Here is a 72,089-nt window from a genome sequence, read left to right on the forward strand (position 1 = left end):
AGCGCGGATGTTGTCTGTCATCCACATGGCTTCTGGTTAGGGTATGTATGTACGGTCACTGTGGGGACGACGTCATCAAGGCACTTATTGATGAAGCCAGTGACTGATGTGGTGTACTCCTCAATGCCATCAGAAGAATCCCGGAACATATTCCAGTCTGTGCTAGCAAAACAGTCCTGTAGCTTAGCATCTGCGTCATCGGACCACTTCTTTACTGACCGAGTTACTGGTGCTTCCTGCTTCAGTTTTTGCTTGTAAGCAGGAATCAGGAGGATGGAATTATGGTCAGATTAGCCAAATGGAGGGCGAGGGAGAGCTTTGTACGCGTCTCTGTGTGTGGAGTATAGGTGGCCTAACGTTTTAGGTAAAACGGATTTAAGTTTCCCAGCATTAAAGTCCCCGGCCACTAGGAGCGCCGCCTTGGATGAGTGTTTTCCTGTTTGCTAATGACCTTATACAGCTTATTGAGTGCAGTCTTAGTACCAGCATCAGTTTGTGGTGGTAAATAGACAGCTATGAAAAATATAGACAAAAACTCTTGGTAAATAGTGTGGTCTACAGCTTATCATGAGATACTCTACCTCAGGCGAGCAAAACCTCGAGACTTTCTTAATATCAGATTCGTGCACCAGCTGTTGTTTACAAATAAACACAGACCACCACCCTTGTCTTACCGGAGGCAGCTGTTCTATCTTGCCGATGCAGCGTAAACCCCTCCAGCTGTATGTTATCCGTGTCGTCGTTCAGCCACGACTCGGTGAAACATAAGATATTACAGTTTTTAATATCCTGTTGGTAGGATATTCGTGATCGTAGCTTCTCTATTTTGTTATCCAATGATTGTACGTCAGCAAATAGGACTGATGGTAGTGGCAGATTACCCACTCGCCGTCGGATCCTTACAAGGCACCACGACCTACGGCCCTGATGTCTCTTTCTCCTGCGAATGACGGGGATTTGGGCCTTGTCGGGTGTCTGAAGTAAATCCTTTGCGTCCGACTCATTAAAGAAAAAATCTTTGTCGAGTATGAGGTGAGTAATCGCTGTCCTGATATCCAGAAGCTCTTTTCTGTCATAATAGACGATGGCAGAAAAAGTATGTACAAAATAAGTTACAAATAATGTGAAAAAACACACACAATAGCACAATTGGTTAGGAGTCCGTAAAACATCAGTCATCTCTTCCGGAGCCATTCCGTTTGTTTGCGAAGCATGTGACAAATAACATTTGAGTCGATATTAGATATGATGATTTGCTTTGAGTTGTGGCACAGTTAGACCACAATCATTCACCCAATGATTCAGTCCCAAATGGCACCCTATTCCCTATATAGTGCACTACTTTAGACCCTAAATGGCACCCTATTCCCTATATAGTGCACTACTTTAGACCAGGGCCCTATATAGTGAACTACTTTTGACCAGGGCCCTATATCGGGCACTACTTTAGACCAGGGCCCTATATAGTGCACTACTTTAGACCAGGGCCCTATATAATGCACTATACTTTTGACCAGAGACTATTTATTTTATTTTATTTAAACTTTGTTACCAGGGTGTCATGCTGAGACCATGGTCTCTTTTGCAGATCAGCCCTGCATGAACACATCAATAGGGCTCCCGAGTACCGCAGCGATCTAAGGCACTCCATCTCAGTGCTAGTAGGCATCACTACAGACCCTGGTTCGATTCTCCTATCACCCATAAAAAAATCTCAACTGTGTCCAATGGCCTCAATACAGAGGCAGCTGCATTCATATAGGCAATATCGCCATAACCATAATGGATGTTGTCACGGGTGTCGTAAGGAGAGGACCAAAACGCAGCGGGAATATGTATACTCATCTTCTTTATTACAGACAAAGAAGGAAAACCCAAAACAAACACGTATACAAAACACAACGACGAATAACATGCTGGTAAGGCACAAAGCTATACACAGCACAATCTCCCACAAACTAACAAGTGAAAACAGGCGACCTAAGTATGACTCTCAATCAGCAACAACGATGTACAGCTGTTCCTGATTGAGAGCCACACCAGGCCAACACAGAAATACACAAGATAGAAACCCTAGAATACAAAACAAGAACATAAACCAAAAACCCCGGAACACATAAATCCAACACCCCTCTACATACACACACACCCCAAACCATATAAAACAAATACCCCCTTCCACGTCCTGACCAAACTACAATAACCAATAACCCCTTATACTGGTCAGGACGTGACAGATGTTTATTGAATGATTTGTTTTCTGATATTTAACGAAATACAGGACCTGTTACTATAGAAGAAGACTATTTTAATTCTTAATTTCTTAATTAACTCATCAACATGCTTTTTTGAAAGGGCACCATCCAAAGTATGTATGTATGCATAAATCATCAGATACATTTTACTTGGTTTTAAGCATTAAGTACCAATTTCAATTCAATAAAGGACATTTCTGCTGCGCAATAAAGACTGATTGTAGCTCTGACAGAGTCTGGTCAGCTGTGGGGGCAATAGCACCTGCTGTCTCGGCCACTGAATGCTCGACTATGAAAAGCCAACTGACATTTACTCCTGAGGTGCTGACCTGTTGCAACCTCTATAACCACTTCGATCATTATTTGACCTTGCTGGTCATCTTTGAACATTTGAAAATCTTGTAGAACGATCTGGCTTTAATGGCCATGTACTGTTATAATCTCCACCCAGCACAGCCAGAAGAGAACTGGCCACCCCTCAGAGCCTGGTTCCTCTCTAGGTTTCTCCCTAGGTTCCTGCCTTTCTAAAGAGTTTTTCCTAGCCATCGTTCTTCTACATCTGCATTGCTTGCTCTCTGGGGTTTAAGGCTCAGTGTCTGTATAAGCACTTTGTGACATTTACTGATGTAAAAAGGGCTTTATATGTGCGCTTGATTGATTGATAGTATACATCACAGTGTATGCTATTCTCTGCACTATGCAGAAATCACTCCTCCATTTCCTGGTTGCTAAAATTGTAATAGTTAACCTCATTTCAGTTTATGTGAAAAACAAGCAAGTATAGTGTAGAGAATCGTTGTACCATTTAATAAACTGCTGTGAAATATATTTTTCAGCTGTTTGAAGTTGGTGTGCAAAACACAAAAACTAAACTTAAGAATGGGAAGCATAGAAATAGCACACATAGAACAGATCTACATAGAACAGATCTTGATTTAACACCAGCAGTAAATACACAGTGTGTTCTGTCCTTTAAATCAGTTTCATATCAGCTACATGCCAGGTCCCTACAAGCCTGGTCACTACAAGCCTGGTCCAGGCCAATTGATGAAAGCCTCTGAATAAGTAATGAGGGATCCACAGTGTTGAGGGCTTTAGACAGGCCATTAAAAGGGCCTCACAGTGTTTCCTCTTATCCAAACAATTAAGAACATCATTTCAAACCAAAGAAGTAGCAGAGATGGTGCTATAACCTGGTCTGGAACCTGACTGGTTCACATTTAGAATACATTTCGTAGATAAAAAAAAGGATGTAAATTGAATATTTACCAAGTCTTCTATTTGCTAAGGAAGAAAGTTAAGAAAAAGGGGCGATAATTATTTAGGTCACAAAGGTCACCAACTTTGTGAAGGAGGAGTATATGGGCCGACTTCCAGACCCTGGGGATGGTACCAGACATAATTGTAAAGTAAAAAAAATATGTGCTAAAGATTCTGCAATCAAAGGAACAGAAAGCTGCAGCAAGAAAGAATCGAGCAAATCAACCCCAGTGGATTGTTTTTAACATCAATCTTGTGCAAGACCTCTAGCACATTACAAGTAGAAAGTTTATCAGGTTTCAGGTAAGACCCAAATGCAGACTGTGTTGAAGTAACAATGTTTATTACAGCAACAAGGGCGGGCAAACGACAGGTCAAGGGAAGGCGGGGGTCGATAATCCAGAGTGGTGGGGCAAAGGTACAGGACGGCAGGCAGGCTTAGGGTCAGGGGCAGTCAGAGTGGTCAGGCAGGTGGGCTCAGAGTCAGGACATGCAAGGGTCAAAACCAGGAGGGCAAGAAAAAGAGAGACTGGGAAAAAGTAGGAGCTGAGTCAAAACACTGGTTGACTTGACAAACAAGACAAACTGGCAACAGACAAACAGAGAACACAGGTATAAGTACCCAGGGGATAATAGGGAAGATGGGCGACACCTGGAGGGGGATGGATACAGGTGAAACAGATCAGGGAATGACAAAGTTGTTGAAATAAAAGAAAGATTCACTAGAAGATTCAATGCGTCTGCAGATAGGACGCATGGGGAGTAAGTAGCTCTCTTTTTTACAGTCAAAACTGTGATTATATATAAAAGCCAGACAAAATAGTTTAAAATAATCCTCTAAAGTCGATAGATCAATATATCCCCAAGCAACCAGGAGGGAGTGAGTGGTCTGTTATATATACTAAACAAAAATATGAAACAAAAACAATGATCTTACTGAGTTACAGTTCACATAAGGATATCAATCAATTAAAATAAATGAATTGGGTCCTAATCTATGGATTTCACATGACTGGGCAAGTCTTCCCTGTGGCTCAGTTGGTAGAGCATGGCGTTTGCAACGCCAGCATGGTGTGTGCAACGCCAGGGTTGTGGGTTTGATTCCCACGGGGGGCCAGTACAAAAAAAAATAAAAAAAATGCATGAAATAAAATCAAATGTATGAAATGTATGCATTCACTACTGTAAGTCGCTCTGGATAAGAGTGTCTGCTAAATGACTAAAATGTAAAATGGGTGGGCCTGGGAGGGCATAGGCCCACCCACTTGGGAACCAGGTCCAGCCAATCAGAATGAGTATTTCCCCACAATAGGGCTTTATTACAGACAGAAATACTCCTCAGTTTCATCAGCTGTCCGGGTGGCTGGTCTCAGACGATCCCGTAGGTAAATAAGCAGGATGTGCATTTCCTGGGCTGGTGTGGTTACACGTGGTCTGCGGTTGTGAGGCCAGTTGGACATATTTGACAAATTCTCTAAAATGACGTTGGAGGCGGCTTACGGTAGAGAAATGAACATTCATTTATCTGGCAACAGCTCTGGTGGACATTCCTGCAGTCAGCATGCCAACTGCACACTCCCTCAAAATTTGAGACATCTGTGGCATTGTGTTGTGTGACAAAACTGCACATTTTAGAGTGGTATTTTATTGTCCCCATCACAAGGTGCACCTGTGTAATTATCTTGCTGTTTAATCAGCTTCTTGACATGCCACACCTATCAGGTCTATAGACTATCTTGGCAAAGGAGAAATGCTCACTAACAGGGATGTAAACAAATGTGTGCACACAATTTGAGAGAAATAAGCTTTTTGTGCGTATGGAACATTTCTGGGATCTTTCATTTCAGCTCATGAAACATGGGACCAACACTTTACATGTTGCGTTTATATTTTTGTTCAGTATACAACAGCGAACCAATCTGTGGGTAAAGTGACAGTGCGACTCGAATCCAACAAGCCATTGCTTCCCTTAGAGGAAAAGACAAAGTCTTTTCATGTTAATGGGAGTGAAGGAGGGTGAATGTCTAGGAGGACAGGAGAGAATGGGTGTGCAGAGGCATCGGGTATACTGTATGTTGTGTGTGAATGGATGAGTAAGTATAGAAGGGGTGTAAATGTGTCTGAGAAGAAGGGAGGGTGAAAAGACAGGAGGGTGTGATTACTGGGTCTGGGTGGGTAAGAGAGGGCAAGGATGAGAGGGTGGGATTACTGGGTCTGGGTGGGTAAGAGAGGGCACGGATGGGAGGGTGTGATTGCTGGGTCTGTGTGGATAAGAGAGGGCACGGATGGGAGGGTGGGATTACTGGGTCTGGGTGGCGATAGTGAGTAGAGATGGGAGGGGGGATTACTGGGTCTGGGTGGGTAAGAGAGGGCACGGATGGGAGGTGGGATTACTGGGCCTGGGTGGCGATGGTGAGTAAAGATGGGAGGTGGGATTACTGGGCTTGGGTGGCGATGGTGAGTAAAGATGGGAGGTGGGATTACTGGGTTTGGGTGGTGATGGTGAGTAAAGATGGGAGGTGGGATTACTGGGTCTGGGTGGCGATGGTGAGTAAAGATGGGAGGTGGGACAAGCTTGGTTTGGGTGGGCGATGGTGAGTAAAGATGGGAGGTGGGACAAGCTTGGTTTGGGTGGGAGATGGTGAGTAAAGATGGGAGGTGGGACAAGCTTGGTTTGGGTGGGCGATGGTGAGTAAAGATGGGAAGTGGGACAAGCTTGGTTTGGGTGGGCGATGGTGAGTAAAGATGGAGATGGGGATAAACTAGGCATAAATGGGGTAAAGGGGGGAGAACTGGGAAGTGTTGGTGGAGAGGGTTGGATTTGGATTGGAAGAGAGAGTAGGATGGACTTAATTATACTACGTTGTAATTTAATTAATTTTTTGTGACTCTCAAACTCGCTGTAAAATGAATAAGAGTTCTGGACAGATTAGGAAAGGATGTTGAATCATTTTTATTCCTTGTCATTATAACTAAGATGATTCAATGGTGGTTATTGGTGAGAATGGAAAGGGGCTTTATCTGGGGGATTGGGATGGGGTGACTGGGAGACACTTCTCTGGGGTGTGCGTTGGGCCTCCACTCATCCCATTTCAGTCTCTCTGAGGACCCACTCACCCCAAGTAGATCGCCACCTACCACTATACTTTAATTTAATTTAGAAGCTAATACAAACTGACCACACTACTTAAGTGTCAGTCTTTCTCCAATGAATGTTCAACGATGTAATCCACCGTTTTTCTTGGGGGGGGGGGGGGGTGCATTAGTAGAGGAGTTGGAGCTTAAAAGCTCTAAAAGGCTTAGCACCTCAAAGTACAAAGAAGTACTTTGCTTTCTGGTTTTTTGTGGTTTTTTTTGTTAAATGTCTGCTCAGCCCACATGCCCACTTGCTGTATATTTATAATGTATATTGATAACTATGTATTTATACTATGATCCTCCCATTCTATGGAATGCCCACCACCCTCATTTGTCATGTCTGCTAAAATGTTTTACTTGGTTCTTCAGTGATAGATGGAACAGATAAGGTTAACTTTGATTCTATATAAGTAAAGACCAACAAAATCCAATTTATCACATGGAATGTGTAGGTATCCTGATAAGTAAGAATCCACCATTTTCCCTTAAATCCCAGTATATGAACCAAGAAAGCTGTTTTCTAATGTTGAATTGTACCTTACATGGTGAAAAATACACATTGATTTCATTGTCAAATCTGGTGTTTTTAGACAGAATTCAAGCTATATTAAATCAAATCCAGACAGGAACAATTATTATAGCAGGTGACCTAAATCATACATTCGATAAGATTGACAGGCATAGTAATACAAAAGCCACATTTAGGGAGCCTCTAAAGAGGCTGAAAAATTGCATCTCTACAATTAATTTACAGGCCATTTGGACATTATTAACCACCAACTACAAAAGACTATTCCTTTTTTTTCTCAAAGTAAGAAAAGCTATTCAAGAATTGATTTTATTTCCAAAAATGCACTCAACAATTTACTGGATTTAGAAATTCATGATATTGTGATATCGGATCATTCTCCAGTATCATGTTTAATTACACCAACAGAAAATTCACTTGGTGACAGAATTTGGAGAATGAACAGAATGCATCTTCTGGACCTGAAATCTATTAAATACATAAATGAAAACATTTTAACATTTACCATTGCGAATGTAGACATAGAGGACAGGGAAATGTTGAACCCGATATCATTTGGGATACCTTTAAGGTGTACGTTAGTGGAATGATAATCTCATACTCTGTAAAAGTTAAATCTAATGTAGAAATTAAAATTAAATAAAGATAATTCACTATCTTAGAAAAAGCGCATAAAAAATATTTACACGCTAAAGAAGAAAATACAAATTCTGAATAGTTACCAGGAAAACAATATTTGACTTTTGAAGAGAGCCAACCACACAGGTTAAGATCAATGAAAGCAATTGTAGCCTTCTTAGTCACATGTAAAGGATGCCAGATGTTACCAGACATCCGATGCTTCCACTAATCCGGGTCAAACTTGTCTTGATTTTTATCAACCCTACTGCATAGGAACTATATGCCCTTCAGCTTTCATTTCAATATCATTTTTCTGTACTTGACTTTGTTTGGGATGAGACCCTCTTTTATTTGTATATATTTTTTTGGTCCTTTTTCTGTTTTTTTTCTTCTTTGAATTCCTGGCTGAGCATTGAGTCTAAAAGGTGAGCATATGCCAGTGTTTCATCACTACGTTTAATTCATAAAGGCTTTTGGGGGTGAATGTAGTGATGGAAGAAACAGAGAACTCCTTAGAACTTCATTGCAAATAAACCTGGTAAATATCTCGCAGCTCTCAAAAAACAAATACACTCCAAACAGTTATAATTTGAAAAGATAACGATAATAGGCCTGGTCCTCTCTAGGTTTCTTCCTAGGTTCATGTCTTTCTAGAGAGTTTTTCCTAGCCACCGTGCCTCTGCATCTGCATTGCTTGCTCTCTGGGGTTTTAGACTGAGTTTCTGTATAAGCACTTTGTGACAAATACTGTTGTAAAAAGGGCTTTATAAATACATTTGATTGATTGATAGAGAATCTACCACACACCCAAAGTTGATTTGTGAAGGTGCTGGAGGCAAAAGGCAAAACAGGAAAAAGTCTCCGCACATTTCCAGTCAGAGCATTTCTCCACAAACAATAGTGGGAGCGATAAGGTCACACAGCGACCCAGAGGTAATTGCAGACACCTGTGGTAATCTAAAGTACTTAAAAGGGCCACTAGATGTCATAATATCAGATAGAAATATAGGATAGAACAGAACATGTTATAGATGTATTTCTACTAGAACAAAACACATGTACACTGGGAATGTGGTGTTAGTATAAACCCATACTCTCAAAGAGAGAGCAATAAAGAAAAGGAAAACATATACAACACTATATACAGTATGTAGAACCAGGTGAAATCTAGACAACAACTAGATAAAGGTAAAAGGTAACCTGTCAGGGAAGTATCGGGCCACTAGGGCCGCCATAAATACTGGACCCCCGACTTCCAGGAAGGGGGATGTGTGTAAAGCTAAGATGATGACAATAGGAATTACAACATGACCATCATATCAAAATCCTCATTAAGTCTTAACGGCTGTAGGGTGCCTAAAGTATGAATCCAGAAGATCCTCATTAAGTCTTAACGGCTGTAGGGTGCCTAAAGTATGAATCCAGAAGATCCTCATTAAGTCTTAACAGCTGTAGGGTGCCTAAAGTATGAATCCAGAAGAGTTCTCTCTGGCAGAGTTTACTGTCGTCTCCTCCTCTTGGTGACACTTCCACCTTCTCAATGCCCTGGATTTGTAGCAGAGAAACACTGTGAGAGCACTGGACAAAGTGACAAGCAACAGACACACTGTGAAAGCACTGGACAAAGTGACAAGCAACAGACACACTGTGAAAGCACTGGACAAAGTGACAAGCAACAGACACACTGTGAAAGCACTGGACAAAGTGACAAGCAACAGACACACTGTGAAAGCACTGGACAAAGTGACAAGCAACAGACACACTGTGAAAGCACTGGACAAAGTGACAAGCAACAGACACACTGTGAAAGCACTGGACAAAGTGACAAACAACAGACACACTGTGAAAGCACTGGACAAAGTGACAAGCAACAGACACACTGTGAAAGCACTGGACAAAGTGACAAGCAACAGACACACTGTGAAAGCACTGGACAAAGTGACAAGCAACAGACACACTGTGAAAGCACTGGACAAAGTGACAAACAACAGACACACTGTGAGTGCACTGGACAAAGTGACAAGCAACAGGGACATTTTCATCCTTGTGTCTTATAGAACTCTTATGTTGACTTATTCTCTGTTTCAAGCTTCTGGATGTCTTGCTCACGTACATGTTGTCACCAACACAGCGTAGGATAGAAATCAACTTTTTTATGTTGCCTTTAACCCTGTATCTGTTTCTAGACCTAGGGTGTCGGAACACTTTTGGGTGTTGTTGCACTGAGCACAATTGCTACAGGGGTAGTTTTCATCTCTCAGTGGAGTAAGGAGGGTTTGTTTAGAACCTGTGTTTTCGGCTGGCTCTAGACTAGTGTACTGCGAAGATTGGGGCCCTGTTTGTAGATGAATTTGGGATGGTCTTTGAATTCCTGGCTGAGCATTGGGTCTAAAAGGTGAGCATATGCCAGTGTTTCATCACTACGTTTAATTCATAAAGGCTTTTGGAGGTGAATGTAGTGATGGAAGAAACAGAGAACTCCTTAGAAGTTTGAACACTTTTATTGAGTAATATCTTGGTGAGGTTTAGAGAGTGCCTCTTCCACACACTGGGTGGAGTAACCCCTGTCCAGAAAACATTGTCTCATGTTGACAGCTTTATCAATAAAGTCCTCTGTCAAATGACACACACGTCTGAGCCAATAGAACTGGCTCTTGGGTAACCCTCTTTTAAGGGCACTAGGAGGATCGCTACTTGCAAGGAGAAAAGTGTTTCTGTCAGTCTCTTTCTGGTATAGAGTGGTGATAATTTACCCGTTAGTAACCTCTATCCACATGTCCAAGAAATGGACCCGCAATAGAGAACTTCAGGTCAATGTTCATACTGTTCAAAAAGGATGTGAGTTCTTGTTCAGTGCCCATCCCCACACAGAGAATATCATTAATATACCTGAAACATTTAAGGATCTTGGAGAAGTAAGGGTTCCTGGTCTCATCACAGATAAACCTTGACTAAAAATAGCCCACATATAAGTTAGCATAACTGGGGGAAAAGGTGGAGCCCATAGCAACTCCACTAATTTGAAGGAAAAAAGCTTGAGAACTAGAGAAGCCAGTTCACAGATTAATTCACTAGGTGGTGACATTTCTGTGTCACGTTCCTGTAGGTAATATCCCAGTGCATCTAAATGTATTAAATATATTATTTCAGCTGGAAAGTTGAAAGATTCCAAAGTTTTGAATGGAAAAAAGCCATTCAAGATGGTCAAAAGGCTTTTCGGCATCAACAGCCATTATTGATAAATCTGTTTAGTTTTTTTGCATAATGTATTAAACTGAAACATGTTCTTGTATTTGATTGAGTCTATTTGTAATAAACTCTTTTTTTGATGTATCTAGTCTGGTAAGACTTTTACCATTCTATTACTCATAAGCTTTATTATTATTTTATTGTCACAATTTGTTCAGTTTATGCTCTATAATCAGCTGGGGACTCTCCAGATATTCCTGATTTTAATATAAGTGAGAAATGTCACCACCTAGTGAATTAATCTGTGAACTGTCTTTTCTAGAACTCAAACTCAGCTACTAGGCCTTTTTAATGGAAATATTTGTGTAGAGGCTCTCCAGATCAAATGTCGCCGATATGATGTCAGGGAGATTAGACAGTTCTGCCTGCTTAGACTCAGAAGCAATTATAAGCAGACAATAAATATTCACTAAAAACAGAGATCACCCAAGAAGAAACATTAGATCCTGTTAAAACATTCACACGGAGAAAAGCACCAGGAATGGATGGCTTTCCCACAGAATTCTATTCAACACTTTGGGACAAATTAGCCCCCCTATTTACACAAATGACAACACAAATGTCACTCAATTCAGTACTTCCTAGTTCCATGTATCAAACAATTATCAAACAAAAACACCCTCTGGAGCAGGTTTTCATAAAGGATCTCTCTGTACTTTGCTCCGTTCATCTTTGCCTCGATCCTGACAAGTGGTGTCAGGAAAACAACCTCTCACTCAACGTCAACAAAACAAAGGAGATGATTGTGGACTTCAGGAAACCGCAGCCTCTTCAACCTCAGGAGGCTGAAGAAATTTGGCTTGTCGCCAAAAAACCCTCACAAACTTTTACAGATGCACAATTGAGAGCATCCTGTCAGGCTGTATCACCGCCTGGTACGGCAACTGCACCGCCATCAACCGCAAGGCTCTCCAGAGGGCTGTGCGGTCCGCACAACGCATCACCGGGGGCAAACTATTTTCCCTCCAGGACACCTACAACACCCGATGTCACAGAAAGGCCAAAAAGATCATCAAGGACAACAACCACCCGAGCCACTGCCTGTTCACCCGCTACCATCAAATCAAATCAAATCAAATGTATTTATATAGCCCTTCTTACATCAGCTGATATCTCAAAGTGCTGTACAGAAACCCAGCCTAAAACCCCAAACAGCAAGCAATGCAGGTGTAGAAGCACGGTGGCTAGGAAAAACTCCCTAGAAAGGCCAAAACCTAGGAAGAAACCTAGAGAGGAACCAGGCTATGAGGGGTGGCCAGTCCTCTTCTGGCTGTGCCGGGTGGAGATTATAACAGCACATGGCCTAGATGTTCAAATGTTCATAAATGACCAGCATGGTCAAATAATAATAATCATAGTAGTTGTCGAGGGTGCAACAAGTCAGTAACACAAGAGTAAGTGTCAGTTGGCTTTTTCATAGCCGATCTTTGAGAGTATCTCTACCGCTCCTGCTGTCTCTAGACAGTTGAAAACAGCAGGTCTGGGACAGGTAGCACGTCCGGTGAATAGGTCAGGGTTCCAGCAGGTCTGGGACAGCAGGTCTGGGACAGGTAGCACGTCCGGTGAACAGGTCAGGGTTCCATAGCTGCAGGCAGAACAGTTGGAACTGGAGCAGCAGCACGGCCAGGTGAACTGGGGACAGCAAGGAGTCATCAAGCCAGGTAGTCCTGAGGCATGGTCCTAGGGCTCAGGTCCTCCGAGAGAGAGAAAGAAAGAAAGAGAGAAAGAGAGAATTAGAGAGAGCATATTTAAATTCACACAGGACACCGGAAAAGACAAGAGAAATACTCCAGATGTGACAGACTGACCCTAGCCCTCCGACACATAAACTACTGCAGCATAAATACTGGATGCTGAGACAGGAGGGGTCAGGAGACACTGTGGCCCCATCCGATGAAACCCCCGGATAGGGCCAAACAGGTAGGATATAACCCCACCCACTTTGCCAAAGCACAGCCTCCACACCACTGGAGGGATATCTCCAACCACCAACATACCATCCCGGGACAAGGCCGAGTACAGCCCACAAAGATCTCCGCCATGGCACAGCCCAAGGGGGGGCGCCAACCCAGACAGGAAGACCACGTCAGTGACTCAACCCACTCAAGTGACGCACCCCTCCCAGGGACGGCATGGAAGAACACCAGCAAGCCAGTGACTCAGCCCCCGTAATAGGGGTAGAGGCAGAGAATCCCAGTGGAAAGAGGGGAAACCGGCCAGGCAGAGACAGCAAGGGCGGTTCGTTGCTCCAGCCTTTCCGTTCACCTTCACACCCCTGGGCCAGACTACACTTAATCATAGGACCTACTGAAGAGATATGTCTTCAGTAAAGACTTAATAGTTGAGACCGAGTCTGCGTCTCTCACATGGGTAGGCAGACTATTCCATAAAAATGGAGCTCTATAGGAGAAAGCCCTGCCTCCAGCTGTTTGCTTAGAAATTCTAGGAAGGCCCGTGTCTTGTGACCGTAGCGTACGTGTAGGTATGTACGGCAGGACCAAATCGGAAAGATAGGTAGGAGCAAGACCATGTAATGCTTTGTAGGTTAGCAGTAAAACCTTGAAATCAGCCCTTGCCTTAACAGGAAGCCAGTGTAGGGAGGCTAGCACTGGAGCAATATGATCAAATTTTTTGGTTCTAGTCAGCATTCTAGCAGCCGTATTTAGCACTAACTGAAGTTTATTTAGTGCTTTATCCGGGTAGCCGGAAAGTAGAGCATTGCAGTAGTCCAACCTAGAAGTAACAAAGGCACGGATTAATTTTTCTGCGTCATTTTTGGACAGAAAGTTTCTGATTTTTGCAATGTTACGTAGATGGAAAAAAACTGCCCTTGAAACAGTCTTGATATGTTCTTCAAAAGAGAGATCAGGGTCCAGAGTAACGCCGAGGTCCTTCACAGTTTTATTTGAGACAACTGTACAACCATCCAGATTAATTGTCAGATTCAACAGAAGATCTCTTTGTTTCTTGGGACCTAGAACAAGCATCTCTGTTTTGTCCAAGTTTAAGAGTCGAAAGTTTGCAGCCATCCACTTCCTTATGTCTGAGACACAGGCTTCTAGCGAGTGCAATTTTGGGGCTTCACCATGTTTCATTGAAATGTACAGCTGTGTGTCATCCGCATAGCAGTGAAATTTAACATTATGTTTTCGAATGACATCCCCAAGAGGTAAAATATATAGTGAAAACAATAGTGGTCCTAAAACGGAACCTTGAGGAACACCGAAATTTACAGTTGATTTGTCAGAGGACAAACCATTCACAGAGACAAACTGATATCTTTCTGACAGATAAGACCTAAACCAGGCCAGAACTTGTCCATGTAGACCAATTTGGGTTTCCAATCTCTCCAAAAGAATGTGGTGATCGATGGTATCAAAAGCAGCACTAAGATCTAGGAGCACGAGGACAGACGCAGAGCCTCGGTCTGACGTCATTAAAAGGTAATTTACCACCTTCACAAGTGCAGTCTCAGTGCTATGATGGGGTCTAAAACCAGACTGAAGCGTTTCGTATACATTGTTTGTCTTCAGGAAGGCAGTGAGTTGCTGCGCAACAACTTTTTCAAAATTTTTTGAGAGGAATGGAAGATTCGATATAGGCCGATAGTTTTTTATAATTTCTGGGTCAAGATTTGGCTTTTTCAAGAGAGGCTTTATTACTGCCACTTTTAGTGAGTTTGGTACACATCCGGTGGATAGAGAGCTGTTTATTATGTTCAACATAGGAGGACCAAGCACAGAAAGCAGCTCTTTCAGTAGTTTAGTTGGAATAGGGTCCAGTATGCAGCTTGAAGGTTTAGAGGCCATGATTATTTTCATCATTGTGTCAAGAGATATAGTACTAAAACACTTTAGTGTCTCCCTTGATCCTAGGTCCTGGCAGGGTTGTGCAGACTCAGGACAACGGAGCTTTGGAGGAATACACAGATTTAAAGAGGAGTCCGTAATTTGCTTTCTAATGATCATGATCTTTTCCTCAAAGAAGTTCATGAATTCATTACTGCTGAAGTGAGAGCCATCCTCTCTTGGGGAATGCTGCTTTTTAGTTAACTTTGCGACAGTATCAAAAAGAAATTTCGGATTGTTCTTATTTTCCTCAATTAAGTTGGAAAAATAGGATGATCGAGCAGCAGTGAGGGCTCTTCGATACGGCATGGTACTGTCTTTCCAAGCTAGTTGGAAGACTTCCAGGTTGGTGTGGCGCCATTTCCGTTCCAATTTTCTTGAAGCTTGCTTCAGAGCTCGTGTATTTTCTGTATACCAGGGAGCTAGTTTCTTATGACAAATGTTTTTCGTTTTTAGGGGTGCAACTGCATCTAGATTATTGCGCAAGGTTAAATTGAGTTCCTCGGTTAGGTGGTTAACTGATTTTTGTCCTCTGACGTCCTTGGGTAGGCAGAGGGAGTCTGGAAGGGAATCAAGGAATCTTTGGGTTGTCTGAGAATTTATAGCACGACTTTTAATGCTTCTTGCTTGGGGTCTGAGCAGATTATTTGTTGCGATTGCGAACGTAATAAAATGGTGGTCCGATAGTCCAGGATTATGAGGAAAAACATTAAGAACCACAACATTTATTCCATGGGACAAAACTAGGTCCAGAGTATGACTGTGACAGTGAGTAGGTCCAGAGACATGTTGGACAAAACCCACTGAGTCGATGATGGCTCCGAAAGCCTTTTGGAGTGGGTCTGTGGACTTTTCCATGTGAATATTAAAGTCACCAAAAATTTGAATATTATCTGCAATGACTACAATGTCCGATAGGAATTCAGGGAACTCAGTGAGGAACGCTGCATATGGCCCAGGAGGCCTGTAAACAGTAGCTATAAAAAGTGATTGAGTAGGCTGCATAGATTTTGTGACTAGAAGCTCAAAAGACGAAAACGTCGTTGTTGTTTTTTTGGGGGGAAATTTAAATTTGCTATCATAAATGTTAGCAACACTGAAGGCAAGGTGAGTACAGGTGCCTTAAAGCTGGGACCAAGAGACTGAAAAACAGCTTCTATCTCAAGGCCATCAGACTGTTAAACAGCCATCACTAACACAGAGAGGCTGCTGCCTACATACAGACTCAAATCATTGGCCACTTTAGTAAATTGATCACTAGTCACTTTAAATAATGCTACTTTAATCATTTACATTTACGTTTACGTTTACATTTACTTCATTTAGCAGACGCTCTTATCCAGAGCGACTTACAAATTGGTGCATTCACCTTATGATATCCAGTGGAACAACCACTTTACAATAGTACATCTATATATTTTTTTTTGGGGGGGGGTTAGAAGGATGACTTTATCCTATCCCAGGTATTCCTTAAAGAGGTGAGTTTCAGGTGTCTCCGGAAGGTGGTGATTGACTCCGCTGTCCTGGCGTCGTGAGGGAGCTTGTTAGGTAGGGAGGCGAGCAGGCCAGAGGTGGATGAACGCAGTGCCCTTCTTTGAGTGTAGGGACTGATCAAAGCCTGAAGGTACGGAGGTGCCATTCCCCTCACAGCTCCATAGGCAAGCACCATGGTCTTGTAGCAGATGCGAGCTTCAACTGGAAGCCAGTGGAGTGTGTGGAGGAGCGGGGTGACGTGAGAGAACTTGGGAAGGTTGAACACCAGACGGGCTGCGGCATTCTGGATGAGTTGTAGGGGTTTAATGGCACAGGCAGGGAGCCCCGCCAGCAGCGAGTTGCAGTAATCCAGATGGGAGATGACAAGTGCCTGGATTAGGACCTGCGCCGCTTCCTGTGTAAGGCAGGGTCGTACTCTGCGAATGTTGTAGAGCAGGAACCTACAGGATCGGGTCACCGCCTTGATGTTAGCGGAGAACGACAGGGTGTTGTCCAGGGTCACGCCAAGTCTCTTAGCACTCTGGGAGGAGGACACATTGGAGTTCATGTTTACATATCTTACATTACTCATCTCATATGTATATACTGTATTTTATACAATCTATTGTATCTTGCCTATGCCGCTCGGCCATCATCCATATATTTAAATGTACATATTCTTATTCCATCCCTTTACATTTATGTGTATAAGGTAGTTGTGGTGGAATTGTTAGATTACATGTTAGATATTGCTGCACTGTCGGAACTAGAAGCGCAAGCATTTCGCAACACTCCAATTAAAATCTGCTAATCATGTTATGTGACCAATAACATTTGATTTTGAAGTCTCCCAATCCCTGCCGCTGAAAAACATCCCCACAGCATGATGCTGTCACCACCATGCTTCACCATGGGGATGGTTACCAGGTTTCCTCCAGACGTGACGCTTGGCATTCAGGCCGAAGAGTTCAATCTTGGTTTCATCAGACCAGAGAATCTTGTTTCTCATGGTCTGAGAGTCTTTAGGGGCCTTTTGGCAAACTCATAGCAGGCTGTCATGTGCCTTTTACTGAGGAGTGGCTTCCGTCTGGTCACTCTACCATAAAGGCCAAATTGGTGGAATGCTGCAGAGATGGTTGTCCTTCTGGAAGGTTCTCCCATCTCCACAGAGGAACTCTAGAGCTCTGTCAAAGTAACCATCGGGTTTCTTGCTCACCTCCCTGACCAAGGCCCTTCTCTCCCGATTGCTCAGTTTGGATGGGTGGCCAGCTCTAGGAAGAGTCTGGGTGGCTCCAAACTGCTTCCACTTAAGAATGATGGAGGCCACTGTGTTCTTGGGGATCTTCAATGCTGCAGAAATGTTGGTATCCTTCCCCAGATCTGTGCCTCGACACAATCCTGTCTCGGAGCTCTACGGACAATTCCTTCGACCTCATGGCTTGGTTTTTTCTCTGACATGCATTGTCAATTGGGGCCTTATATAGACCGGTTTGTGCCTTTCCAAATAATGTCGAATAAATAGAATTTACCACAGATGAACTCCAATCAAGTTGTAGAAACATCTCAAGGATGATCAATGGAAACAGGATGTACCCGAGATCAATTTCGAGTCTCATAGCAAAAGGTCTGTTTTTTGCTTTTCATAAATAAAAAAATCTAGTTTTTGCTTTGTCATTATGGGGTATTGTGTGTAGATTGCTGAGGAAATTGTTTTATTTCATCCATTTTAGAACACGGCTGTAACGTAACAAAATGTGGAAAAAGTCAAGGGGTCTGAATACTTTCCATAGGCACTGTAGTTAAATGCACTAAAGAGGAACAATAGGCATATATTGAAGATGCACAGCTCATCCTCAGAATCAAAGGATGAACCAAGGAACATAGAACTTCATAGTTTAGAACACTATAACAACATGGAAGAAAGTGAAACGTAATCTACAATAAACAATATCACTTCCTAAAAACACAACCCAGAACAATGCTTGCATAGCTTTTCAGAATTCAGATACATTTGTCCACCTGGAAAACATGGAACGCATAGAAACTGTAAATGACTTGGTAACAGGAAATAAATGTATTTCCATTACAGAATTAGAAAGCAATTAAGGCAGTTATACAATTTTAAGAACATTACAACAGATTTCACAACATATTAAGTGTGTGCCTTCAGGCCTCTAGTCTACTACCATATATTTACAACACAAAATCCATGTGTACATGTGTGTATAGTGTCTAAGTTATTGTGTGTTTGTATGCATGTGTCTGTGCCTATGTTGGTGTTGCTTCACAGTCCCCGCTGTTCCCTTAAGGTGTATTTTTATCTGTTTTTTTAAATCAAATTTTACTGCTTGCATCAGTTACTTGAAGAAAAACAAAGAAGAAAAAAAGATAAACAAAAAGAAGTGAACAGAACTTCCATCGAGTCAACTAGCGTCTGGGAGAAGGGCAGCTAGTTGACTAGCTGGCCAGGTTCAATTTAATCCACCAAATCTCTCAAATAAAAAGCCTGCTGAGATAAAATGCTGATTAAAAGCATCACTTATCTCATTTTTCTCAGTAATGATGCCAGAGTCTGACACAGTTTGCTTAGGCAGGGAAGGAGAGGTATTTCCACGCTTCAGTACATTAACTGTTTCCCAACATTTTGACGGATCACCAGCAGTCTGAGATAGAACTTATTAATTAAGTAGATAGATTTAGCTTTCTTGATATAAATATTTTGTAACTTTTTATTTGACCTTTATTTATCACAACCATCAATAAACAACAATTACACTATACCGTATACATATCTACAGTATACACATATCAATTACACTATACATATCTACATACATACAAATCATTAAAATCCAGACAAAAAATATTTACACAAGAAGCAACCTAATATCACACAAACTCTCAGTAGATATCAATTACAATATACATATCTACAGTATACACATATCAATTGCACTATACATATCTACAGTATACACATATCAATTACACTATACACATATCAATTACACTACACATCAATTACACTATACGTGAGAAGTAAACACAAAACATGAAGAGCAAAAACACAATCATATGAAAGAAACACATTGTTCAGTAAAAAGGCCTTCTAATATATGCCTGAACTGCCCTAGAGGCATCAACTCCACCAACTTGAAGGACTTTTTGGAGATCATTCAACATGAGATCTAAAATCAGATTTACCTAGCTCGATGGAGATTGAAGGGATTCCCTGAGTCCGGGTCTGGTAATTTATGAGGTAAGGTATGGATGAAGATTATGCAAGAGGGCTTTACAGACAAAATGTCACGGTTGTCGTAGGAATGAGCGGACCAAAGTGCAGCGTGTGTTGTTCCACATTTTATTTATAATGTGAAACTATGCAATACATAAATAAACTTGAATGACAAAAAAAAAAACGTGACACAGAGGTGAAACAGACACTACTCAAAACTAATCTCCCACAAACCCAGGTGGAAAAAAAAACCCTACTTAAGTATGATCTCCAATTAGAGACAACGAGGACCAGCTGCCTCTAATTGGAGATCATCCCAAACAAAACCAACATAGAAAAACAAAACTAGAACATGAACATAGAAATACAAAACATAGAAAAACACCCCATCACGCCCTGACCTACTCTACCATAGAAAATTACATCTTACTATGGTCAGGACGTGACACAAAAATAAACTTCAAGGAGGGCCAGCGTACTTTCTGATAAAAAAATGCAATGATGTGTACTGAATCTATCACCGTAATAAAGCACAAATGCACTATGATCGTCTGACACCAGCCACCTGGTCAGCTGATGAAACTGTGGGTTTGCACAACCAAATAATTTCTGCACAAACTGTCAAAAATCGTCTCATGGAAGCTCATCTGAGTGCTCGTCATCCTCACCAGGGTCTTGACGTGACTGCAGTTCGGCGTCGTATCCAACTTCAATGGGTAAATGCTCACCTTCGATGGACACTGGATGAATCCCGTTTTAAACTGTGCCGGGCAGATGTCAGAAGTGTGGGCAAGCGGTTTGCTGATGTGTACAACATCGTGTTTGGTTTTTGGTATTTTATTAGGATCCTCATTAGCTGTTGCAAAAGCAGCAGCTACTCTTCCTGGGGTCCACACAAAACATGAAACATGACATAATACAGAACAATAATAGACAAGAACAGCTCAAGGACAGAACTACATTAAAAAAAAATTAAAGGCACACGTAGCCTACGTATCAATACATACTCACAAACTATATACGTCAAATAGGGGAGAGGCGTTGTGCCGTAAGGTGTTGCCTTATCTGTTTTTTGAAACCAGGTTTGCTGTTTATTTGAGCAATATGAGATGGAATGGAATTTCATGCAATAATGGCTCTATATAATACTTTACTCTTTCTTGAATTTGTTCTGGATTTGGGGACTGTGAAAAGACCCCTGGTGGCATGTCTGGTGGGGTAAGTGTGTGTGTAAGAGCTGTGTGTAAGTTTAACATTTGGAGATTAACACGTTCATGTTTCTTATGAAAAGAAGAATTGATGCAGTCAGTCTCTCCTCATCTATTAGCCAAGAGAGACTGGAATGCATAGTATTTATATCAGCCCTCTGATTACAACAACGAGCAAGATGTGCCGCTCTGTTCTGGGCCAGCTGCAGCTTAACTAGATCTTTCCTTGCAGCACTGGACCACATGACTGGACAATAATCAAGATTAGACAAAACTAGAGCCTGCAGAACTTGCTTTTTGGAGTGTGGTGTCAAAAAAGCAGTTAATCTCTGAAGAGTGGTAGAACAATCCACAATCAACAGCCTGATCAAGTCTACGCGAAGGAGATGTGTCATGCTACATGTGTCAGAGTGTGCGCAACTAGTCGAAGGAAGTCAGGTGCAGGAGAGCAGAGATGAGTGAACATGCACACTTTATTCAGGCAGAGGAAAACAGCCGGACACAACTGCGTCACAACACGGAAAAAAGTGATAGCGCACAAATTACCCAAATAGGTACAAATAACAAAACCACGGGTTACAACAATACCTGGCGCAAAACCAGCCTGTAGCGTCACACACGTAACGAATGAACAATACCACACACAGACATGGGGGGAACAGAGGATAATATACACGTAATGAGGGGATGTAAACCAGGTGTGCGGGAAAACAAGACAAAACAAATGGAAAATGAAAGGTGGAGTGGCGATGGCTGGAAGACCGGTGACGTCGACTGCCGAACGCCGCCCGAACAAGAAGAGGGACCGACTTCGGCGGGAGTCGTGACAGTACCCCCCCCCCTTGACGCGCGGCTCCAGCAGCATGCCAAAACCAGCCTCGGGGACGACCCGGAGGGCGAGGTGCAGGGTGATCCGGACGGAGAAACTCCAGCAGCAGTGAAGGGTCCAACACGTCCTCCACCGGAACCCAGCATCTCTCCTCTGGACCGTGCCCCTCCCACTCCACGAGGTACTGAAGGCCCCTCGCCTGACGCCTCGAACCCAGTATGGAGTGAACGGAATACGCCGGGGCCCCCTCGATGTCCAGAGGGGCGGAGGAACCTCCCGCACCTCAGATTCCTGGAGCGGGCCAGCCACCACCGCCCTGAGGAGAGACACATGGAACGAGAGGTTAATACGGTAATCAGGGGAAGTTATAACCTGTAACTAACCTCGTTCAGTCTCCTCAGGACTTTAAATGGCCCCACAAACCGCGGCCCCAGCTTCCGGCAGGGCAGGCGGAGGGGCTGGTTTCGTGTCGAGAGCCAGACCCGGTCCCCCGGTGCGAACACCGGAGCCTCACTGCGGTGACGGTCTGCGCTGGCTTTCTGGCGCAGCACGGCCCGCTGGAGGTGAACATGGGCGGTGTCCCATGTCTCCTCCGTGCGCCTGAACCAGTCATCCACCGCAGGAGCCTCGATCTGACTCTGATGCCAAGGCACTTGTGAACCAGCTGGTACCCCAGTACGCACTGGAAGGGGGAGAGGTTAGTGGAGGAGTGCCGGAGCGGCGGAGCGAGTTCTGAGCCATCTCGGCCCAGGGCACGAACGCCGCCCACTCCCCTGGCTGGTCCTGGCAAGACCGCAGAAACCTACCCACATCCTGGTTCACTCTCTCCACCTGCCCATTACTCTCGGGGTGAAAACCCGAGGTAAGGCTGATGGAGACCCCCAGACGTTCCATGAACGCCCTCCAGACCCTCGACGTGAACTGGGGACCCCGATCAGACACTATATCCTCAGGCACCCCGTAGTGCCGGAAGACGTGCGTAAACAAGGCCTCTGCAGTCTGTAGGGCCGTAGGGAGACCGGGCAGAGGAAGGAGACGGCAGGACTTAGAGGAATGATCCACAACGACTAGGATTGCGGTGTTCCCCTGTGAGTGGGGAGATCGGAGAGGAAATCGACCGACAGGTGCGACCATGGCCATTGTGGAATGGGTAAGGGGTGTAGCTTACCTCTGGGCAGGTGCCTAGGAGCCTTGCACTGGGCGCACACCGAGCAGGAGGAAACATAAACCCTCACGTCCTTGGCCAAGGTAGGCCACCAGTACTTCCCACTCAAACAGCGCACCGTCCGACCGATGCCTGGATGAACAGAAGAGGGTAACGTGTGGACCCAATAGATCAACCGGTCACGGACAGCAGACGGAACGTACAGACGCCTAGCAGGACACTAGAGGGGAGCGGGCTCTGCACCTAACGCCTGCTCAATGTCTGCATCCAGCTCCCATACTCCCGGCGCCACCAGGCAGGAGGCCGGGAGTATGGGGGTAGGATCCATGGGCCGCTCCTCTGTGTCATACAGCTGGGACAGTGCGTCTGCCTTCACATTCCGGGAACCTGGTCTGTAGGAAGGGGTGAAAACAAAACGGGTAAAAAACATGTCCCACCTTGCCTGACGAGGGTTCAGTCTCCTCGCTGCCCGGATGTACTCCAGGTTGCGGTGGTCAGTCCAGATGAGAAAAGGGTGTTTAGCCCCCTCAAGCCAATGTCTCCACGCCTTCAACGCCTTGACAACAGCCAACAACTCCTGGTCCCCACATCATAGTTTTGCTCCGCCGGGCTGAGCTTCCTCGTGAAGAAGGCACAGGGGCGGAGCTTCAGTGGCGTGCCCGGGCGCTGAGAGAGCACGGCTCCTATCCCAGCCTCGGACGCGTCCACCTCCACTGTGAACGCCAAAGAGGGATCCAGATGGGCCAGCACGGGAGCCGAGGTAAACAGAGCTCTTAGGTGACCAAAAGCCCTGTCCGCCTCAGCCGACCACTGCAAACATACCGGGCCCCCCTTCAGCAGTGAGGTAATGGGAGCCGCTACCTGACCAAAACCCTGGATAAACCTCCGGTATTAATTGGCAAACCCTAGAAACCGCTGCACCTCCTTTACCGTGGTGGGAGTCGGGCAATTACGCACGGCTGAAATGCAGTCGCTCTCCATCTCCACCCCTGAGGTGGAAATGTGGTACCCTAGGAAGGAGACGGACTGCTGGAAGAACAGGCATTTCTCAGCCTTGACGTACAGGACGTACAAGTCATGCTCCAACAGCCGATCTCCGCACAAGGGACACATGCTCGGCGTGTGCAGCGGAGTATATCAGAATGTCATCAATATACACCACTACACCCTGCCCGTGCAGGTCCCTGAAAATCTCGTCTACAAAGGTTAGGAAAACTGATGGAGCATTCATCAACCCGTATGGCATGACGAGGTACTCATACTGCCCTGAGGTAGTACTGAACACCGTCTTCCACTCATCTCCCTCCCGGATACGCACCAGGTTGTAAGCGCTCCTGAGATCTAGTTTGGTGAAGAAGCGCGCCCCGTGCATTGACTCAATCGCTGTGGCTATGAGAGGTAGCGGGTAACTGTACTTCACAGTGATCTGGTTTAGGGCTCGATAGTCAATACACGGGCGCAGACCTCCCTCCTTCTTCACAAAAAAGAAACTCGAGGAAGCGGGTGAAGTGGAGGACCGAATGTACCCCTGACGCAGGGGTTCGGAGACATATGTTTACATAGACACCGTCTCCTCCTGTGACAGGGGATACACGTGACTCCTGGGAAGTGCGGCGTCTACCTGGAGGTTTACCGCACAATCCCCCCGACGATGGGGTGGTAATTGAGTCGCCCTCTTCTTAGAGAAGGCGAGAGCCAAATCGGAATATTCGGGGGGGAATGCGCACGGTGGAGACCTGGTCTGGAATTTCCACCGTAGTAGCACCAACGGAAACCCCTAAACACCTCCCCGAGCACTCTCGCGACCACCCCGTGAGAGCCCTCTGTTGCCATGAAACAGTGGGGTCATGACAAGCTAACCAAGGAAGGCCTAGCACCACGGGAAACGCAGGAGAGTCAATGAGGAAGAGACTGATTCTCTCCTCATGACCCCCCTGCGTCACCATGCCCAGGGGAGTGGCGGCCTCCCTAATCAACCCGGACCCTAATGGTCGACTGTCCAGAGCGTGAACTGGGAAGGGCCTAACCACTGGAACAATAGGGATCCCTAAACTATGGGCGAATGCTCTGTCGAATAAATTCTCAGCCGCGCCTGAATCGACAAGCGCCTTATGCTGGGAATGCGGGGAAAACTCAGGAAAGTTAACATGCAAAAACAGGTGTGCAACAGAAGGCTCCGGATGAGAATGGTGCAGGCTCACCTGGGGTGACGCCAGAGTGCCCTACCTGCTGCCTCGGCCCCCAGAGGAACCAACCCGACACCGACCAGCAATGTGACCTCTGTGGCCACAGATGGTCCACGTGAAGGCCCCCCCTCCTGCCTCCCTGAGCGCAGCACCTCCCAGCTCCATAGGCACAGGAGCGGTGGTGCTGGGATAGGGAACCGACAGAGCCCTCACTGAACGTCCGCGGGTGGCCAGCAGGTTATCCAGGCGAATGGACATGTCCACCAGCTGGTCAAAGGTGAGGGTGGTATCCCTGCATGCCAACTCCCGACGGACATCCTTGCGCAGGCTGCAGCGATAGTGGTTGATAAGGGCCCTGTCGTTCCATCCCGCTCCGGCGGCCAGGGTCCGAAAGTCCAGGGCGAACTCCTGGGCGCTCCTTGTCCCCTGCCTCAGGTGGAAGAGACGTTCACCCGCCGCTCTACCCTCGGGTGGGTGATCGAAGACTGCCCGGAAGCAGCGGGGGAACTCCTCAAAGTGGTCCAGCGCCGCATCTCCTTCTACCCACACGGCGTTAGCCCACTTCAGGGCTTTCACCGAGAGGCACGAGACAAGAGCAGACACCCTCTCACGTCCCGAAGGAGCCGAGTAGACAGTCGCCAGGTACAGGTCCAGCTGTAGCAGGAAACCCTGGCAGCGTGCCGCCGTCCCATCATACTCCACGGGAAGAGCGAGACGAATCCCACTGGGACCGGGTGCAGGAGGGGCGAGTAGTGGCGACCCCTGTTGTGCTGGTGGAAGAGCTGGAGGGACTCCCTGTCTCTCCCAATGGTCCATCTGAACGAAGCGGTCCATAACGGCGCCGAGATGGTGGAGCATCGCCGCGTTCTCTCGGACGCGCTCCGCGACCCCTACAACAGGGATACCTGCTCCTGCTGACTCCATAAGATGGTGTGGTATTCTGTCAGAGTGTGCGCAACTGGTCGAAGGAAGTCAGGTGCAGGAGAGCAGAGATGAGTGAACAGGCACACTTTATTCAGGCAGAGGAAAACAGCCGGATGCAACTGCGTCACAACACTCCGGCCCAAGGAAAAAAGCGAAAGCGCACAAATTACCCAAATAGGTACAAATAACAAAACCATGGGTTACAACAATACTTGGCGCAAAACCATCCTGTAGCGTCACACACGTAACAAACGAACGAAACCACACACAGACATGGGGGGAACAGAGGGTAATTTACACGTAGAGTAATGAGGGGATGTAAACCAGGTGTGCGGGAAAACAAGACAAAACAAATGGAAAATGAAAGGTGTAGCGGTGATGGCTAGAAGACCGGTGAAGTCGACCCCGAACGCCGCCCGAATAAGGAGAGGGACCGACTTCGGTGGGAGTCGTGACAGCATGAGGCAAATGGTGGTCACACCAGATACTGGTTGGTTTTCTGATCCACGACCCTACCTTTTTTTAAAGGTATCTGTGGCTTAATTCATTTATTTCAATTGATTGATTTCCTTATATGAACTGTAACTCAGTAAAATCTTTGAAAATGTTGCAAGTTTCGTTCATATTTTTGTTCAGTGTAAATGATATCGTTATAGTCCATATGTCACGTCCTGACCATAGAATGCTTTTATTTTTTATGGTAGAGTAGGTCAGGGCGTGACTGGGGGTTAGTCTAGTTTATATTTTCTATGTGGGGTTCTAGTTTATTTTTTCTATGTTGGTGTTTTGTATGATTCCCAATTAGAGGCAGCTGGTTATCGTTGTCTCTAATTGGGGATCATACTTAAGCAGCATTTTTTCCAACTGTGGGTTATGGGATATTGTTTATGTTTAGTTGCCTGTTAGCACTGTATTGTCGTCACGGTTCGTTTATTCTTTATTGTTTTGTATTTTGCTAAGTTTCACTTTCTAATAAAGATGTGGAACTCTACTCACACTGCGCCTTGGTCCGATATTTATTCTAACAAATGTGGCAGAATATCCCATCCACAAAGGACCAAGCAGCGTGCCCATGAGGAGGAAGTATCCTGGACTTGGGAAGAGATTCTGGATGGGAAGGGATCCTGGACTTGCGAAGAAATCTTGGCAGGACAGGATCGCTTTCCATGGCGGGAGACGCAAGCGGTGAAGGAAGGACAGCGACGACGACAGGGTTCGCGGCCACGACACAAGCCCAAGAAGCAACCCAAAAATATTTTTGGGGGGGCACACGGGGTGGTCGACGAAGTGGAGGGGTGAGTCAGAGACCAAGGAGGAATATTGGGACAGATTGAGAGAGGAGTGGTTGGCGAAAGTGGAAGAGAGTGATGAGAGAGAGCTGTTGGTTTGGCGTAGTATGCACGGCATTTGCCCTGAGAAGCGTGTTAGCCGTCCAATGCCACCTGAGTCAGCTTCCCGTACTCGTCCTGAGAAGTGTGTTAAAGTTCCGGTACAATTGAGGCTGGCTATAGGCACCAGGTCTCCAGTGCGCCTTCACAGCCCGGTACGTCCTGTGCCAACTCCCTGTGCTCACCGTGGGGAGCATGTGACCGGTCAGGCACCATGTTTTGCGGTGATACGCACAGTGTCTCCAGTGCGCATCCACAGCCCGGTGCGTTCTGTGCCAGCTCCCCGTACGTGCCGTGCGAAAGTGGGCATCTGTCCAGGACGGGTGGTGCCGGCTCAGCGCGGCTGGTCTCCAGTGCGCCTCCTCGGTCCAGGATATCCTGCGCCGACTCTACGCACTGTGTCCCCAGTGCGCCTTCACAGCTCGATGCGTTCTGTGCCAGCTACCCGCACTTGCCGTGCGAAGGTGGTCATCTGTCCAGGACACGTTGTGCCAGCTCTACGCTCCAGACCTCCAGTGCACCTCCACGGTCCAGTACATCCTGCACCGGACCCACGCATCAGGCCTCCAGTGCGCTTCCCCAGTCCAGTACGTCCTGTGCCTGCTCCTCGCGCTCGCCCTGAGGTGCGTGTCAACAGCCCGGTACCACCAGTGCCGGCCCCACGCACCAGGCTTCCGGCGACGATCCCCAGTCCAGAGCTTCAGGCGACGGTCTCCAGTCCAGAGCTTCCGGCGACAGTTCTCAGTCCAGAGCTTCCGGCGACAGTTCCCCGTCCAGAGCTTCCAGCGAAGTTTCACAGTCCGGAACCTCCAACGACGGTCCACGGTCCGGAACCTCCAACGACGGTCCACGGTCTGGAACCTCCAACGACGGTCCACGGTCCGGAACCTCCTGAGACGGTCCAAGGTCCGGAACCACCTGAGACGGTCCACGGTCCGGAACCACCTGAGACGGTCCACGGTCCGGAACCTCCTGAGACGGTCAATGGTCCGGGACCTCCAGCACAGCATCCAGTCCAGCTCCAAGGCCAGAGTCTTCTTCTGCGTTGGTGGCCAGTCCAGGCACAGTGTTCAGTCTGGGTCCATGGCTGGATCTGCAGGATGAGCCGGTTCTTCAGCCCGCACCAGAGCCGCCACCAAAGCTGGCGGATCCACGGGATGAGCCGGTTCTTCGGCCCGCACCAGAGCCGCCTCCGATGCTGGCGGATCCGCAGGAAGAGAGGGTTCTTCGTCCTGCACCAGAGCCGCCACCGATACTAGACAGCCCCCCTAACCCTCCCTTTTTGTTTCAGGTTTTGCGGTCGGAGTCCGCACCTTTGGGGGGGCTACTGTCACGTCCTGACCATAGAAAGCTTTTATTTTCTATGGTAGAGTAGGTCAGGGCGTGACTGGGGGGTTAGTCTAGTTTATATTTTCTATGTGGGGTTCTAGTTTATTTTTTCTATGTTGGTGTTTTGTATGATTCCCAATTAGAGGCAGCTGGTTATCGTTGTCTCTAATTGGGGATCATACATAAGTAGCATTTTTTCCACCTGTGGGTTATGGGATATTGTTTATGTTTAGTTGCCTGTTAGCACTGCATTGTCGTCACGGTTCGTTTATTCTTTATTGTTTTGTATTTTGCTAAGTTTCACTTTCTAATAAAGATGTGGAACGCTACTCACGCTGCGCCTTGGTCCGACATTTATTCTAACGAACATGACACCATAACCGTAATGAATGTTGACTGAATGATTTGTTTTCTGATATTTAATGAAATACAGGACCTATTACTATAGAAGAAGACTATTGTAATTCTTAATTTCTTAATTAACTTATCAACATGCTTTTTTGAAAGATACCTTTTTGTCAATCCAGATACAGAGATAAACTATATATACAAATCAAATAACATTTTATTGGTCACATACACATATTTAGCAGATGTTATTGCAGGTGTAGAGAAACGCTTGTGTTCCTAGTTCCAACAGTATCTAAAAAACGATTCACTACAATACACACACATCTAAAAGTATGGAATTAAGAAATACACTGCTCAAAAAAATAAAGGGAACACTTAAACAACACAATGTAACTCCAAGTCAATCACACTTCTGTGAAATCAAACTGTCCACTTAGGAAGCAACACTGATTGACAATACATTTCACATGCTGTTATGCAAATAGAATAGACAACAGGTGGAAATTATAGGCAATTAGCAAGACACCCCCAATAAAGGAGTGGTTCTGCAGATGGGGACCACAGACCACTTCTCAGTTCCTATGCTTCCTGGCTGATGTTTTGGTCACTTTTGAATGCTGGCGGTGCTTTCACTCTAGTGGTAGCATGAGACGGAGTCTACAACCCACACAAGTGGCTCAGGTAGTGCAGCTCATCCAGGATGGCACATCAATGCGAGCTGTGGCAAGAAGGTTTGCTGTGTCTGTCAGCGTAGTGTCCAGAGCATGGAGGCGCTACCAGGAGACAGGCCAGTACATCAGGAGACGTGGAGGAGGCCGTAGGAGGGCAACAACCCAGCAGCAGGACCGCTACCTCCGCCTTTGTGCAAGGAGGAGCAGGAGAAGCACTGCCAGAGCCCTGCAAAATGACCTCCAGCAGGCCACAAATGTGCATGTGTCTGCTCAAATGGTCAGAAACAGACTCCATGAGGGTGGAATGAGGGCCCGACGTCCACAGGTGGGGGTTGTGCTTACAGCCCAACACCGTGCAGGACGTTTGGCATTTGCCAGAGAACACCAAGATTGGCAAATTCGCCACTGGCGCCCTGTGCTCTTCACAGATGAAAGCAGGTTCACACTGAGCACGTGACAGACGTGACAGAGTCTGGAGACGCCGTGGAGAACATTCTGCTGCCTGCAACATCCTCCAGCATGACCGGTTTGGCGGTGGGTCAGTCATGGTGTGGGGTGGCATTTCTTTGGGGGCCGCACAGCCCTCCATGTGCTCGCCAGAGGTAGCCTGACTGCTATTAGGTACCGAGATGAGATCCTCAGACCCCTTGTGAGACCATATGCTGGTGTGGTTGGCTCTGGGTTCCTCCTAATGCAAGACAATGCTAGACCTCATGTGGCTGGAGTGTGTCAGCAGTTCCTGCAAGAGGAAGGCATTGATGCTATGGACTGGCCCGCCCGTTCCCCAGACCTGAATCCAATTGAGCACATCTGGGACATCATGTCTCGCTCCATCCACAAACACCACGTTGCACCACAGACTGTCCAGGAGTTGGCGGATGCTTTAGTCCAGGTCTGGGAGGAGATCCCTCAGGAGACCATCCGCCACCTCATCAGGAGCATGCCCAGGCGTTGTAGGGAGGTCATACAGGCACGTGGAGGCCACACACACTACTGAGCCTCATTTTGACTTGTTTTAAGGACATTACATCAAAGTTGGATCAGCCTGTAGTGTGGTTTTCCACTTTAATTTTGAGTGTGACTCCAAATCCAGACCTCCATGGGTTGATAAATTGGATTTCCATTGATTATTTGTAAAGAAAAAAGTATTTAATAAGATTATTTCTTTCATTCAGATCTAGGATGTGTTGTTTAAGTGTTCCCTTTATTTTTTTGAGCAGTATATATAAATATTAGGACGAGCAATGTTTGAGTGGCATTGACAAAAAATACAGTAGAATACAGTATATACATGTGAAATGAGTAAAACAGTATGTAAACATTATGTAAAGTGACCAGTGATTCCATGTCTATGTACATATGGCAGCAGCCTCTAAGGTGCAGGGTTGAGTAACTGGGTGGTTGCCAGCTAGTGAAAGCTATTTAACAGCCTTGAGATAGAAGCTGTTTTTCAGTCTCTCGGCCCCAGGTTTGATGCACCTGTACTGACCTCGCCTTTTAGATGATAGCAGGGTGAACAGGCTGTGGCTCAGGTGGTTGATGTCCTTAATAATCTTTTTGGCCTTCCTGTGACATCGAGTGCTGTAGATGTTCTGGAGGGCGGTGCAGTTGCCGTACCAGACGGTGATACATCCCAGCAGGATGCTCTCAATCTGTAAAAGTTTGTGAGGGTATTAGGGGCCAAGCCAAATTTCTTCAGCCTCCTGAGGTTGAAGAGGCGCTGTTGCGCCTTCTTCACCACACTGTCTGTGTGGGTGGACCATTTCAGATTGTCAGTGATGTGTACGCTGAGGAACTTGAAGCTTTTCACATTCTCCACTGTGGTAGCATCGATAGGAATAGGGGCGTGCTGTCTCTTGAAGTCCACGATTAGCTCCTTCGTTTTATTGATGTTGAGGGAAAGGTTATTTTCCTGGCACCACTCCGACAGGGCCCTTACCTCCTCCATGTAGGCTGTCTCGTTATTGTTGGTACAAACGTATGTGGACACCCCTTCAAATTAGTGGATTTGGCTATTTCAGCCACACCCGCTGTTGACAGGTGTATAAAATCGAGCACGCAGCCATGCAATCTCCATAGACAAACCCATGGGGCAGCGCACAACTGGCCCAGAATCCTCTGGGTTAGGGGAGGGTTTGGCCGGCAGAGATGTCCTTGTCCCATCGCGCACTAGCGACTCCTGTGGCGAGGCCAGGCACAATGCACGCTGACATGGTTGCCAGGTGTACGGTGTTTCCTCCGACACATTGGTGTGGTTGGCTTCCAGGTTAAGAGGGCATTGTGTCAAGAAGCAGTGCGGCTTGGTTGGGTTGTGTTTCAGAGGATGCATGGCTCTCGACCTTCGCCTCTCCCGAGTCCGTACGGGAGTTGCAGCGATGAGACAAGACTGTAACTACCAATTGGAAACGACAAAATTGGGGAGAAAAAAGGGTTAAAAAAAGAACAACAAAAAAAGAATGGCCTTACTGAAGAGCTCAATGACTTTCATCGTGGCACCGTCATAGGATGCCACCTTTCCAACAAGTCAGTTAATCAAATTTCTGCCCTACTAGAGCCACCCCAGTCAACTGTAAGTGCTGCTACTGTGAAGTGGAAACGTCTAGGAACAAAGTGGTAGGTCACACAAGCTCACAGAACGGGACCGCCGAGTGCTGAAGTGCATAAAAATCGTCTGTCCTCGGTTGCAACACTCACTACCGAGTTCCAGACTGCCTCTGGAAGTAACGTCAGCACAATAACTGTTGGTTGAGAGCTTCATGAAATGGGTTTCCATGGCCGAGCAGCCGCAAACAAGCCGAAGATCGCCATTCGCAATGCCAAGCGTCAGTTGGAGTGGTGTAAAACTCGACGCCATTGGATTCTGGAGAACTGGAAACACGTTCTCTGGAGTGATGAATCAGGCACCATCTGGTAGTCTGATGGATGAATCTGGGTTTGGCAGGTGCCAGGATAACGCTACCTGCCCGAATGCATTGTGCCAACTGTAAAGTTTGGTGGAGGAGGAATAATGGTCTGGGGCTGTTTTCATAGTTCGGGCTATGCCCCTTAATTCCAGTGAAGGGAAATCTTAATGCTACAGCATACAATGACATTCTAGACGATTCTGTGCTTCCAACTTTGTGGCAACAGTTTGGGGAAGGCCCTTTCCTGATTCAGCATGACAATGCCCTCTTGCACAAAGCAAGGTCAATGCAGACACGGTTTGTTGAGATCGGTGTGGAAGAACTTGACTGGCCTGCACAGAGCCCTGACCTCAACCCCATTAAACAACTTTGGGATGAATTGGAACACCCAACATCAGTGCCCGACCTCACTAATGCTCTTGTGGCTGAATGGAAGCAAGTCCCTGCAGAAATGTTGCAACATCTAGTCGAAAGTCTTCCCAGAAGAGTGGAGGCTGTTATAGCAGAAAAGGGGGGGACCAACTCCATATTAATGCCCATAATTTTGGAATGAGATGTTCAACGAGCATGTGTCCATACTTGTGGTCATGTAGTGTATTTATAAATTGGGACACGATCAGTGAGGCAGTCAGGGCACCATCCAAAGTTGTAATTTGTAATTTAACGGAGGGTCTAGCACATTTTTCCTATTTGTTTGCCTTTTTAGTCCAGGGTGCATTGCATAGTGCGGTTACCAGAGATATTATAGAAAGGAGATAGGAATTAAATGAATTAATGAACGTAAACGCCCCTCCCAACAGACTGTCGACCAATTGGATTGACGTTGTCACGCTGCGTGACGGGGTTGCTAAACTAATCGTCACCCAATCCATTCTCAAAGCCAGTGTATATGTCGAGAAACGTGCCTATTCTCCTCGAAAAAACGTAATGTCACGATTCCAAAATTATACGATACTACAGATAGCAAGTTAATTATCTCACACCTCGGAAGATTTGTAATTTTGTACTTCTTGTTGACGGAATTCGTGCTAATGTTGGGTTTTTGAGCTAACGACCAACAGACTCCCATTCACTTATTGAAGCTCCTTGTCCCAGCATCGCCCAGAATGCACCGTGTGGCACATTGACGTAGTATGGGCAACGTGTCCCATCTCCTCAAATGTATATATGCCGTTGCGAATGTTAAGACTCCACTCAGTGAGGCACATCGGTCTGCAGGTTGAACATGGTGAGATTGTAGACTCCTAAATGGATAGTGCCGTTTTTACTGCTAACTAGCTACGTTACGTGCTGATATTGTCTTTGGTATTACTGTGTGTAGCTGCGTTTGTTAGCTTGCAAGCTAGTCAGTCCATTAAGAGATTATTGCATTGTGAATTTTGTGGTCGACTTGAGCTGCAACAGATTTCCATAACGATTTTCCATGTTACTGCCAACCTTATTACAACGCCAAAAGGAAACATTTGTTGACAAAAAAATATTGTTCTCACATATTAGTGTTAATTAACACTGTAAATTAAAGTAATTGGAGGTTTTGGCTGGGTTTTTCCTTTAAGAACCAATTTCCATTCAACAAAGGCTTTATTTTCGAACCAGCTACACACAGCCTGGTCCAGGCCAATTGATGAAAGCCTCTGAATAAGTAATGAGGGATGCATAGTGTTGAGGGCTTTAGACAGGCCAATAAAAGGGCCTCAGTGTTTTCTCTTATCCAAACAATTAAGAACAGAGATGGTGCTATAACCTGGTCTGAAACCTGACTGTAAGTTGAGTATTTACGAAGGATTCTAGAATTTTTACTAAGCAAGGGCATTTGTAAATGGGGTGATATTTAGGTTACAAAGGTCACCAAAATCCCAGTGGCTTATGACCCCATATATAACCAAAAGCTAAAAAAATGTTGGGGGGGAATAGTGATATTTGGAGAACATGAGGCCACAAGAGTTGACTTAGATAGCCACCACTCATCCTTTATTTCAGTCTGTCACACCTGACGATGTTCTAATCAGCAATGTCAATGTCCTTATCCGGGATTGAGCCATTTAGCCAAGTCTCTGTGAGAACCAACCTCACTGTATCATAAACCCAGATATCAAGGAGGTCCATCTTTGACATCAACCTTTGTACATTGATATGTAACAGCCCTCTACATGTGGCATATCCATATGTGTGGTATTTTTTTAATAATAGCTTCATTTTTTATTGTATTTTTATTGTATTTATTTTTTACTTAAAAAATAACTGCATTGTTGGTGAAGGTAAGCATTTCACTGTAAGGTCTACTACACCTGTTGTATTTCGGCGCATGTGACAAATAACATTTGTTTTGATTTGAAAATTGGGCTAACAGTAACATAGTTAACAATGGAATTCAACTTTATGGTCGTAAGATTATTGTTGACAAAACCCCTGGGAATATGGTTATCTGTAGCAGTGGTTCTGGTCGAAAGTAGTGAACTATGTAGGGAATAGTGTGTCATCTGGAACGCTGACTCAGTCTCTCTGTCTGAGCAGTTGACTGGTTCTCCTCTCGGCTCTCTCAGTGGGTATAAAGCTGTGTTGTAAAGGCTGATATCGTGTGTGTGTGTGTGTGTGTGTGTATGTGTGTGCGTGCGTGTGTTTGAAAATGAGTGTGCCCTTCCCCACTCTCTTGTAAGCCCAGTACTGTGGCCATAAGAGTCCTTTGAGGGATTGAGTGTTATGTTGTTTTGGTGTCTGTTGAATGGAGCCTTCTCAATGGATGTGCATTAGGCAGGGATGGAAACAAAAGACACTAGAGGATCAGAACACGGTGGAGCCATTCACCAGGCTATCACCACCTTATAAATTATTCATTAAGATCATCATGTAAGTCACATAATGAGATGAAACAGGCAGAGCGTGGTTCAATAGAAAAACAACTGAATAGATGTTCTGTGCAGCAGTCTAAGGCACTGCATCTCAGTGCTAGAGGCGTCACTACAGACCTTGGTTCGATCCCAGGTTGTATCACAGCCAGTGGTGATCGGGAGTCCCATAGGGCGGCGCACAATTGGCCCAGCTTCGTCCGGGTTAGGGGAGGGTTTGGCCGGGGTAGGCCGTCATTGTAAAATAAGAATTTATTCTTAACTGACTTTCCTAGTTAAATAAAGGTTGAAGAGAATGTAAATATGTTGTAGACAACTCGTTTCCTCACCAGAGATCCAAAAATAAGGTACGTTTAAAAAGTCTCAAATGTGATTTGGTTACACATCAAAGCACTGGCATCACATCAAACATGCCATATGAACAGGCCCCTAGGCCTTTTACAGTAAAGTTAGATTTATAGGAGGTTCACCTGCCTAAAGTGTCTTTTCAACCGAGTGACTCAGGGGGGAGGGGTTAGTCACCATGTGTAAACATTATGTTACTGTTGTGAGTCACACTCCATACTGACTCCAGATGGTTAGTGAGGGGGGTAAGGGTTTGAGGGGACAGTGTGACACACACACACACACAACTTAAGTCTATAAAAAAAAACGACCACAACAGCTTTTATGATTGTACACAACCTCTGAAAGACACACATAGAAGTTGGAGCAGGACACTGTTACATACACATAGAGGATGGAGCAGGACACTGTTACATACACATAGAGGATGGAGCAGGACACTGTTACATACACATGGAGGATGGAACAGGACACTGTTACATACACAGAGGTTGGAGCAGGACACTGTTACATACACATAGAGGATGGAGCAGGACACTGTTACATACACATAGAGGATGGAGCAGGAGACTGTTACATACACATGGAGGATGGAGCAGGACACTGTTACATACACAGAGGTTGGAAAAGGACACTGTTACATACACATAGAGGATGGAGCAGGACACTGTTACATACACAGAGGATGGAGCAGGACACTGTTACATACACATGGAGGTTGGAGCAGGAGACTGTTACATACACATGGAGGATGGAACAGGAGACTGTTACATACACATAGAGGATGGAGCAGGACACTGTTACATACACATGGAGGATGGAGCAGGAGCCTGTTACATACACATGGAGGATGGAGCAGGAGACTGTTACATACATATAGAGGTTGGAGCAGGACACTGTTACATACACAGAGGATGGAGCAGGACACTGTTACATACACATGGAGGATGGAGCAGGACACTGTTACATACATATAGAGGTTGGAGCAGGACACTGTTACATACACATGGAGGATGGAGCAGGACACTGTTACATACACATGGAGGATGGAGCAGGAGACTGTTATATACACATGGAGGATGGAGTAGGACACTGTTACATACACATGGAGGATGGAGCAGGACACTGTTACATACACATAGAGGTTGGAGCAGAAGACTGTTACATACACATAGAGGTTGGAGCAGGACAATGTTACATACATATAGAGGTTGGAGCAGGACACTGTTACATACACAGAGGATGGAGCAGGACACTGTTACATACACATGGAGGATGGAGCAGGACACTGTTACATACATATAGAGGTTGGAGCAGGACACTGTTACATACACATGGAGGATGGAGCAGGACACTGTTACATACACATGGAGGATGGAGCAGGAGACTGTTATATACACATGGAGGATGGAGTAGGACACTGTTACATACACATGGAGGATGGAGCAGGACACTGTTACATACACATAGAGGTTGGAGCAGAAGACTGTTACATACACATAGAGGTTGGAGCAGGACAATGTTACATACACATAGAGGATGGAGCAGGACACTGTTACATACACATAGAGGTTGGAGCAGGACACTGTTACATACACATAGAGGATGGAGCAGGAGACTGTTACATACACATAGAGGATGGAGCAGGAGACTGTTACATACACATAGAGGATGGAGCAGGAGCCTGTTACATACACATAGAGGTTGGAGCAGGAGCCTGTTACATACACATAGAGGAAGGAGCAGGAGAATGTTACATACACAGAGGATGGAGCAGGAGACTGTTACATACACATAGAGGATGGAGCAGGACACTGTTACATACACATGGAGGATGGAGCAGGACACTGTTACATACACATGGAGGATGGAGCAGGAGACTGTTATATACACATGGAGGATGGAGCAGGACACTGTTACATACACATGGAGGATGGAGCAGGACACTGTTACATACACATAGAGGTTGGAGCAGAAGACTGTTACATACACATAGAGGTTGGAGCAGGACAATGTTACATACACATAGAGGATGGAGCAGGACACTGTTACATACACATAGAGGTTGGAGCAGGACACTGTTACATACACATAGAGGATGGAGCAGGAGACTGTTACATACACATAGAGGATGGAGCAGGAGACTGTTACATACACATAGAGGATGGAGCAGGAGCCTGTTACATACACATAGAGGTTGGAGCAGGAGCCTGTTACATACACATAGAGGATGGAGCAGGAGACTGTTACATACACAGAGGATGGAGCAGGAGACTGTTACATACACATAGAGGATGGAGCAGGAGACTGTTACATACACATAGAGGTTGGAGAGGTTGGAGCAGGACACTGTTACATACACATGGAGGATGGAGCAGGAGACTGTTATATACACATGGAGGATGGAGCAGGACACTGTTACATACACATGGAGGATGGAGCAGGAGCCTGTTACATACACATAGAGGTTGGAGCAGGAGCCTGTTACATACACATAGAGGAAGGAGCAGGAGACTGTTACATACACATAGAGGATGGAGCAGGACACTGTTACATACACATGGAGGATGGAGCAGGACACTGTTACATACACATGGAGGATGGAGCAGGAGACTGTTATATACACATGGAGGATGGAGCAGGACACTGTTACATACACATGGAGGATGGAGCAGGACACTGTTACATACACATAGAGGTTGGAGCAGAAGACTGTTACATACACATAGAGGTTGGAGCAGGACAATGTTACATACACATAGAGGATGGAGCAGGACACTGTTACATACACATAGAGGTTGGAGCAGGACACTGTTACATACACATAGAGGATGGAGCAGGAGACTGTTACATACACATAGAGGATGGAGCAGGAGACTGTTACATACACATAGAGGATGGAGCAGGAGCCTGTTACATACACATAGAGGTTGGAGCAGGAGCCTGTTACATACACATAGAGGATGGAGCAGGAGACTGTTACATACACAGAGGATGGAGCAGGAGACTGTTACATACACATAGAGGATGGAGCAGGAGACTGTTACATACACATAGAGGTTGGAGAGGTTGGAGCAGGACACTGTTACATACACATGGAGGATGGAGCAGGAGACTGTTATATACACATGGAGGATGGAGCAGGACACTGTTACATACACATGGAGGATGGAGCAGGAGCCTGTTACATACACATGGAGGATGGAGCAGGACACTGTTACATACATATAGAGGTTGGAGTAGGACACTGTTACATACACATAGAGGATGGAGCAGGAGACTGTTACATACACAGAGGTTGGAGAGGTTGGAGCAGGACACTGTTACATACACATGGAGGATGGAGCAGGAGACTGTTACATACACATAGAGGTTGGAGAGGTTGGAGCAGGACACTGTTACATACACATGGAGGATGGAGCAGGAGACTGTTATATACACATGGAGGATGGAGCAGGACACTGTTACATACACATGGAGGATGGAGCAGGAGCCTGTTACATACACATGGAGGATGGAGCAGGACACTGTTACATACACATAGAGGATGGAGCAGGAGACTGTTACATACACATGGAGGATGGAGCAGGAGACTGTTACATACACATGGAGGATGGAGCAGGACACTGTTACATACATATAGAGGTTGGAGCAGGACACTGTTACATACACATGGAGGATGGAGCAGGAGACTGTTACATACACATGGAGGATGGAGCAGGACACTGTTACATACACATAGAGGATGGAGCAGGAGGCTGTTACATACACATAGAGGTTGGAGAGGTTGGAGCAGGAGACTGTTACATACACATAGAGGATGGAGCAGGACACTGTTACATACACATGGAGGATGGAGCAGGAGCCTGTTACATACACATGGAGGATGGAGCAGGAGACTGTTACATACATATAGAGGTTGGAGCAGGACACTGTTACATACACAGAGGATGGAGCAGGACACTGTTACATACACATGGAGGATGGAGCAGGACACTGTTACATACACATAGAGGTTGGAGCAGGACACTGTTACATACACAGAGGATGGAGCAAGACACTGTTATATACACATGGAGGTTGGAGCAGGAGACTGTTACATACACATGGAGGATGGAGCAGGAGACTCTTACATACACATAGAGGATGGAGCAGGACACTGTTACATACACATGGAGGATGGAACAGGAGCCTGTTACATACACATAGAGGTTGGAGCAGGACACTGTTACATACACATAGAGGATGGAGCAGGACACTGTTACATACACATAGAGGTTGGAGCAGGACACTGTTACATACACATAGAGGATGGAGCAGGAGACTGTTACATACACAGAGGATGGAGCAGGAGACTGTTACATACACATGGAGGATGGAGCAGGACACTGTTGCATACATATAGAGGTTGGAGAGGTTGGAGCAGGAGACTGTTACATACACATAGAGGTTGGAGCAGGACACTGTTACATACACATGGAGGATGGAGCAGGAGACTGTTACATACACATAGAGGATGCAGCAGGACACTGTTACATACACAGAGGTTGGAGCAGGACACTGTTACATACACATAGAGGATGGAGCAGGAGACTGTTACATACACATAGAGGATGGAGCAGGACACTGTTACATACACATAGAGGATGGAGCAGGAGACTGTTACATACACATAGAGGTTGGAGCAGGAGCCTGTTACATACACATAGAGGATGGAGCAGGAGACTGTTACATACAGATAGAGGATGGAGCAGGACACTGTTACATACACAGAGGATGGAGCAGGAGACTGTTACATACACATAGAGGATGGAGCAGGAGACTGTTACATACAGATAGAGGATGGAGCAGGACACTGTTACATAACCAGAGGATGGAGCAGGAGACTGTTACATACACATAGAGGATGGAGCAGGAGACTGTTACTTACACATAGAGGTTGGAGAGGTTGGAGCAGGAGACTGTTACATACACATAGAGGTTGGAGCAGGACTCTGTTACATACACATGGAGGATGGAGCAGGAGACTGTTACATACACATAGAGGATGGAGCAGGACATTGTTACATAAACATAGAAGTTGGAGCAGGACACTGTTACATACACACAGAGGATGGAGCAGGAGACTGTTACATACACATGGAGGATGGAGCAGGAGACTTACATACACATGGAGGATGGAGCAGGACACTGTTACATACACAGAGGATGGAGCAGGAGACTGTTACATACACATAGAGGATGGAGCAGGAGACTGTTACATACACATGGAGGATGGAACAGGACACTGTTATATACATATAGAGGATGGAGCAGGAGACTGTTACATACACATAGAGGTTGGAGAGGATGGAGCAGGAGACTGTTACATACACATAGAAGATGGAGCAGGAGACTGCTACATACACATAGAGGTTGGAGCAGAAGACTGTTACATACACATAGAGGTTGGAGCAGGACAATGTTACATACACATAGAGGATGGAGCAGGACACTGTTACATACACATAGAGGTTGGAGCAGGACACTGTTACATACACATAGAGGATGGAGCAGGAGACTGTTACATACACATAGAGGATGGAGCAGGAGACTGTTACATACACATAGAGGATGGAGCAGGAGCCTGTTACATACACATAGAGGTTGGAGCAGGAGACTGTTACATACACATAGAGGATGGAGCAGGAGCCTGTTACATACACAGAGGATGGAGCAGGAGACTGTTACATACACATAGAGGATGGAGCAGGAGACTGTTACATACACATAGAGGTTGGAGAGGTTGGAGCAGGACACTGTTACATACACATGGAGGATGGAGCAGGAGACTGTTACATACACATAGAGGTTGGAGAGGTTGGAGCAGGACACTGTTACATACACATGGAGGATGGAGCAGGAGACTGTTATATACACATGGAGGATGGAGCAAGACACTGTTACATACACATGGAGGATGGAGCAGGAGCCTGTTACATACACATGGAGGATGGAGAAGGACACTTACATACATATAGAGGTTGGAGTAGGACACTGTTACATACACATAGAGGATGGAGCAGGAGACTGTTAAATACACATAGAGGTTGGAGAGGTTGGAGCAGGACACTGTTACATACACATGGAGGATGGAGCAGGAGACTGTTACATACACATAGAGGTTGGAGAGGTTGGAGCAGGACACTGTTACATACACATGGAGGATGGAGCAGGAGACTGTTATATACACATGGAGGATTGAGCAGGAGACTGTTACATACACATAGAGGTTGGAGCAGGAGCCTGTTACATACACATAGAGGATGGAGCAGGAGACTGTTACATACAGATAGAGGATGGAGCAGGACACTGTTACATACACAGAGGATGGAGCAGGAGACTGTTACATACACATAGAGGATGGAGCAGGAGACTGTTACATACAGATAGACGATGGAGCAGGACACTGTTACATACACATAGAGGTTGGAGCAGGACACTGTTACATACAATTAGAGGATGGAGCAGGAGACTGTTACATACACAGAGGATGGAGCAGGAGACTGTTACATACACATGGAGGATGGAGCAGGACACTGTTGCATACATATAGAGGTTGGAGAGGTTGGAGCAGGAGACTGTTACATACACATAGAGGTTGGAGCAGGACACTGTTACATACACATGGAGGATGGAGCAGGAGACTGTTACATACACATAGAGGATGGAGCAGGACACTGTTACATACACAGAGGTTGGAGCAGGACACTGTTACATACACATAGAGGATGGAGCAGGAGACTGTTACATACACATAGAGGATGGAGCAGGACACTGTTACATACACATAGAGGATGGAGCAGGAGACTGTTACATACACATAGAGGTTGGAGCAGGAGCCTGTTACATACACATAGAGGATGGAGCAGGAGACTGTTACATACAGATAGAGGATGGAGCAGGACACTGTTACATACACAGAGGATGGAGCAGGAGACTGTTACATACACATAGAGGATGGAGCAGGAGACTGTTACATACAGATAGAGGATGGAGCAGGACACTGTTACATAACCAGAGGATGGAGCAGGAGACTGTTACATACACATAGAGGATGGAGCAGGAGACTGTTACATACACATAGAGGTTGGAGAGGTTGGAGCAGGAGACTGTTACATACACATAGAGGTTGGAGCAGGACTCTGTTACATACACATGGAGGATGGAGCAGGAGACTGTTACATACACATAGAGGATGGAGCAGGACATTGTTACATAAACATAGAGGTTGGAGCAGGACACTGTTACATACACACAGAGGATGGAGCAGGAGACTGTTACATACACATGGAGGATGGAGCAGGAGACTTACATACACATGGAGGATGGAGCAGGACACTGTTACATACACAGAGGATGGAGCAGGAGACTGTTACATACACATAGAGGATGGAGCAGGAGACTGTTACATACACATGGAGGATGGAACAGGACACTGTTATATACATATAGAGGATGGAGCAGGAGACTGTTACATACACATGGAGGATGGAGAAGGACACTTACATACATATAGAGGTTGGAGTAGGACACTGTTACATACACATAGAGGATGGAGCAGGAGACTGTTACATACACATAGAGGTTGGAGAGGTTGGAGCAGGACACTGTTACATACACATGGAGGATGGAGCAGGAGACTGTTACATACACATAGAGGTTGGAGAGGTTGGAGCAGGACACTGTTACATACACATGGAGGATGGAGCAGGAGACTGTTATATACACATGGAGGATTGAGCAGGAGACTGTTACATACACATAGAGGTTGGAGCAGGAGCCTGTTACATACACATAGAGGATGGAGCAGGAGACTGTTACATACAGATAGAGGATGGAGCAGGACACTGTTACATACACAGAGGATGGAGCAGGAGACTGTTACATACACATAGAGGATGGAGCAGGAGACTGTTACATACAGATAGACGATGGAGCAGGACACTGTTACATAACCAGAGGATGGAGCAGGAGACTGTTACATACACATAGAGGATGGAGCAGGAGACTGTTACATACACATAGAGGTTGGAGAGGTTGGAGCAGGAGACTGTTACATACACATAGAGGTTGGAGCAGGACTCTGTTACATACACATGGAGGATGGAGCAGGAGACTGTTACATACACATAGAGGATGGAGCAGGACATTGTTACATAAACAGAGGTTGGAGCAGGACACTGTTACATACACACAGAGGATGGAGCAGGAGACTGTTACATACACATGGAGGATGGAGCAGGAGACTTACATACACATGGAGGATGGAGCAGGACACTGTTACATACACAGAGGATGGAGCAGGAGACTGTTACATACACATGGAGGATGGAACAGGACACTGTTATATACATATAGAGGATGGAGCAGGAGACTGTTACATACACATAGAGGTTGGAGAGGATGGAGCATGAGACTGTTACATACACATAGAAGATGGAGCAGGAGACTGCTACATACACATAGAGGTTGGAGCAGAAGACTGTTACATACACATAGAGGTTGGAGCAGGACAATGTTACATACACATAGAGGATGGAGCAGGACACTGTTACATACACATAGAGGTTGGAGCAGGACACTGTTACATACACATAGAGGATGGAGCAGGAGACTGTTACATACACATAGAGGATGGAGCAGGAGACTGTTACATACACATAGAGGATGGAGCAGGAGCCTGTTACATACACATAGAGGTTGGAGCAGGAGACTGTTACATACACATAGAGGATGGAGCAGGAGCCTGTTACATACACAGAGGATGGAGCAGGAGACTGTTACATACACATAGAGGATGGAGCAGGAGACTGTTACATACACATAGAGGTTGGAGAGGTTGGAGCAGGACACTGTTACATACACATGGAGGATGGAGCAGGAGACTGTTACATACACATAGAGGTTGGAGAGGTTGGAGCAGGACACTGTTACATACACATGGAGGATGGAGCAGGAAACTGTTATATACACATGGAGGATGGAGCAGGACACTGTTACATACACATGGAGGATGGAGCAGGAGCCTGTTACATACACATGGAGGATGGAGCAGGACACTGTTACATACATATAGAGGTTGGAGTAGGACACTGTTACAATACACATAGAGGATGGAGCAGGAGACTGTTACATACACATAGAGGTTGGAGAGGTTGGAGCAGGACACTGTTACATACACATGGAGGATGGAGCAGGAGACTGTTACATACACATAGAGGTTGGAGAGGTTGGAGCAGGACACTGTTACATACACATGGAGGATGGAGCAGGAGACTGTTATATACACATGGAGGATGGAGCAGGACACTGTTACATACACATGGAGGATGGAGCAGGAGCCTGTTACATACACATGGAGGATGGAGCAGGACACTGTTACATACACATAGAGGATGGAGCAGGAGACTGTTACATACACATGGAGGATTGAGCAGGAGACTGTTACATACACATGGAGGATGGAGCAGGACACTGTTACATACATATAGAGGTTGGAGCAGGACACTGTTACATACACATGGAGGATGGAGCAGGAGACTGTTACATACACATGGAGGATGGAGCAGGACACTGTTAGATACACATAGAGGATGGAGCAGGAGGCTGTTACATACACATAGAGGATGAAGCAGGACACTGTTACATACACATGGAGGATGGAGCAGGACACTGTTACATACACATAGAGGTTGGAGCAGGACACTGTTACATACACATAGAGGATGGAGCAGGAGACTGTTACATACACATAGAGGATGGAGCAGGAGACTGTTACATACACATAGAGGATGGAGCAGGAGCCTGTTACATACACATAGAGGTTGGAGCAGGAGCCTGTTACATACACATAGAGGATGGAGCAGGAGAATGTTACATACACAGAGGATGGAGCAGGAGAATGTTACATACACATAGAGGATGGAGCAGGACCCTGTTACATACACATGGAGGATGGAGCAGGACACTGTTACATACACATGGAGGATGGAGCAGGAGACTGTTATATACACATGGAGGATGGAGCAGGACACTGTTACATACACATGGAGGATGGAGCAGGACACTGTTACATACACATAGAGGTTGGAGCAGAAGACTGTTACATACACATAGAGGTTGGAGCAGGACAATGTTACATACACATAGAGGATGGAGCAGGACACTGTTACATACACATAGAGGTTGGAGCAGGACACTGTTACATACACATAGAGGATGGAGCAGGAGACTGTTACATACACATAGAGGATGGAGCAGGAGCCTGTTACATACACATGGAGGATGGAGCAGGACACTGTTACATACATATAGAGGTTGGAGTAGGACACTGTTACAATACACATAGAGGATGGAGCAGGAGACTGTTACATACACATAGAGGTTGGAGAGGTTGGAGCAGGACACTGTTACATACACATGGAGGATGGAGCAGGAGACTGTTACATACACATAGAGGTTGGAGAGGTTGGAGCAGGACACTGTTACATACACATGGAGGATGGAGCAGGAGACTGTTATATACACATGGAGGATGGAGCAGGACACTGTTACATACACATGGAGGATGGAGCAGGAGCCTGTTACATACACATGGAGGATGGAGCAGGACACTGTTACATACACATAGAGGATGGAGCAGGAGACTGTTACATACACATGGAGGATTGAGCAGGAGACTGTTACATACACATGGAGGATGGAGCAGGACACTGTTACATACATATAGAGGTTGGAGCAGGACACTGTTACATACACATGGAGGATGGAGCAGGAGACTGTTACATACACATGGAGGATGGAGCAGGACACTGTTAGATACACATAGAGGATGGAGCAGGAGGCTGTTACATACACATAGAGGATGAAGCAGGACACTGTTACATACACATGGAGGATGGAGCAGGACACTGTTACATACACATAGAGGTTGGAGCAGGACACTGTTACATACACATAGAGGATGGAGCAGGAGACTGTTACATACACATAGAGGATGGAGCAGGAGACTGTTACATACACATAGAGGATGGAGCAGGAGCCTGTTACATACACATAGAGGTTGGAGCAGGAGCCTGTTACATACACATAGAGGATGGAGCAGGAGAATGTTACATACACAGAGGATGGAGCAGGAGACTGTTACATACACATAGAGGATGGAGCAGGACCCTGTTACATACACATGGAGGATGGAGCAGGACACTGTTACATACACATGGAGGATGGAGCAGGAGACTGTTATATACACATGGAGGATGGAGCAGGACACTGTTACATACACATGGAGGATGGAGCAGGACACTGTTACATACACATAGAGGTTGGAGCAGAAGACTGTTACATACACATAGAGGTTGGAGCAGGACAATGTTACATACACATAGAGGATGGAGCAGGACACTGTTACATACACATAGAGGTTGGAGCAGGACACTGTTACATACACATAGAGGATGGAGCAGGAGACTGTTACATACACATAGAGGATGGAGCAGGAGACTGTTACATACACATAGAGGATGGAGCAGGAGCCTGTTACATACACATAGAGGTTGGAGCAGGAGCCTGTTACATACACATAGAGGATGGAGCAGGAGACTGTTACATACACAGAGGATGGAGCAGGAGCCTGTTACATACACATAGAGGATGGAGCAGGAGACTGTTACATACACATAGAGGTTGGAGAGGTTGGAGCAGGACACTGTTACATACACATGGAGGATGGAGCAGGAGACTGTTACATACACATAGAGGTTGGAGAGGTTGGAGCAGGACACTGTTACATACACATGGAGGATGGAGCAGGAGACTGTTATATACACATGGAGGATGGAGCAGGACACTGTTACATACACATGGAGGATGGAGCAGAAGCCTGTTACATACACATGGAGGATGGAGCAGGACACTGTTACATACATATAGAGGTTGGAGTAGGACACTGTTACATACACATAGAGGATGGAGCAGGAGACTGTTACATACACAGAGGTTGGAGAGGTTGGAGCAGGACACTGTTACATACACATGGAGGATGGAGCAGGAGACTGTTACATACACATAGAGGATGGAGCAGGAGACTGTTACATACACATGGAGGATGGAGCAGGAGACTGTTACATACACATGGAGGATGGAGCAGGACACTGTTACATACATATAGAGGTTGGAGCAGGACACTGTTACATACACATGGAGGATGGAGCAGGAGACTGTTACATACACATGGAGGATGGAGCAGGACACTGTTACATACACATAGAGGATGGAGCAGGAGTCTGTTACATACACATAGAGGTTGGAGAGGTTGGAGCAGGAGACTGTTACATACACATAGAGGATGGAGCAGGACACTGTTACATACACATGGAGGATGGAGCAGGAGCCTGTTACATACACATGGAGGATGGAGCAGGAGACTGTTACATACATATAGAGGTTGGAGCAGGACACTGTTACATACACAGAGGATGGAGCAGGACACTGTTACATACACATGGAGGATGGAGCAGGACACTGTTACATACACATAGAGGTTGGAGCAGGACACTGTTACATACACAGAGGATGGAGAAGGACACTGTTATATACACATGGAGGTTGGAGCAGGAGACTGTTACATACACATGGAGGATGGAGCAGGAGACTCTTACATACACATAGAGGATGGAGCAGGACACTGTTACATACACATGGAGGATGGAACAGGAGCCTGTTACATACACATGGAGGATGGAGCAGGACACTGTTACATACATATAGAGAATGGAGCAGGACACTGTTACATGCACATAGAGGATGGAGCAGGAGACTGTTACATACACATGGAGGATGGAGCAGGATACTGTTACATACATATAGAGGTTGGAGCAGGACACTGTTACATACACATGGAGGATGGAGCAGGATACTGTTACATACACATGGAGGATGGAGCAGGAGACTGTTATATACACATGGAGTATGGAGCAGGACACTGTTACATACACATGGAGGATGGAGCAGGACACTGTTACATACACATAGAGGTTGGAGCAGAAGACTGTTACATACACATAGAGGTTGGAGCAGGACACTGTTACATACACATAGAGGATGGAGCAGGACACTGTTACATACACATAGAGGTTGGAGCAGGACACTGTTACATACACATAGAGGATGGAGCAGGAGACTGTTACATACACAGAGGATGGAGCAGGAGACTGTTACATACACATGGAGGATGGAGCAGGACACTGTTGCATACATATAGAGGTTGGAGAGGTTGGAGCAGGAGACTGTTACATACACATAGAGGTTGGAGCAGGACACTGTTACATACACATGGAGGATGGAGCAGGAGACTGTTACATACACATAGAGGATGGAGCAGGACACTGTTACATACACAGAGGTTGGAGCAGGACACTGTTACATACACATAGAGGATGGAGCAGGAGACTGTTACATACACATAGAGGATGGAGCAGGACACTGTTACATACACATAGAGGATGGAGCAGGAGACTGTTACATACACATAGAGGTTGGAGCAGGAGCCTGTTACATACACATAGAGGATGGAGCAGGAGCCTGTTACATACACATGGAGGATGGAGCAGGACACTGTTACATACATATAGAGGTTGGAGTAGGACACTGTTACAATACACATAGAGGATGGAGCAGGAAACTGTTACATACACATAGAGGTTGGAGAGGTTGGAGCAGGACACTGTTACATACACATGGAGGATGGAGCAGGAGACTGTTACATACACATAGAGGTTGGAGAGTTTGGAGCAGGACACTGTTACATACACATGGAGGATGGAGCAGGAGACTGTTATATACACATGGAGGATGGAGCAGGACACTGTTACATACACATGGAGGATGGAGCAGGAGCCTGTTACATACACATGGAGGATGGAGCAGGACACTGTTACATACACATAGAGGATGGAGCAGGAGACTGTTACATAAACATGGAGGCTTGAGCAGGAGACTGTTACATACACATGGAGGATGGAGCAGGACACTGTTACATACATATAGAGGTTGGAGCAGGACACTGTTACATACACATGGAGGATGGAGCAGGAGACTGTTACAAACACATGGAGGATGGAGCAGGACACTGTTAGATACACATAGAGGATGGAGCAGGAGGCTGTTACATACACATAGAGGATGAAGCAGGACACTGTTACATACACATGGAGGATGGAGCAGGAGCCTGTTACATACACATGGAGGATGGAGCAGGAGACTGTTACATTCATATAGAGGTTGGAGCAGGACACTGTTACATACACAGAGGATGGAGCAGGACACTGTTACATACACATGGAGGATGAAGCAGGACACTGTTACATACACATAGAGGTTGGGGCAGGACACTGTTACATACACAGAGGATGGAGCAGGACACTGTTATATACACATGGAGGTTGGAGCAGGAGACTATTACATACACATGGAGGATGGAGCAGGAGACTCTTACATACACATAGAGGATGGAGCAGGACACTGTTACATACACATGGAGGATGGAGCAGGAGCCTGTTACATACACATGGAGGATGGAGCAGGAGACTGTTACATACAGATAGAGGATGGAGCAGGACACTGTTACATACACAGAGGATGGAGCAGGAGACTGTTACATACACATAGAGGATGGAGCAGGAGACTGTTACATACAGATAGAGGATGGAGCAGGACACTGTTACATAACCAGAGGATGGAGCAGGAGACTGTTACATACACATAGAGGATGGAGCAGGAGACTGTTACATACACATAGAGGTTGGAGAGGTTGGAGCAGGAGACTGTTACATACACATAGAGGTTGGAGCAGGACTCTGTTACATACACATGGAGGATGGAGCAGGACATTGTTACATAAACATAGAGGTTGGAGCAGGACACTGTTACATACACACAGAGGATGGAGCAGGACACTGTTACATACACATGGAGGATGGAGCAGGAGACTTACATACACATGGAGGATGGAGCAGGACACTGTTACATACACAGAGGATGGAGCAGGAGACTGTTACATACACATAGAGGATGGAGCAGGAGACTGTTACATACACATGGAGGATGGAACAGGACACTGTTATATACATATAGAGGATGGAGCAGGAGACTGTTACATACACATAGAGGTTGGAGAGGATGGAGCAGGAGACTGTTACATACACATAGAAGATGGAGCAGGAGACTGCTACATACACATAGAGGTTGGAGCAGAAGACTGTTACATACACATAGAGGTTGGAGCAGGACAATGTTACATACACATAGAGGATGGAGCAGGACACTGTTACATACACATAGAGGTTGGAGCAGGACACTGTTACATACACATAGAGGATGGAGCAGGAGACTGTTATATACACATAGAGGATGGAGCAGGAGACTGTTACATACACATAGAGGATGGAGCAGGAGCCTGTTACATACACATAGAGGTTGGAGCAGGAGACTGTTACATACACATAGAGGATGGAGCAGGAGCCTGTTACATACACAGAGGATGGAGCAGGAGACTGTGACATACACATAGAGGACGGAGCAGGAGACTGTTACATACACATAGAGGTTGGAGAGGTTGGAGCAGGACACTGTTACATACACATGGAGGATGGAGCAGGAGACTGTTACATACACATAGAGGTTGGAGAGGTTGGAGCAGGACACTGTTACATACACATGGAGGATGGAGCAGAAGACTGTTATATACACATGGAGGATGGAGCAGGACACTGTTACATACACATGGAGGATGGAGCAGGAGACTGTTACATACACATAGAGGATGGAGCAGGACACTGTTACATACACAGAGGTTGGAGCAGGACACTGTTACATACACATAGAGGATGGAGCAGGAGACTGTTACATACACATAGAGGATGGAGCAGGACACTGTTACATACACATAGAGGATGGAGCAGGAGACTGTTACATACACATAGAGGTTGGAGCAGGAGCCTGTTACATACACATAGAGGATGGAGCAGGAGACTGTTACATACAGATAGAGGATGGAGCAGGACACTGTTACATACACAGAGGATGGAGCAGGAGACTGTTACATACACATAGAGGATGGAGCAGGAGACAGTTACATACAGATAGAGGATGGAGCAGGACACTGTTACATAACCAGAGGATGGAGCAGGAGACTGTTACATACACATAGAGGATGGAGCAGGAGACTGTTACATACACATAGAGGTTGGAGAGGTTGGAGCAGGAGACTGTTACATACACATAGAGGTTGGAGCAGGACTCTGTTACATACACATGGAGGATGGAGCAGGAGACTGTTACATACACATAGAGGATGGAGCAGGACATTGTTACATAAACAGAGGTTGGAGCAGGACACTGTTACATACACACAGAGGATGGAGCAGGAGACTGTTACATACACATGGAGGATGGAGCAGGAGACTTACATACACATGGAGGATGGAGCAGGACACTGTTACATACACAGAGGATGGAGCAGGAGACTGTTACATACACATAGAGGATGGAGCAGGAGACTGTTACATACACATGGAGGATGGAACAGGACACTGTTATATACATATAGAGGATGGAGCAGGAGACTGTTACATACACATAGAGGTTGGAGAGGATGGAGCAGGAGACTGTTACATACACATAGAAGATGGAGCAGGAGACTGCTACATACACATAGAGGTTGGAGCAGGAGACTGTTACATACACATAGAGGTTGGAGCAGGAGACTGTTACATACACATAGAGGATGGAGCAGGACACTGTTACATACACATAGAGGTTGGAGCAGGACACTGTTACATACACATAGAGGATGGAGCAGGAGACTGTTACATACACATAGAGGATGGAGCAGGAGACTGTTACATACACATAGAGGATGGAGCAGGAGCCTGTTACATACACATAGAGGTTGGAGCAGGAGACTGTTACATACACATAGAGGATGGAGCAGGAGCCTGTTACATACACAGAGGATGGAGCAGGAGACTGTTACATACACATAGAGGATGGAGCAGGAGACTGTTACATACACATAGAGGTTGGAGAGGTTGGAGCAGGACACTGTTACATACACATGGAGGATGGAGCAGGAGACTGTTACATACACATAGAGGTTGGAGAGGTTGGAGCAGGACACTGTTACATACACATGGAGGATGGAGCAGGAGACTGTTATATACACATGGAGGATGGAGCAGGACACTGTTACATACACATGGAGAATGGAGCAGGAGCCTGTTACATACACATGGAGGATGGAGCAGGACACTGTTACATACATATAGAGGTTGGAGTAGGACACTGTTACAATACACATAGAGGATGGAGCAGGAGACTGTTACATACACATAGAGGTTGGAGAGGTTGGAGCAGGACACTGTTACATACACATGGAGGATGGAGCAGGAGACTGTTACATACACATAGAGGTTGGAGAGGTTGGAGCAGGACACTGTTACATACACATGGAGGATGGAGCAGGAGACTGTTACATACACATGGAGGATGGAGCAGGACACTGTTAGATACACATAGAGGATGGAGCAGGAGGCTGTTACATACACATAGAGGATGAAGCAGGACACTGTTACATACACATGGAGGATGGAGCAGGAGCCTGTTACATACACATGGAGGATGGAGCAGGAGACTGTTACATTCATATAGAGGTTGGAGCAGGACACTGTTACATACACAGAGGATGGAGCAGGACACTGTTACATACACATGGAGGATGAAGCAGGACACTGTTACATACACATGGAGGATGGAGCAGGAGACTCTTACATACACATAGAGGATGGAGCAGGACACTGTTACATACACATGGAGGATGGAGCAGGAGCCTGTTACATACACATGGAGGATGGAGCAGGAGACTGTTACATACAGATAGAGGATGGAGCAGGACACTGTTACATACACAGAGGATGGAGCAGGAGACTGTTACATACACATAGAGGATGGAGCAGGAGACTGTTACATACAGATAGAGGATGGAGCAGGACACTGTTACATAACCAGAGGATGGAGCAGGAGACTGTTACATACACATAGAGGATGGAGCAGGAGACTGTTACATACACATAGAGGTTGGAGAGGTTGGAGCAGGAGACTGTTACATACACATAGAGGTTGGAGCAGGACTCTGTTACATACACATGGAGGATGGAGCAGGACATTGTTACATAAACATAGAGGTTGGAGCAGGACACTGTTACATACACACAGAGGATGGAGCAGGAGACTGTTACATACACATGGAGGATGGAGCAGGAGACTTACATACACATGGAGGATGGAGCAGGACACTGTTACATACACAGAGGATGGAGCAGGAGACTGTTACATACACATAGAGGATGGAGCAGGAGACTGTTACATACACATGGAGGATGGAACAGGACACTGTTATATACATATAGAGGATGGAGCAGGAGACTGTTACATACACATAGAAGATGGAGCAGGAGACTGCTACATACACATAGAGGTTGGAGCAGAAGACTGTTACATACACATAGAGGTTGGAGCAGGACAATGTTACATACACATAGAGGATGGAGCAGGACACTGTTACATACACATAGAGGTTGGAGCAGGACACTGTTACATACACATAGAGGATGGAGCAGGAGACTGTTATATACACATAGAGGATGGAGCAGGAGACTGTTACATACACATAGAGGATGGAGCAGGAGCCTGTTACATACACATAGAGGTTGGAGCAGGAGACTGTTACATACACATAGAGGATGGAGCAGGAGCCTGTTACATACACAGAGGATGGAGCAGGAGACTGTGACATACACATAGAGGACGGAGCAGGAGACTGTTACATACACATAGAGGTTGGAGAGGTTGGAGCAGGACACTGTTACATACACATGGAGGATGGAGCAGGAGACTGTTACATACACATAGAGGTTGGAGAGGTTGGAGCAGGACACTGTTACATACACATGGAGGATGGAGCAGAAGACTGTTATATACACATGGAGGATGGAGCAGGACACTGTTACATACACATGGAGGATGGAGCAGGAGCCTGTTACATACACATGGAGGATGGAGCAGGACACTGTTACATACATATAGAGGTTGGAGTAGGACACTGTTACATACACATAGAGGGTGGAGCAGGAGACTGTTACATACACATAGAGGTTGGAGAGGTTGGAGCAGGACACTGTTACATACACATGGAGGATGGAGCAGGAGACTGTTATATACACATGGAGGATGGAGCAGGACACTGTTACATACACATGGAGGATGGAGCAGGAGCCTGTTACATACACATGGAGGATGGAGCAGGACACTGTTACATACACATAGAGGATGGAGCAGGAGACTGTTACATACACATGGAGGATGGAGCAGGAGACTGTTACATACACATGGAGGATGGAGCAGGACACTGTTACATACATATAGAGGTTGGAGCAGGACACTGTTACATACACATGGAGGATGGAGCAGGAGACTGTTACATACACATGGAGGATGGAGCAGGACACTGTTACATACACATAGAGGATGGAGCAGGAGGCTGTTACATACACATAGAGGTTGGAGAGGTTGGAGCAGGAGACTGTTACATACACATAGAGGATGGAGCAGGACACTGTTACATACACATGGAGGATGGAGCAGGAGCCTGTTACATACACATGGAGGATGGAGCAGGAGACTGTTACATACATATAGAGGTTGGAGCAGGACACTGTTACATACACAGAGGATGGAGCAGGACACTGTTACATACACATGGAGGATGGAGCAGGACACTGTTACATACACATAGAGGTTGGAGAGGTTGGAGCAGGAGACTGTTACATACACATAGAGGATGGAGCAGGACACTGTTACATACACATGGAGGATGGAGCAGGAGCCTGTTACATACACATGGAGGATGGAGCAGGAGACTGTTACATACATATAGAGGTTGGAGCAGGACACTGTTACATACACAGAGGATGGAGCAGGACACTGTTACATACACATGGAGGATGGAGCAGGACACTGTTACATACACATAGAGGTTGGAGCAGGACACTGTTACATACACAGAGGATGGAGCAGGACACTGTTATATACACATGGAGGTTGGAGCAGGAGACTGTTACATACACATGGAGGATGGAGCAGGAGACTCTTACATACACATAGAGGATGGAGCAGGACACTGTTACATACACATGGAGGATGGAGCAGGAGCCTGTTACATACACATGGAGGATGGAGCAGGACACTGTTACATACATATAGAGAATGGAGCAGGACACTGTTACATGCACATAGAGGATGGAGCAGGAGACTGTTACATACACATGGAGGATGGAGCAGGACACTGTTACATAGATATAGAGGTTGGAGCAGGACACTGTTACATACACATGGAGGATGGAGCAGGACACTGTTACATACACATGGAGGATGGAGCAGGAGACTGTTATATACACATGGAGGATGTAGCAGGACACTGTTACATACACATTGAGGATGGAGCAGGACACTGTTACATACATATAGAGGTTGGAGCAGGACACTGTTACATACACATGGAGGATGGAGCAGGAGACTGTTACATACACATGGAGGATGGAGCAGGACACTGTTACATACACATAGAGGATGGAGCAGGAGGCTGTTACATACACATAGAGGTTGGAGAGGTTGGAGCAGGAGACTGTTACATACACATAGAGGTTGGAGCAGGACACTGTTACATACACATGGAGGATGGAGCAGGAGACTGTTACATACACATAGAGGATGGAGCAGGACACTGTTACATACACAGAGGTTGGAGCAGGACACTGTTACATACACATAGAGGATGGAGCAGGAGACTGTTACATACACATAGAGGATGGAGCAGGACACTGTTACATACACATAGAGGATTGAGCAGGAGACTGTTACATACACATAGAGGTTGGAGCAGGAGTTTGTTACATACACATAGAGGATGGAGCAGGAGACTGTTACATACAGATAGAGGATGGAGCAGGACACTTTTACATACACAGAGGATGGAGCAGGAGACTGTTACATACACATAGAGGATGGAGCAGGAGACTGTTACATACAGATAGAGGATGGAGCAGGACACTGTTACATAACCAGAGGATGGAGCAGGAGACTGTTACATACACATAGAGGATGGAGCAGGAGACTGTTAAATACACATAGAGGTTGGAGAGGTTGGAGCAGGAGACTGTTACATACACATAGAGGATGGAGCAGGACTCTGTTACATACACATGGAGGATGGAGCAGGAGACTGTTACATACACATAGAGGATGGAGCAGGACATTGTTACATAAACATAGAGGTTGGAGCAGGACACTGTTACATACACACAGAGGATGGAGCAGGAGACTGTTACATACACATGGAGGATGGAGCAGGAGACTTACATACACATGGAGGATGGAGCAGGACACTGTTACATACACAGAGGATGGAGCAGGAGACTGTTACATACACATAGAGGATGGAGCAGGAGACTGTTAAATACACATGGAGGATGGAACAGGACACTGTTATATACATATAGAGGATGGAGCAGGAGACTGTTACATACACATAGAGGTTGGAGAGGATGGAGCAGGAGACTGTTACATACACATAGAAGATGGAGCAGGAGACTGCTACATACACATAGCGGATGGAGCAAGAGACTTACATGCACATAGAGGATGGAGCAGGAGACTGTTACATACACATAGAGGATGGAGCAGGAGACTGTTACATACAGATAGAGGATGGAGCAGGACACTGTTACATAACCAGAGGATGGAGCAGGAGACTGTTACATACACATAGAGGATGGAGCAGGAGACTGTTACATACACATAGAGGTTGGAGAGGTTGGAGCAGGAGACTGTTACATACACATAGAGGTTGGAGCAGGACTCTGTTACATACACATGGAGGATGGAGCAGGACATTGTTACATAAACATAGAGGTTGGAGCAGGACACTGTTACATACACACAGAGGATGGAGCAGGAGACTGTTACATACACATGGAGGATGGAGCAGGAGACTTACATACACATGGAGGATGGAGCAGGACACTGTTACATACACAGAGGATGGAGCAGGAGACTGTTACATACACATAGAGGATGGAGCAGGAGACTGTTACATACACATGGAGGATGGAACAGGACACTGTTATATACATATAGAGGATGGAGCAGGAGACTGTTACATACACATAGAGGTTGGAGAGGATGGAGCAGGAGACTGTTACATACACATAGAAGATGGAGCAGGAGACTGCTACATACACATAGAGGTTGGAGCAGAAGACTGTTACATACACATAGAGGTTGGAGCAGGACAATGTTACATACACATAGAGGATGGAGCAGGACACTGTTACATACACATAGAGGTTGGAGCAGGACACTGTTACATACACATAGAGGATGGAGCAGGAGACTGTTATATACACATAGAGGATGGAGCAGGAGACTGTTACATACACATAGAGGATGGAGCAGGAGCCTGTTACATACACATAGAGGTTGGAGCAGGAGACTGTTACATACACATAGAGGATGGAGCAGGAGCCTGTTACATACACAGAGGATGGAGCAGGAGACTGTGACATACACATAGAGGACGGAGCAGGAGACTGTTACATACACATAGAGGTTGGAGAGGTTGGAGCAGGACACTGTTACATACACATGGAGGATGGAGCAGGAGACTGTTACATACACATAGAGGTTGGAGAGGTTGGAGCAGGACACTGTTACATACACATGGAGGATGGAGCAGAAGACTGTTATATACACATGGAGGATGGAGCAGGACACTGTTACATACACATGGAGGATGGAGCAGGAGCCTGTTACATACACATGGAGGATGGAGCAGGACACTGTTACATACATATAGAGGTTGGAGTAGGACACTGTTACATACACATAGAGGGTGGAGCAGGAGACTGTTACATACACATAGAGGTTGGAGAGGTTGGAGCAGGACACTGTTACATACACATGGAGGATGGAGCAGGAGACTGTTATATACACATGGAGGATGGAGCAGGACACTGTTACATACACATGGAGGATGGAGCAGGAGCCTGTTACATACACATGGAGGATGGAGCAGGACACTGTTACATACACATAGAGGATGGAGCAGGAGACTGTTACATACACATGGAGGATGGAGCAGGAGACTGTTACATACACATGGAGGATGGAGCAGGACACTGTTACATACATATAGAGGTTGGAGCAGGACACTGTTACATACACATGGAGGATGGAGCAGGAGACTGTTACATACACATGGAGGATGGAGCAGGACACTGTTACATACACATAGAGGATGGAGCAGGAGGCTGTTACATACACATAGAGGTTGGAGAGGTTGGAGCAGGAGACTGTTACATACACATAGAGGATGGAGCAGGACACTGTTACATACACATGGAGGATGGAGCAGGAGCCTGTTACATACACATGGAGGATGGAGCAGGAGACTGTTACATACATATAGAGGTTGGAGCAGGACACTGTTACATACACAGAGGATGGAGCAGGACACTGTTACATACACATGGAGGATGGAGCAGGACACTGTTACATACACATAGAGGTTGGAGCAGGACACTGTTACATACACAGAGGATGGAGCAGGACACAGTTATATACACATGGAGGTTGGAGCAGGAGACTGTTACATACACATGGAGGATGGAGCAGGAGACTCTTACATACACATAGAGGATGGAGCAGGACACTGTTACATACACATGGAGGATGGAGCAGGAGCCTGTTACATACACATGGAGGATGGAGCAGGACACTGTTACATACATATAGAGAATGGAGCAGGACACTGTTACATGCACATAGAGGATGGAGCAGGAGACTGTTACATACACATGGAGGATGGAGCAGGACACTGTTACATAGATATAGAGGTTGGAGCAGGACACTGTTACATACACATGGAGGATGGAGCAGGACACTGTTACATACACATGGAGGATGGAGCAGGAGACTGTTATATACACATGGAGGATGTAGCAGGACACTGTTACATACACATTGAGGATGGAGCAGGACACTGTTACATACATATAGAGGTTGGAGCAGGACACTGTTACATACACATGGAGGATGGAGCAGGAGACTGTTACATACACATGGAGGATGGAGCAGGACACTGTTACATACACATAGAGGATGGAGCAGGAGGCTGTTACATACACATAGAGGTTGGAGAGGTTGGAGCAGGAGACTGTTACATACACATAGAGGTTGGAGCAGGACACTGTTACATACACATGGAGGATGGAGCAGGAGACTGTTACATACACATAGAGGATGGAGCAGGACACTGTTACATACACAGAGGTTGGAGCAGGACACTGTTACATACACATAGAGGATGGAGCAGGAGACTGTTACATACACATAGAGGATGGAGCAGGACACTGTTACATACACATAGAGGATTGAGCAGGAGACTGTTACATACACATAGAGGTTGGAGCAGGAGTTTGTTACATACACATAGAGGATGGAGCAGGAGACTGTTACATACAGATAGAGGATGGAGCAGGACACTGTTACATACACAGAGGATGGAGCAGGAGACTGTTACATACACATAGAGGATGGAGCAGGAGACTGTTACATACAGATAGAGGATGGAGCAGGACACTGTTACATAACCAGAGGATGGAGCAGGAGACTGTTACATACACATAGAGGATGGAGCAGGAGACTGTTACATACACATAGAGGTTGGAGAGGTTGGAGCAGGAGACTGTTACATACACATAGAGGTTGGAGCAGGACTCTGTTACATACACATGGAGGATGGAGCAGGAGACTGTTACATACACATAGAGGATGGAGCAGGACATTGTTACATAAACATAGAGGTTGGAGCAGGACACTGTTACATACACACAGAGGATGGAGCAGGAGACTGTTACATACACATGGAGGATGGAGCAGGAGACTTACATACACATGGAGGATGGAGCAGGACACTGTTACATACACAGAGGATGGAGCAGGAGACTGTTACATACACATAGAGGATGGAGCAGGAGACTGTTAAATACACATGGAGGATGGAACAGGACACTGTTATATACATATAGAGGATGGAGCAGGAGACTGTTACATACACATAGAGGTTGGAGAGGATGGAGCAGGAGACTGTTACATACACATAGAAGATGGAGCAGGAGACTGCTACATACACATAGCGGATGGAGCAAGAGACTTACATGCACATAGAGGATGGAGCAGGAGACTGTTACATACACATAGAGGATGGAGCAGGAGACTGTTACATACAGATAGAGGATGGAGCAGGACACTGTTACATAACCAGAGGATGGAGCAGGAGACTGTTACATACACATAGAGGATGGAGCAGGAGACTGTTACATACACATAGAGGTTGGAGAGGTTGGAGCAGGAGACTGTTACATACACATAGAGGTTGGAGCAGGACTCTGTTACATACACATGGAGGATGGAGCAGGACATTGTTACATAAACATAGAGGTTGGAGCAGGACACTGTTACATACACACAGAGGATGGAGCAGGAGACTGTTACATACACATGGAGGATGGAGCAGGAGACTTACATACACATGGAGGATGGAGCAGGACACTGTTACATACACAGAGGATGGAGCAGGAGACTGTTACATACACATAGAGGATGGAGCAGGAGACTGTTACATACACATGGAGGATGGAACAGGACACTGTTATATACATATAGAGGATGGAGCAGGAGACTGTTACATACACATAGAGGTTGGAGAGGATGGAGCAGGAGACTGTTACATACACATAGAAGATGGAGCAGGACACTGTTACATACACATAGAGGTTGGAGCAGGACACTGTTACATACACATGGAGGATGGAGCAGGAGACTGTTACATACACATAGAGGATGGAGCAGGACACTGTTACATACACAGAGGTTGGAGCAGGACACTGTTACATACACATAGAGGATGGAGCAGGAGACTGTTACATACACATAGAGGATGGAGCAGGACACTGTTACATACACATAGAGGATTGAGCAGGAGACTGTTACATACACATAGAGGTTGGAGCAGGAGTTTGTTACATACACATAGAGGATGGAGCAGGAGACTGTTACATACAGATAGAGGATGGAGCAGGACACTGTTACATACACAGAGGATGGAGCAGGAGACTGTTACATACACATAGAGGATGGAGCAGGAGACTGTTACATACACATAGAGGATGGAGCAGGACATTGTTACATAAACATAGAGGTTGGAGCAGGACACTGTTACATACACACAGAGGATGGAGCAGGAGACTGTTACATACACATGGAGGATGGAGCAGGAGACTTACATACACATGGAGGATGGAGCAGGACACTGTTACATACACAGAGGATGGAGCAGGAGACTGTTACATACACATAGAGGATGGAGCAGGAGACTGTTAAATACACATGGAGGATGGAACAGGACACTGTTATATACATATAGAGGATGGAGCAGGAGACTGTTACATACACATAGAGGTTGGAGAGGATGGAGCAGGAGACTGTTACATACACATAGAAGATGGAGCAGGAGACTGCTACATACACATAGCGGATGGAGCAAGAGACTTACATGCACATAGAGGATGGAGCAGGAGACTGTTACATACACATAGAGGATGGAGCAGGAGACTGTTACATACAGATAGAGGATGGAGCAGGACACTGTTACATAACCAGAGGATGGAGCAGGAGACTGTTACATACACATAGAGGATGGAGCAGGAGACTGTTACATACACATAGAGGTTGGAGAGGTTGGAGCAGGAGACTGTTACATACACATAGAGGTTGGAGCAGGACTCTGTTACATACACATGGAGGATGGAGCAGGACATTGTTACATAAACATAGAGGTTGGAGCAGGACACTGTTACATACACACAGAGGATGGAGCAGGAGACTGTTACATACACATGGAGGATGGAGCAGGAGACTTACATACACATGGAGGATGGAGCAGGACACTGTTACATACACAGAGGATGGAGCAGGAGACTGTTACATACACATAGAGGATGGAGCAGGAGACTGTTACATACACATGGAGGATGGAACAGGACACTGTTATATACATATAGAGGATGGAGCAGGAGACTGTTACATACACATAGAGGTTGGAGAGGATGGAGCAGGAGACTGTTACATACACATAGAAGATGGAGCAGGAGACTGCTACATACACATAGAGGTTGGAGCAGAAGACTGTTACATACACATAGAGGTTGGAGCAGGACAATGTTACATACACATAGAGGATGGAGCAGGACACTGTTACATACACATAGAGGTTGGAGCAGGACACTGTTACATACACATAGAGGATGGAGCAGGAGACTGTTATATACACATAGAGGATGGAGCAGGAGACTGTTACATACACATAGAGGATGGAGCAGGAGCCTGTTACATACACATAGAGGTTGGAGCAGGAGACTGTTACATACACATAGAGGATGGAGCAGGAGCCTGTTACATACACAGAGGATGGAGCAGGAGACTGTGACATACACATAGAGGACGGAGCAGGAGACTGTTACATACACATAGAGGTTGGAGAGGTTGGAGCAGGACACTGTTACATACACATGGAGGATGGAGCAGGAGACTGTTACATACACATAGAGGTTGGAGAGGTTGGAGCAGGACACTGTTACATACACATGGAGGATGGAGCAGAAGACTGTTATATACACATGGAGGATGGAGCAGGACACTGTTACATACACATGGAGGATGGAGCAGGAGCCTGTTACATACACATGGAGGATGGAGCAGGACACTGTTACATACATATAGAGGTTGGAGTAGGACACTGTTACATACACATAGAGGGTGGAGCAGGAGACTGTTACATACACATAGAGGTTGGAGAGGTTGGAGCAGGACACTGTTACATACACATGGAGGATGGAGCAGGAGACTGTTATATACACATGGAGGATGGAGCAGGACACTGTTACATACACATGGAGGATGGAGCAGGAGCCTGTTACATACACATGGAGGATGGAGCAGGACACTGTTACATACACATAGAGGATGGAGCAGGAGACTGTTACATACACATGGAGGATGGAGCAGGAGACTGTTACATACACATGGAGGATGGAGCAGGACACTGTTACATACATATAGAGGTTGGAGCAGGACACTGTTACATACACATGGAGGATGGAGCAGGAGACTGTTACATACACATGGAGGATGGAGCAGGACACTGTTACATACACATAGAGGATGGAGCAAGAGGCTGTTACATACACATAGAGGTTGGAGAGGTTGGAGCAGGAGACTGTTACATACACATAGAGGATGGAGCAGGACACTGTTACATACACATGGAGGATGGAGCAGGAGCCTGTTACATACACATGGAGGATGGAGCAGGAGACTGTTACATACATATAGAGGTTGGAGCAGGACACTGTTACATACACAGAGGATGAAGCAGGACACTGTTACATACACATGGAGGATGGAGCAGGACACTGTTACATACACATAGAGGTTGGAGCAGGACACTGTTACATACACAGAGGATGGAGCAGGACACTGTTATATACACATGGAGGTTGGAGCAGGAGACTGTTACATACACATGGAGGATGGAGCAGGAGACTCTTACATACACATAGAGGATGGAGCAGGACACTGTTACATACACATGGAGGATGGAGCAGGAGCCTGTTACATACACATGGAGGATGGAGCAGGACACTGTTACATACATATAGAGAATGGAGCAGGACACTGTTACATGCACATAGAGGATGGAGCAGGAGACTGTTACATACACATGGAGGATGGAGCAGGACACTGTTACATAGATATAGAGGTTGGAGCAGGACACTGTTACATACACATGGAGGATGGAGCAGGACACTGTTACATACACATGGAGGATGGAGCAGGAGACTGTTATATACACATGGAGGATGTAGCAGGACACTGTTACATACACATTGAGGATGGAGCAGGACACTGTTACATACATATAGAGGTTGGAGCAGGACACTGTTACATACACATGGAGGATGGAGCAGGAGACTGTTACATACACATGGAGGATGGAGCAGGACACTGTTACATACACATAGAGGATGGAGCAGGAGGCTGTTACATACACATAGAGGTTGGAGAGGTTGGAGCAGGAGACTGTTACATACACATAGAGGTTGGAGCAGGACACTGTTACATACACAGAGGTTGGAGCAGGACACTGTTACATACACATAGAGGATGGAGCAGGAGACTGTTACATACACATAGAGGATGGAGCAGGACACTGTTACATACACATAGAGGATTGAGCAGGAGACTGTTACATACACATAGAGGTTGGAGCAGGAGCCTGTTACATACACATAGAGGATGGAGCAGGAGACTGTTACATACAGATAGAGGATGGAGCAGGACACTTTTACATACACAGAGGATGGAGCAGGAGACTGTTACATACACATAGAGGATGGAGCAGGAGACTGTTACATACAGATAGAGGATGGAGCAGGACACTGTTACATAACCAGAGGATGGAGCAGGAGACTGTTACATACACATAGAGGATGGAGCAGGAGACTGTTACATACACATAGAGGTTGGAGAGGTTGGAGCAGGAGACTGTTACATACACATAGAGGTTGGAGCAGGACTCTGTTACATACACATGGAGGATGGAGCAGGAGACTGTTACATACACATAGAGGATGGAGCAGGACATTGTTACATAAACATAGAGGTTGGAGCAGGACACTGTTACATACACACAGAGGATGGAGCAGGAGACTGTTACATACACATGGAGGATGGAGCAGGAGACTTACATACACATGGAGGATGGAGCAGGACACTGTTACATACACAGAGGATGGAGCAGGAGACTGTTACATACACATAGAGGATGGAGCAGGAGACTGTTACATACACATGGAGGATGGAACAGGACACTGTTATATACATATAGAGGATGGAGCAGGAGACTGTTACATACACATAGAGGTTGGAGAGGATGGAGCAGGAGACTGTTACATACACATAGAAGATGGAGCAGGAGACTGCTACATACACATAGCGGATGGAGCAAGAGACTTACATGCACATAGAGGATGGAGCAGGAGACTGTTACATACACATAGAGGATGGAGCAGGAGACTGTTACATACACAGAGGATGGAGCAGGAGACTGTTACATACACATAGAGGATGGAGCAGGAGACTGTTACATACACATGGAGGATGGAGCAGGACACTGTTACATACACATAGAGGATGGAGCAGGAGACTGTTACATACACATGGAGGATGGAGCAGGACACTGTTACATACACATGGAGGATGGAGCAGGAGACTGTTACATACACATAGAGGTTGGAGCAGGAGACTGTTACATACACATAAAGGATGGAGCAGGACACTGTTACATACACATAGAGGATGGAGCAGGACACTGTTACATACACTTGGAGCAGGACACTGTTACATACACATAGAGGATGGAGCAGGACACTGTTACATACACATGGAGCAGGAGACTGTTACATACACATAGAGGTTGGAGCAGGACACTGTTACATACACATGGAGGATGGAGCAGGAGCCTGTTACATACACATGGAGGATGGAGCAGGACACTGTTACATACATATAGAGGATGGAGCAGGACACTGTTACATACATATAGAGGATGGAGCAGGAGACTGTTACATACACATAGAGGTTGGAGCAGGAGACTGTTACATACACATAGAGGATGGAGCAGGACACTGTTACATACACATAGAGGATGGAGCAGGACACTGTTACATATACATAGAGGTTGGAGAGGTTGGAGCAGGAGACTGCCACACTGGGTGACTGTGGAGCAGTTGTTGTGGGGGGTTAAGTGCCTAGCTCAAGGGCACAATGGCAGGCAATGGCATCTAGGATTTGATGCCAGCAACCCTGCGGTTGCCAGCTCACTTCCCGACAGATTTTTCCAGTCGGACCCATGATTTGAAGTGGCAACCCTCCGGTTACTGGCTCACGTCTAACCGCTAGGCTACCTACCGCCCCAATTTTGTCCTAAAATGTGACGACAATGTAATAATAATTTTATCCTCCCTAATTTTCTAAATTCCTCTGGTCTTCTCTCTGCTTTGACAGTAGATCATTATCACTCCCCTGATCTTCACAGTCAATTTAGTTCATCATATTACATTACATTTGGTTGAGGTTGACAGACTCTTACATGGAATTATCTCAAATCTGTTGACAGTCAATCTAACAAAGCCTGCTTTATAACAACAAGGAAGCCCAATCTGTTTACACTCACACTCTCTCTCTCTCTCTCTCTCTCTCTCTCTCTCTCTCGCTCACACACACAAGGGTGAATTATATTGAAGTGCTGTATGCTGTCTGAGCTCGTAGCATAGTGCAGAACCACCCACAGCCCTACATACCATAGCAGTCAATGGTCTATTGATTCAGTTTGGTCCGGTGGGAAAGCAATATTTTCCAACATTACTCTGGTCCATTTCACTTTCACTCTCTAGCCCCTCCTAGTTCCTACCATTTCAAGGCCTGAGTCAAGGTGAAGCCACCACCATTTTGTCTTTATTTATCCAGTCCAGTCTATTAAGATCTATCAACCAGCACACAGACTGTCACCAGCTCACAGACTGTCACCAGCCCACAGACTGTCACCAGCTCACAGACTGTCACCAGCCCACCGACTGTCACCAGCCCACCGACTGTCACCAGCCCACCGACTGTCACCAGCCCACAGACTGTCACCAGCTCACAGACTGTCACCAGCTCACAGACTGTCACCAGCCCACAGACTGTCACCAGCCCACAGACTGTTACCAGCTCACAGACTGTCACCAGCCCACAGACTGTCACCAGCTCACAGACTGTTACCAGCTCACAGACTGTCACCAGCACATGCAAGCTTTTGGTTTTCAGGGCCAAAGGTTGCAGAGGGCCACTCATGGGTCCAAAAACCAGCATGATCTAGAATGAACTGGTATTTATGGTATTGTTAGTATGTCCTATACAGTACATGGCTGTTTGTGAAGACCCATGCCTGTCATTTAGAATTTTTCTGAAAGTTTCAACACTTTACATGACCCCTCAGTCACAAGGCCTATAAGGCTAACACTGTCCTAAACCAGTTTCAGTTTAAATAGTGTGCAGAATGACATTGGTCTGTATGTGTAGGCCTATTGTACAGTAAGTGTGCAGAAAGAAAGACTGTAGAGCTTCATTCATTGATACATAACGACTCACTGTTGGTCTCGATGGTCTAGACAGACAAAGACTTATGGGAATTGTTTTTTAAGTTTTGGACGTCTATCCCGCTAAGACAGGTGAAATTTCATTGGAGTTAAGTTGTGAAGTTGACATTGTGAATAGAAAGTAAATTGGTGAAATAAAGGTGTCAGAGAAGAGGGGAAATAAAGGTGTCAGGGAAGAGGGGAAATAAAGGGAGAAGTACTTGTTTTTCTTCAATCCCTGTTTTGTACCGCTGAGGACAAACCAGCAGAGAGAACCGAAACTGCATCACTTCCTCCTCAAGGCAAGAGTGGGCTCGCTGAGGTGAGTGGGTGGTGTGAAGACGGGTTGCAAAACCTGCTCGGAGGAGATGATCACTAAAACACAGGTAAAACACTCTCAAACTACTGTAGGGCGATGAAATAGAAGTTAACTTACCAAAGGAAATAAATCACTGAATGAATATTCTCAATAACTTTAGGACAAGACATTAACTGGGACTCAGTAAATAATTCTCTATGGGAAGGGTTAGGCTCTAGACATGTTTAACTCACACATATAGGCTGTGTTTACACAAACAGGTAAACAACATGGTGACTACCTGCCAAATATCTACTTTCACCAGTATATGTTTTAAGAAAGCTACCAAACACTACTGATATGTGGTGACTGCCATGCTTATTCACTACTGATATGTGGTGACTGCCATGCTTATTCACTACTGATATGTGGTGACTACCATGCTTATTCACTACTGATATGTGGTGACTGCCATGCTTATTCACTACTGATATGTGGTGACTGCCATGCTTATTCACTACTGATATGTGGTGACTGCCATGCTTATTCACTACTGATATGTGGTGACTGCCATGCTTATTCACGACTGATATGTGGTGACTGCCATGCTTATTCACTACTGGTATGTGGTGACTGCCATGCTTATTCACTACTGAGATGTGGTGACTGCCATGCTTATTCACTACTGATATGTGGTGACTGCCATGCTTATTCACTACTGGTATGTGGTGACTGCCATGCTTATTCACTACTGATATGTGGTGACTGCCATGCTTATTCACTACTGATATGTGGTGACTGCCATGCTTATTCACTACTGATATGTGGTGACTACCATGCTTATTCACTACTGATATGTGGTGACTGCCATGCTTATTCACTACTGATATGTGGTGACTGCCATGCTTATTCACTACTGATATGTGGTGACTGCCATGCTTATTCACTACTGATATGTGGTGACTGCCATGCTTATTCACTACTGGTATGTGGTGACTGCCATGCTTATTCACTACTGAGATGTGGTGACTGCCATGCTTATTCACTACTGAGATGTGGTGACTGCCATGCTTATTCACTACTGATATGTGGTGACTGCCATGCTTATTCACTACTGATATGTGGTGACTACCATGCTTATTCACTACTGATATGTGGTGACTGCCATGCTTATTCACTACTGATATGTGGTGACTGCCATGCTTATTCACTACTGATATGTGGTGACTGCCATGCTTATTCACTACTGATATGTGGTGACTGCCATGCTTATTCACTACTGATATGTGGTGACTGCCATGCTTATTCACTACTGATATGTGGTGACTGCCATGCTTATTCACTACTGATATGTGGTGACTACCATGCTTATTCACTACTGGTATGTGGTGACTGCCATGCTTATTCACTACTGGTATGTGGTGACTGCCATGATTATTCAACAAAACCAACAAACTGCACTATAATATCAGCAAGTCCAGGCAATGATATCTCTCCCCCTATAAAATAATATGACTCTCAGTTCCCCAATGTCCTGACTGCCCCCAAATCAGCTGAGTGAATGACCAGTCGTGTCTGTCAGGTGACCAGTGACAGAGAACCTCTGTTCTCAGGACAGTGGTATTGTCTGTACGTGCCCCACCAGACTGTTAAATGGTGGTTGTATCCGGCACCTGGCATCACTCCTCTCACAAGACGGACCAGGCTGAGAATGACAAAGGCCTGCTGTAGTGAGACAGAGAGAGGGAACAACCAACAATGGTGGATTATGGACGCTGTTCTTTTGTGTGTTCACACACGCACGCAGGCCATATCCTAACTTCCATATTAATATACTTGATATTTTCCCTATTGACATCAGTTAATTATTCATGTGAAAGTTTGAGTCAGCCCACAGAACTTCAGTCAGCTCTAATGGCAGAATCTTCTCTGCATCGTCAGAGTGAGAGAGCAGAGTCAGAGGGAGGGTGAGAGGAGGAACCTCCTCCCTGCAGACATCACAGTAAGCCGGAGAATGCTGCAGACTGCAGTGGAGCGGTATCTGCAGAATCACAGGGTTATGTTTGAAATAGGTCTGTATGTGTACGAATCCTGCATTCAAATCAGACTTTGTCTCTTTCTGTCTGTGTGTCTCTCTCTTTCCCTTGGTCTCTCTCTTTCTCTCACTCTCTAGTTCTGTCTGTCTGTCTGTCTGTCTGTCTGTCTGTCTGTCTGTCTGTCTGTCTGTCTGTCTGTCTGTCTGTCTGTCTGTCTGTCTGTCTGTCTGTCTGTCTGTCTGTCTGTCTGTCTGTCTGTCTGTCTGTCTGTCTGTCTGTCTGTCTGTCTGTCTGTCTGTCTTCCTCTCTGTCTCTCTTGGTCTCTGTCTCTTTCTCTCTCTCCTCTCTGTCTCCTTCGCTCTCTCTCTCTCTCTGTCTCCTTCGCTCTCTCTCTCTGTCTCTCTCTGTCTCTCTCTGTCTCTCTCTTTCAAAGGGACCAGAAGACAAGTAAGTGAGCAGGCATAGACTTAAGGGATTGTCTGAGGGGAAGGAAGGAGAGAAAAATAGTATTTTTCTGCATGTCCTTTATCTAACTCTCCTGGGAGGACTGGAATAATCGTTTTGTCAATGGGAATAGCCCCCACCTCTCTGGTAATAATGGTGTTCCAACATGATGTAAGGTAGGATTTGAATAGAGGAGGCCATCTGGACAGTTGGTGGATGATGTCATTACAGTAAGTAATAAGTCTCCCTCCATCAATACTTTTCATCAGGAGTAGCGGACAGGGCAGGCTTGACTAGATCAGATTACAAGGAAGTCCCTCACACTATAGAGCTATGGAGCCTAGGGCCTAAGCTGTGGCCAGGGCCATTGGTTATTGTTAGAAAGGATACCTAAAATAGACACAATTTAACAAGCCACTCACTTACAATTACTGTACATATGGTCCAATCAGAGATAGAGAGGTGGATAGATTGATCGGTAGATGGATAAATAGAGCGGGGGAGGGACAGATAAATAGAGCGGGGGGAGGGACAATTAGCCAAAAAGCCACCCAATCAATCAATCAATCATGCGCTCTTGGTAACAATCAATTACAATCCCACAAGGTCAGCAACACCAATATCCATGACATTTGACTGAGTAACAGTCATTTCATTGACAATGTGTACAGTAACACTGTTTATGTATGTGCGTGTGTGTATGATTGAGTGTGTATGGCGCGTGCTTGTGTGTGTGTGTGTGTGTGTCCCCTTCCTCCAAGAGAGGAATGAAGTTACCATACAGTCCTCTTTTATAGAAACACAAAGCCACTGTACACAGTATACCCATAGGGTTACTCACCGTTTAACACTGGGGTCCAGTGCCAGCAGTGAAACCTAAATATGTTTTATGCTCTGATAATTTATATATACCTCCAGTGAAATATGTAGAATGATATAAATTCTATTAAATTCAAGCAATATATGAAATAGCTTATTGCTGTGTAATAACGGTATCATCTTTAAGATGTTGTTGTTTTCCACATCCTAAAGAAAGCGTAAAACCTTGTTCCAGAGTGAAAGATTCAGATCAACTCAATTACTTCAACGAAATAAATGGAATTCAACT

This window comes from Salmo salar, chromosome ssa10 (genome assembly GCF_905237065.1).
Source record: "Salmo salar chromosome ssa10, Ssal_v3.1, whole genome shotgun sequence".
Classification (NCBI taxonomy): domain Eukaryota; kingdom Metazoa; phylum Chordata; class Actinopteri; order Salmoniformes; family Salmonidae; genus Salmo; species Salmo salar.